Consider the following 65519-nt stretch of genomic DNA (forward strand, 5'->3'; position numbering starts at 1 on the left):
AAAGGGCAAGTAGAACATTATACACACTTCTATATAGTTCATTCAAAGAAATTCCTTTGAAAGTCTCATAATTAATAGCCCACAAATTACATTGGTGAAAAATATGGCAAGTTAAGTTTATGAAAGATTTACCCTTATTATCAAATATGTCGCTATTGCTTTCCTCCCATTCCCCCCACATCGCCGCATGAGCAATTATTGTTTTCCAATAGACTTTACCTCTCCCTTGCCATTGTGAGAGAAAGTCATTAATATGTTCAAGGGAAACCCAACCACAACCAATCAAGTTTAAGGAGTAGATGCCCAGATGATTCCTCATCCTGGAGACACAAAATGCAAGCGTAAAGAGAATAAACACTTGTGATTTTATCCTAAAGAAGAACAAAAGCGAGTTGTTTCTTTCTCCATTGACTTGCAATTTATGTCTTAGTGATGGGGAATCTACGGTTCACCTCCTTATCCAATGTTAGGAAATTAGGAAAAGTTTGCACCATTTTCTCAACCTAATTGGGTATAGTTGGGTTATTCTTGAGCTGATTGTAAACTTCTTGTGACAATAACAAGGCAAAGGACTTAGCAAAAGAGGTCACTTTTTTTTATATGATGAGTATGGGAAGAAAGAAATACTGGGTATTTGAAAATGTGGCCAAAACTTAGCACGATCCAGTCTTTTGAGGGTATCTCAGTTAATGAGTTGCACGGAAATGTGGTGAACTTGGTATTCTCCTCTCCTATCCCTTAGCTCTCCCTTGGGTTAGCTGAAATTGAAGGATTAAGCATCTATTGTGATTTTAATGGACCAATTGAGATTGACAACTTTGTAAAGACTAAAATACTACCAGCTCTCACTGGTAAACGTATTGTTAGATATTTGGGCTTGGGCTAGCCAAATCTATCTCTCATCTGGAGATACTTTATAGTGATAGATCTCTTCCTATGTAGCTTTGTGGTTGTTTATTTATGTTTCCCTATTGTACATCATCTCATGTACTTTTGTACACACACACACATACATATAGGAAGAACTAAGTAATTGCATACAAGATTGCTTCAACTTAGCTTAGGACAAAAGGCCAAATGAGTTTAAAGCTTGATTATACTATTTTTGAGCTTGGGCTTGGGTTTGAAATCCTGAATCAACTACCTGAATTGTACCCTTGAGTAGTCGCTCAAGATTGAACAAACACTTAAAAGGAGAAAAAATAAATAAGAAAAGAAGAGGGAGAAAAGAGAAAGAGAGAGAGAGAGAGAGAGCTCGGGAGAGATTTTGATAAAAGAGAGTTGGGTTGTTGTTTGAAACAACCGCCCCCCTCTTAAATTTATATACATAGTATCATACTTGTAAAAGGACTGAATTGCTTACATGGTAAGATAAGATAAGATAAGATAAAGTTGAAAAAAGACTAATCCTAATCTTATAAAAGAACTAATCATCCTAATCATAACTTATTGCTGACATACGAACAATGGGGACCACCTTAGTGGGGTCCACATTAGTGTGGTTCTCTACACTCCCCCTCAAATCGGGAATAGATGTTTGCCATTGCCAACTTGCATAGATCTGCCTCTAACTTCTTCCTTGAAACCACCTTGGTGAGAAGGTCTGTCAGCTGCATGCCGGAGGTGATGTATGGAAGATATACTTCTTGAGATGTAACCCTTTCTCTGATAAAATGTCAATCCACTTTAATATGCTTAGTTTTGTTGTGTTGTACCGGATTATGGGCTATATTGATGGTAGTTTGATTATCACAGTAGAACATCAATGATTTCTCATAAACAATACCTAACTCCTCAAATAGAATCTCAGCTACACCATTTTCCATGGACCTATATTCAACTTCACCACTGGACGAGAAATAACATTTTATTTCTTATTCCTCCAAGAGACAATGTTACCTCCTACAAAAGCACAATATCCAGAGGTAGATCTTTGATCATCAACACACCTAGCCCAATCAACATTTGTGTAAACTTCTATCTTCATGTAATCATTATTCTTGAATAAAATGCCTCGGCCTGAGCACGTCTTCAAATATGCTAGTATCCTCTCAACTGCAAGGAGGTGAGGAGTCCTAGGAGAGTGCATATACTGACTAACCACATTGACTGCATAACTGATGTCGGGTCGAGTGAGACAAAGATAGATAATTTTTCCAACTAACCATTGGAACATAGCTTTATATTCAAGGGGCTTTCCACCCTCTACACTGATCTTGTGATTTTGTTCAAAAAGTGTGTTAGTAGGCTTAACACCTAACTTTCCTGTTTCTTCCAATAGGTCAAGAACATACTTTCTTTGAGAAACAAAAATCCCATGCTTGGATCTGGCTACCTCAATGCCCAAGAAGTATCGTAGTTCTCCCATATTTTTTACCTCAAACTCTTAATGAAGGAGTTGCTTAAGGGACTCAATCTCAGTATTATCATTTCCTGTTACTACAATATCATTCACATATATGACAAGCAATGTTAAGAAAGAATCCACTCTCTTAATAAACAAAGTGTAGTATGACTGGGCCTGTACATATCCGAACTTTTCAAGGGCTTGTCTAAATCTATCAAATCAAGCTCTGGGGAACTGTTTTAGTCCATACAAGGCTTTGTTCAACCGACAAACCTTCTTTCCTGTCTCTATACCATAAAATCTAGGAGGCAACTGCATGTAAACTTCTTCTTGTAAGTCTCTATTGAGGAAGGCATTTTTAACATCAATCTGATACAACGACCAAGAGTAACTAGTTGCAAGAGATAATAAGACTCTGACAGTGGTCATCTTTGCTACTGGTGCAAAAGTTTCCAAGTAGTCAATGCCATATGTCTGAGTAAATCCTTTTGCAACTAACCGGGCCTTATACCTTTCAATAGAACCATCAGCATTATGTTTCATAGTGAATACCCATCTACATCCAACCAGTTTATTACCTTTAGGCTGATCAACTATTTCCCAAGTATTATTTCTGATGAGGGCATCCAATTCTGCTTTTATTGCATCTTTCCATTCTGGTAATTCCAATGCTTCCTGTATTGTTATGGGAATGGGAACATCGGCAATGGATGCGAGAAAAGACTTATAGAAGGGAGACAAATGATCGTAGGATAAGAACTGAGAAATGTTGTGAGCTGTGGATGTGGTGCAACGATGCTTGCCCTTACGAACTGCTATGGGAAGATCAAGATCATCTAATGAAGGTGAAGGCTCCATGATGGGATGTCTCTCATCTATAGTATCTTTGGTACCTGGATCTGGCTCTACAGAAAGAACCGGGGCTACTGTGGTACCGGGATCTGAATCTTTAGAGGAGATTGGGATTGGCTTGCACTGTTGATGTCCAAAATCAACCTATCTCCATCGTCTGTGATAGACTCTCACATCCCTGCATCTCTGACAGCCCTCCCCATTACACCCCTCTTCACTTAAATGGGGCAAGTAAAGGAACTTCTGATGAGTTAATCCCTACCTTACTACTCTCCCCCTGAGGAGAAACCCTTGGATAATAGGGTACATATTCGAAGAAAGTGACATTCATTGAGACAAATGTTTTCCCAGAACTAGGTTCATAGCAACAATATCCCTTTTGAGTTTATGCATAACTAAGGAAAATACATTTTGAGGCCTTAGGATCAAACTTGGAACGATGAGGGCCAAGAATTTGAACATAGCATATACAACCAAAGGTTTTAAGGGGAATGGTAAATAACTCTTTATCAGGATATAAGAGGGTAAATGGAGGTTGCATGCCAAGAACCCGTGAAGGAATCCTATTGATGAGATACACTATTGTAAGAATAACATCCCCCCAGAAACGTATAGGTACACTGGAGGTAAACATAATGCTACTGACTACCTCCAATATGTGTCGATTCTTTCTTTCAGCAACTCCATTTTGGCATGATGTATGATGATAGGTACTCTGATGGATAATCCCATGCTCAAGCAAATAGGAGGCTAATGGGTTTGCAAAATATTCTATCGCATTATCAGATCTAAAAATTTTGATTTTGACCCAAAATTAGGTTAAAATCATTTGATGAAAGATCCGAGTTAATGTCAGAACCTCATCTCGAGAATGCATAAGATAAATCCACGAAAAACGAGTATAGTCATCAAAAAACAGTAGGAAATATTCTATCGCATTATCAGATCTAAAAATTTTGATTTTGACCCAAAATTAGGTTAAAATCATTTGATGAAAGATCCGAGTTAATGTCAGAACCTCATCTCGAGAATGCATAAGATAAATCCACGAAAAACGAGTATAGTCATCAAAAAACAGTAGGAAATATCTGTACCCCCATGGCAGTGGTATGGTAAGGTCCCCAAACATCAGTATGCATAATTTCAAAGGAAATATTATTTCTATTATTGCTTAATGAATAGGTTGTCCTGTAGTGTTTTGTAAGTTCACAACTTTCACATTTCAGATTAGACATCTGGATAGATTCAAATAAACAAGGAAACAAACTCTTCAAAGTCCAAAAAGATAAATGACCCATCCTATTATGCTAAAGCATAGCCTGATCAACAGACCGAGAAACACAAGACCTCTTAGTCTCACTATCTTTCCAATGATGACTCCCTCTAAGCAGATGGACTCCATTTGCCTTACGGCTAGTCCCAATCACCTTCCTTGTCTCCAGATCCTGAAAAACACATCGATCCGAAAAAAGGTTACTGAACAATTTTGGTTTTTTGTAATACTACTAACTGAAAGTAAGTTAGTACTAAGCATAGGAACATGCAAAACCGAAGATAAGAAAATAACATTTGACAACTTATTGTCTCCCTTGCTAGAAATAGAAACGAAGGAGCCATCAACAATGGACACTTTGTCTCTACCTGAAGATAAGTGGTAAGTAGTAAATAGTGACAACAAGCCAGCCATATGGTCAGATGCTCTAGAATCTATTATCCATGAATTTTCTGTATAACCTGTAGCTGAGGCATGGCGAGTTGAGGCTTGATTACCTGAATGAGAAAAAGATGAGGCTGAATTACCAACTTCATTTTCCAGCTGAATTAGAGCAGCTTGGACAACAGCTAGAGTGTCTAGAGGATTGCCTCTTGTGCTAGATGAAGTTGTACTATCAGTGTTAACAGCCATATTTGCATTCCCCTTTTTGTTTATGAGTTTTGCTGGAACTAGATGTGGATGCAACTTCCAACAGGTCTCTTTAGTATGTTTAGGTTTCTTGCAATGCTCACATACTAGGTCCTTCTTAGCTTCATTGTTCATGTCTCTCTCCTTATCAACCCCAAATTTGGGCTTAATTGCTGCTAGAGTTGATTCAAAAGGTTGTTGTTGTAGCATAACTTTTCTCCTAGTCTCTTCGTTGTGCACTAAAGAATAGGCTTGGGACAGAGTTACACTGTCTCTTGTCAACAATTACTGCCTCACAATATCATATTCTGAATTTAGACCAGCTAGAAACTTAATCACATTAGTTTTAATCTGTGCATCCTTCTGACTTTCCCATTCAAATGATTCAAGGTGGCCAATTTCATGCCACAGGGATTTCAAGATTGAAAAATAAATAGAAACTTGTTTCTCACCTTGCTTGAGATTTTTAACCTCACACTTCAGCTCATAAGCCCTAGCAACATTAAGGGGCTGGGAGTAGGTTTCTTTCACCACATCCCATATTTCTTTAGTTGTTTTTGCCCATAAGTAATTTCGGCTGATGTATGGCTGCATGGAATTGCACAACCATGTCATCACCAAATAATTTTCCTGAGTCCACTTAGCATAAGTGGGATCCTCCTTATTTGGTTCATTCACATCTCCCAACAAATAGTTCAGCTTTCCTCTTCCCCCAATGGCCATCATGGCTGATTGAGCCCACTCTAAGTAGTTTGAACCATCAAACTTTACAGTTGTAATATGGAAGGTGTTTTCAGTCATGCTACCTGAACCAGTCCCAAAAACACCCTCCCCTTGGTGCTTGAACTCCATTCTTGATTAGGGGTTAAGTGAAAACACCTTCTATTTACTGTAATAATCAGCATACTGGGTCTGAAAACTAACGGCAGTAGGTCTAGAAGCAGAAATCGGATTTAGAGAAAGAAAAAATTTTCAATTCACTGTATCATTGTATCAATCAGCCTACTAAATCTGAGAACTAATAGTAGTTGGCCTAGGTACAGAACTCCAAAAGCAGAGATCAGAGAACAGAAATCTGATAGCAGCCAAACTTAAAAACAAGTCTAATCTCTTATCCGAACACAATAACAGTCTTGGATTTCAGGGTTTTCTCTTAAAACCCTAAAAGAGAAAAAGAAAAAAAAATCTATATAGATGTATCTCACAAATTAAGCTATCCTTGCTGCTACCCTCAAGAAGGAATAAGACCTTACCCAAGAATTTTTGAAAAAACTTGATCTTGATTCAAAAATCTTCCTGAAATTCTGATTGCCAACTTCAGTTTGCTCAAAACTGATCTTGATTCTGATCAACCCGAGAAACTTTCTGAAACATAATTGATCGCGGAGAAAAATCTTCTTGGTCGCCATCTTCAGTCTTGATGAGAGAACCAAAAAATCTGATTGGCACCTCCAGTCATGATCAAAGACCTAACTTTTATCACTTAATTCTTCCTGATTACAAGGAGCACTTTCCAATCCTTGGATAGTTGCTGAAGACTTCTTGTAATCTCCAAGAATCAGTCGAATGAAAAAAACTCAGCCCTAAATAATTCTCATGTGGTCGGCTGAATTAATTCCACATGAGAAACCCTAGATCAAAAGCTCTAATACCAAGTAGTCGCTCAAGATTGAACAAACACTTAAAAGGAGAAAAAAAATAAGAAAAGAAGAGGGAGAGGGAGAGGGAGAGGGAGAGGGAGAGAGAGAGAGAGAGAGAGAGAGAGAGAGAGCTTGGGAGAGATTTTGATAAAAGAGAGTTGGGTTGTTTGAAACAGCCGCCCCCCTCTTAAATTTATATACATAGTATCATACTTGTAAAAGGACTGAATTGCTTACATGGAAAAATAAGATAAGATAAGATACAACTAAAAAAAAACTAATCCTAATCTTATAAAAGACTAGTCCTAATCTTATAAAAGAACTAATCTTCCTAATCATAACTTATTGCTGACATACGAGCAGTGGAGACCACCTTAGTGGGGTCCACATTAGTGTTCTCTACACCTTACTTGTGTGGCGAAACAAGAAAACAATATTCAACTTAGGGAATACATTGTGGTAGTAGAAGACAATATTAGTCTTATAAGTAGGTTAGATTTCATTTCTACAATCTTGAAATGGTGTTGCACATTCCAACTACCATGAAAACACTTCATTATTATAATCACTTTGTTATTTTCAACCTACAATATGGTGACAATTAAAATAGACCATACTCAAGAACTCAAGGAATATCTTTGTTTGGGCGGGCAGATGGGGAGATGAATAGAGTTAAAAATGAATACAAGGATGGAGCCTTGGAATAGACACCTCCAAAGACCACAAGAAACTCACCAATCTGATTGTGAAATGGTAAATTAGGACTACATGTTTAGAAGTTCCACTAAACACGAGATAAATATGATGGAGACACATAATCACAGTTAATACAAATCATATTTTACCTTTTAGAAGGGGAAAAACAACTAGAACCTACATATTAGAAGACCCCTAAGAAATGTTAAAATTAATGAAATTCCCAACTTGATCCACACCCTTATGGAAGTCACCCCCCCCTCTCTTAACCACCACATTTGGATCTTTCACCCAGCTGGCAAGTTCTCAACTAAATCCTAAGGCCCTAACTGCTGAAGAGCTGAGTACTCTTCAATTTCCTTACAAAAAGATTTGGGTTTCCCACATTCCACCCAGAATATTCTTTTTTTTTTGTAGGAATCATGCTTTTTTAGAAACTATTACTTATATTGCCAAACTGTCAAAAATTACTTTTGCAAAGCTATCTACTATTACATTTAGTTCCCTAGGAACCCCAACAAATTTGCAATCACTAGAGATAAGAAGTTTTTCCTAGCAACTTGGTTGTATTTGTTGAATCACCTCACATGGTTAGGACTAAGGTGCCCAAGTATCTAGCTATGTCAATCCCAATGACCACTGCCATCACCTCAACTTTTATGGAGCTAACTATCTTAATCGGTCCACAAAATGCCCAGTAAATATTGCCCTCCCTAATCCCCATTACTCGTATTGCTGCTACTCCAATGTTACATGCATCACTTTCACAAAAGTTTAATTTCAGCACACACTCCAATCTAGAGGAGATGTCTCAGGAGCAAATATTACTAACAAGGGAAGTAGAACAATATATACATTTCTATGTTGTTCATTCAAAAGAATAAATTCCTTTGAAAGTCTCAGAATTAATAGCTCACAAATTACATTGGTGAAAATTATGGGAAGTTAAGTCTTTGAGAGATTTACCCTTATTTTCAAATATGTGGCTATTGCTTTCCTCCCATTCCCTCCACATCACCACATGAGCTATTATTGTTGTCCAATAGACTTTTCCTCTGCTACCAAGGCCTTAGGCCTCTCCCTTGCCATTGCGAAAGAAAGTCAACAATATGTTTAAGGGAAGCCCAACCACAACCAATCAAGTTTAAGAAATGATACCAAACTTTCCTAGTTTCTGAGCAATGAAAGAGAAGATGCCCAGCTGATTCCCCATCCTGGAGATACAGAATGCAAGTATGAAGAGAATACACACTTGTGACTTTATGCAAAAGAAGAACAAAGGCAAATTATTTCTTTCTCCATAGACTTGTAGTGTATGTCTTAGTGATGGGGAACCTATAGATCACCTCCTCCATTGTCACAAAACTAGGAAAAATTTGCACAATTTCCTTAACCTAATTGGGTATAGTTGGGTTATTCCTGAGATGATTGCAAACTTCTTGTGATAATAACAAGGTAAAGGGCTTAGCAAAAGAGGTAATACCTTTTGGCAAACAGTTAGTCATGTTTTGTAATATGATTAGTGTGGGAAGAAAGAAATACCGGGTATTTGAAAATATGGCCATATCTTAGTAGGATTTGATTTCTCACATTACTCACAAGTGCTTTTTGTGCGTTACCAACTCAGAGTCTTTTGAGGTAATCTCAGTAAGTAAGTTGCATAGAAATGTGGTGAACTTGGTATTTCTCCTCTACTATGTTGCTGACTCTCCCTTGGGTTTGTTGGAATTGAAGGACAATAATAAGAAATTGGGATGGTAGCATCTGTTTGGCTTTTAGTGGACCAACTGGGATTTCCAACTTTAGAAAGACTGAAATCCTGCTTGCTCTCACTAGTAAACGTATTGCTAGAGATTTGGGCATCTTAGGTCTAAGCATTAGAGGAGACACTATAAACACTATCGAATAGATAGGTGAGGAAGAGGGTAACCCTTGGAGACTACCATATTATCATATTGAAGCCAGGGATATTCTGAATTCTATCGTTATAAACTTGTACTGGATTCCTAGGGAACAATACACAACTACAAATGGCCTTGCCAAATCTAGTTCTCATCTGGAGTTTCTTCATAGTGATAGATCTCTTCCTATGTAGCTTTGTGGTTGTTTATTTATGTTTACCCACTGCACATCATCTCATGTACTTCTATTAAGAAAATACAGTTAACTTCCTTATATATGTATATATATATATATATATATAGACACACACTGTTCTTGAGCTTAGGATTGAAATCCTGAATCAACTACCTAAATTGTACCTTTACTTGTGTGGCAGAACAAGAAAACAATATTCAACTTATAGAGTACATTGTGGTAGTACAAGGCAAGATTAGTCTTATAAGTAGGTTAGATGTATATCTTTAGTTCATTTCTATAATCTAGAAATGGTGCTACACATTCCAACAGAGATGAAAACATTGCATTACTATAATCACTCTGTTATTTTTGACATACAATATGGTGATAATTAAAATAGATCAAACACAAGGAATGTCTTAGTTCGGCGAGGGGGTTGATGGGGAGATTAGTAGAGTTAAAAATGAATAAAAGCATGGAGCCTTGGAATTGCCACATCCAAAGACCACAAGAAAATCACCAATCTGATTGTGAAAAGGTAAAATTTAGGACTACATGTAAAACACAAGATAAATATGATGGAGACACATAACTATAGTTAATTCAAATCATATTTTACCCTTTTGAAGTGGAAAAAGAACTAGAAACTACCTATTGAAATTAATGAAATTCCCAACTTGATCCACACCCTTATCGAGGTTTACATCCCCTCTCAACTAAGTCCCTTTTTAAGGCCCTAAATGGTGAAGAGCAGAATACTCTTCAATTTCCTTACAAAAAGATTTGGGTTTTCCACATTCCCTCCATAGTATTCTTTTTTGTGTGGGAAGCATGCCTTTCCTAGAAACAACTACTTTTATTGCAAAAAATAAAATAAAGTAGATGATGAAATGTAAAGCAGAAATAGAGAGAAAAGGAACTCTGCCAGAAATTACATAGGTAGGTTCTGATCACTATACAAATAGTTTAAATGAGCCCCAACTTTTGCAAGGCTATCTACTATTACATTCAATTCCCTATGAATCCCCAACAGATTTACAATCATTGGAGATAAAAAGTCTTTCCTAGCAACTTGATTGTATTTTTGGAATAACCTCCAATCGTTAGGACTGTGATGCCCAAGTGTCTGGTTATATCAATCCCAATGACAACTACCATCACCTCAGCTTTTATGGAGACAACTATCCTAATCGATCCACTAAATGTCAAGCAAATATTGCCCTCCCTAACCCACATTACTCCTATTCCATCTACTCCCATGTTACCTGCATCACTTCTATTAAACTTTAATTTTTGCACCCACTCCAATATAAACGAGATGTCCCAGTGGCAATTATTATTAAGGAGGGAAGTAGAACATTATACACATTTTCATGTAGTTCATTCACAGAAATTCCTTTGAAAGTCAGCAATATGTTCAAGCAAAACCCAACTACAATCAATCAAGTTTAAGAAATGATACCAAACTTTCCTAGCTTCTGAGCAATAAAGGAGAAGATGCTCAACTAATTCCCATCTTGAAGACACAAAATGCAAGCATGAAGAGAATAAACACTTGTGACCTTAACCAAATGAACAAAGGTAAGTTATTTCTTTCTCCACAGACTGTGGATCACCTCCAAATGAACAATGGGGAATCTGTGAATCACCTCCTTCTCCATTGTTAGGAAACTAGGAAAAATCCACGCCATTCCTCTTTGGGCATCTTTGGTCTAAGCGTTAAAGGAGACTTTACAAATGGATAGGTGAGGAAGAGGGTAACCCTTGTAGACTAGCACATTATTAGATTGAAGCCAGGGATATTCTAAATTCTTTGGTTATAAACTTGCACCGGATTCCTAGGGAACAAATCACACCTAGACAAATCTATTTCTCATCTAGAATTTCTTTATAGTGATAGATCTCTTGCTATGTAGCTTTATATGTAGGAGGACTTAAGTACAAGTCGTGTCATGGTATTTCATTTGCTTTTAGTTTATTCATATTCTACACAATGCTGAACTTAACATAGTCCAAGTGAATCAGTCTTTGGGATCATCCAACATGAGATGAAATGTGTTAAGTTATTGCATACAGGATTGCTTCAGCTTAGCAAATGAGTTTACAGCTTGATTACACTATTCTTGAGCTTGGGCTTGAAATCCTTAATCAACTACCTGAATTGTACCTTTACTTATGTGGCAAAACAAGAAAACAATATTCAACTTAGTGATTACATTATTGTAGTACAAGACAATGTTAGCCTTATAAATAGGTTAGATACATATGTTTTAGTTCATTTCTACAATCTAGAAATGGTGTTGCGCATTCCAACAATGATGAAAACACTGCATTATTATAATCACTCTATTATTTTCAATATACAATATGGTGATAATTGAAATAGATCAAACTCAAGGAATGTCCTTATTGGGAGCCTTGGAATTGCCACCTCCAAAGACCACAAGGAAATCACCAATGTGAATGTGAAAAGGTAAAATTTATCACTTGTAAAACACAAGATAAATATGATGGAGACACATAATTACAGTTAATACAAAATATATTTTACCTTTTAAAAGGGGAAAAACAACTATAAGACCCCTAAGAGATGTAGCAATTAATGAAATTCCCAACTTGATCCACACCTTTATGGAGGTCATCCCCCCTCTCTTGACCACCACATTGGACCTTTCACTCAGATGGCATGCTCTCAACTAAATCCTAAGGCCATAACTGCTAAAGAGCAGAATACTCTTCAAATTCCTTGCAAAAAGATTTGGGTTTCCTACATTCCTCCAGAGTATTCTTTTTTGTGTGGGAAGCGTGTTTTTTTAGAAACTATTACTTTTATTACAAAAAAAAAAGAAAGTACATGATGAAGAGTACAATAGATTTTGCAAGGCTATCTACTATTACATTCAATTCCCCAAGAACCCCAACAGATTTCCAATCACTAGAGACAAGAAGTTTTTCTTAGCAACTTGATTGTATTTGTGGAATCATCTCCAATGGTTAGGACTGAGATGCCCAAGTGTCTGGATATGTCAGTCCCAATGACCATTGCCATCACCTCAGCTTTTATGGAGCCAATTATCCTAATCAATCCACAAAATGCCCAGAAAATATTGCCCTCCCTAACCCCCATTAATTCTATTCCAGCTAATCCCATGTTACCTGCAACACTTGCACCAAAGTTTAATTTTAGCACCCACTCCAATCTAAATGAGATGTTCCAGTGGAAATTATTACTAATAGGGGGAAGTAGAACACTATACACATTTTTATGTAGTTCATTCATAGAAATTCCTTTGGAAGTCTCAAAATTAATAGCCCACAAATTACATTGGTGAAAAATATGGGAAGTTGAGTCATCGAGAGATTTCCTTATTATCAAATATGTGGCTATTGCTTTCTTCCCATCCCCCAACATCACCACATGAGCTATTATTGTTTTCCAATAGAATTTTCCTCTCCTACCATGGCCCCAGGCCTCTCCCTTGCCATTGCGAGAGAAAGTCAGCAATATGTTCAAGGGAAACCCAACCACAACCAATCCAGTTTAAGAAATGATACGGAACTTTCCTAGTTTCTAAGCAATGAAGGAAAAGATGCCCAGCTGATTCCCATCCTGGAGACACAGAATGCAAACGTGAAGAGAATAAACACTTGTGACATAATCCAAAAGAAGATCAGAGGCAAGTTATTTCTTTCTCCATGGACTTGCAGTTTATGTCTTAGTGATGGGGAATCTTCATATCATCTCCTTCTCCATTGTCAGGAATCTGGGAAAAGTTCACACCATTTTCTCAACCTAATTGGGCCAAATCTTAGCAAGACTTGATTTCCCACATTACTCATAAATGCTTTTTGTGGGATACCAACTTAGAGTCTTTTGAGGGTATCTCAGTTAATGAGCTGCATAGAAATGTGGTGAACTTGGTGTTTTCCTCTCTTATGCCCCTAACACCCCCTTCGGTCCCAAGTAACCATGTGGAAGAGGTGACGAGTCTTAATTTTGATAGAAGTGCTTTTGGTATTCTAGGTGTTGCTGAAATTGAAGTAGTAGTTAAAAGTTGGGATGGTAGCATCTATTAGTCTTTTAGTAGACCAATTGGGATTTCCAGCTGTGCAAGTCTGAAACCTGTTTGTTCTCCCTAGTAAATGTATTACTAGAGATTTGGGCATCTGACCACTAAGCATTGGAGGAAACTATGCAAACACTATCAAATGGCCAAGTGAGGAAGAAGGTGACCCTTAGAGACCAACACATTTTCAAATTGAAACCAGGGATATTTTGTTCTTTTCTTTTTTTATCAGCAATACAGAAAAGCTTTCATTAATTACGAGAGAAACATGATTACAACAAGAAGTTATGAAAAGAACCAGCTATAGAAGTTGTCCCAAAGCAGTACTACATTTGACCCCAAAACATGTGTCCTATGTAGCTTTGTAATGGATTCCGAAGGAACAAAGCACAACTTCTAAGGCCCTACTCCCTAGCCAAACCTAGTTCTCATTTGGAAGTTCTTTATAGTGATAGATCTCTTCCTATGTAGCTTTGTGGTTGTTTGTTTCTGTTTCCCTACTGTACATCATCTCATGTATTTTTCTTAGTGAAATACAATTATCTTCCTTTCAAGTTTAGAAGTTGTGCTGAACACAAGATAAATATGATGGAGACACAAAAGGAAACTGCATTTCCAAAGGAGATTTATAAGACGAATAGGTTTCCTTGTTAAGAATAAGGAGTAGAGTAAAACACAAATGAAAACATTAGTAGTTAGACTAAGTTAACTTCCTCGCTATAAAAAGGTAAAATATGAGAAATAAATTCAAGAAGCCATCAAAAGAAAACCACATGATGCCCCACTGAGTCACAAACTTCCAAAAGAGATCCCATATGTAGGTTGGAAACACATTCATTCATTCATTAGGCAATAATTATAAACTAACTTTTGAATAAACTAGGAATTAAAAGCAATAAATTCAAAATAAACAAAATCAAAATCAAAATCAATAAGTGCATGAAACAAAGAAATATTACCTCAATCCAGATCACACTATCGTCCTAGAAGAATATACTCCTACTAACGAGAGAATTGATTGAAATACAGAAAACTAGACCCAATTTAAAACTTTGTATAATCGGATATCTCAACAAGAAGATGATGACAGCGAGAGAGAGAGTGAGAGAGAGATCAAATATACAGGAAAAGGAGGAAACCAGAAACCCAAGACGTAGAGAGAAATCTTGTCTCTCCTCCCTTCCTTCCCCACCTGAGAGGAGAGAACTAATTGAAATACAAAAAACCGGATCCTATTTAAAACTCTGTATGATCGGATATCCCAACAAGAAGATGATGGCAGAGAGAAATCAAATATCTAGGAAATGAAGAAACTAGGAACCCTAGATGTAGAGAGAAATCTTGTCTCTCCTCCCTTCCCTCCCCACCAGAGAGGAGAAGAGAAGTAAGCTAAACAAAATAAATGAAAAAAAAAATGAAACTTTCGAGTGTGATCTTGGCCTCGAATATCTTTTTGGCAACCGCTCGCACATGTTAGGCCTCGAGTCATTGCCCAGAAAAGCTCGAATTCATCAAGAATTGAGTCAGTTGACATGCAACGTTTCCTTAACAGTTCGCTAGAAGTTATGAAATAGAGAGAAGTACAATTCTTGGAGTTGGAGATCATGTTCGGAACCATTTGATTGGAATACTCTTAAATGTTGATAGAAAAACTGCATCGAAAATAGAACGTTATGAAATAAAGAGAAGTACAATTCTTGGAGCTGAAGATCAAGTTCGGAATTATTTGATTGCAATACTCTTAAATGTTGATAGAAAAAACTGCATCCAAAATAGAAAGGTTTCATTCAAAGATCGCGGTAGGGCTGCAAACGGATCAGATGGAAACGATATAGGAAATCAGATTTGATTCATTTATATATCAAATCTTACTATCAGGTTATATACGAGATTTGAATTAGATTTGTGTTGCAATTGGACAACTGGAGGTCCATGGCTTGAGTGATGGGCATACTCTAATTTTGTGATACATCTTTTGCAAATCTCCTACCCATGTCATCAGAATGAAATATATTGAAACAAACAAGATAAAAAGTACGGAGAAGTACGGAGAGGCTCGATGCAGATTTTTTATTTCCACTATAGAGTTATAAACATTATGTCCAAAATCCACATTCTATGCACCCATATTCCCCTGTGAATTGACATCAATTCCAAGCCGGCACCTACTCCAAATGTACAGTGAACCTATAAATTCTAACCCTAGACTAAACCATCATTCTCCCTAAAAAGTAAGTACAAAATAATTAAAAATAATAATAAATGAGTAAGTGTGCATTTGGCATTTCTTATTGGATAAATAAACTATCCTTATGGTTTAGCTAATTAACTAAGTGTATCTTTACTATTTGAAAAATTGACTAATACTATCCTTACTGTTTTTTACAATTTACTAACTCTAAGCTTATCCTTGACATCAGTGACTGATATATTTATTAAAAATTCCTAAAATACCCTTTCCACCTCCGTTCCTAAAATTACCCTTTGACTTCTATTCCTAAAATACCCAACTGATGAACAGTTTCAATGATGATGTTTAAGAGCCATCCACAGGCGTATATCTTTTCTTGTCTTATTTTTTATTCTGACTTTTCTGTTCTTGTTCAGACAAACGAGGAGAAGTCCCGTTAGTGTGTAGAAAATATGATTCTAGTTTCTTTGTTCTGATGGTTGGGTTCCAATCTGATCTGCTTTGCTCGTTAATGTCAAGTAGAATCTATGATGCTCCAATTCCTCCTTGACGATCTACGGGGGATAAGAAGGGGAAAGAGATGTAACCGCAATATGAGGAAGAATGGGACTGAGTCGTTCTTGTGTTACATTATCAGCGGTTTTACAATATGAGTAAGAACAGGGGTTGAGTCGTTCTTGTGTTACATGCGTACAACTAAAAGGAGATTGGAAGTGAGGTCACAACGGAGGGATTTCGGGGTCCAACGGATAGAGGTGATGAAGGGGGCAAGGGCATGTCCACTAGCCGTTGTAGATGAAATCCCTCTCTCCCAAGTTTGAGTTCAACCAGCCACTGTAGGAGCGGGCACGTCCACCAGGCGATACGGGAGGTAGAATGAAATCCCTTTCTCCCAAGTGGGTATTGCACAATCAAATCGATTCTTTTCTTTTGGTAAGCATTGATTCTTTTCTTTTATTTCTTTTTTAATCATTAATTTGTTGACATATTCTTTTTGGGTTTAAACCCTAAACCCTAATTTTTGGCCAATATGTGATGTAAGAGCTAGAGTTGCAACGACGATAGAATGGATTACTATTGCCTGAGTATGGTTATGATCAGTCATCTTTTACTGAATCGTGTTTTGGCCTGAAACAATTGCTGCAACTGGGGGTCTAGCTGTTATCGTCCTGGACCATTTTATTGCAACACTGACTCGGGCTTCTAACCAAGAGATTAGCAAGAAGGGGCAACATTTTAGGTGGGAATTTTGATTAAAAGAAGAACGAGAAGAAAATAGATTTAACCGGTGGCTACCATCACCATATCAGTTCGGCCAATGAAGAAAATATATTCCCCGGGTTCACGGCATTCATTAACAAGGCTCATCCTCACCCCGCCTGAATCGGAGGGAATTGATAAACCTTATCAGCTGGTGCATTGCTCCCTTCAGAAACGGATCGGATCTTATCTACGCAACCCGGAGATCCCAGAGCCTTTTCGCAGGATTCACGGCTACTCAACTATATAAGGGCATCAATCCTCAAAGCGAAAGTACGCGCGATTATTTGCTCACTAGCACTCTAGCATTCAAGTATTCAGCTCGCATCCATAATATTGTACTAAGTTAAGCATCGGAGCGACCTCGTCGAATTAGCCACCCCGGGTTCTTTGATCTATTATCTTGCAGCTTGGTCCAGCTCGTCATGCAACTGGTGTTCAGATCATCTTCCAGCTAGGAGTATCCAGATCGCGCACCATCAAAAACTATTGATGCTAGATTGCCAGAGACATTATTGAGATATGTATGGTCAAAGACAACCATTAACTTGACACAGTTCTTTAATTTTAGATTAGTTGTCTTTGAATTGCCATGTCATTCCCATGTAAAAGTGGTTCACATCACATGCATATTGACAATACCAAATTACTAGGTAAGCAGGTGGGGTCTGTGGGGACGGGATCAGAGATCTGATCTCAAGCAAGTGGGGTACAGGATGATCTGTGTGCAAGTCACATTGAAGATTTGTGGGTGAGAGCTAATAGGGAAATATTTTCATAATAAGCGTTTTCTTGAAGATTTATTGCTTATGTCATGTTGGAGAGTTAGTCTAAATGCACTTGTATGAGACTATTCATGTTCTTTTAGTTTTCCAAATAAATAATATAATGACGGTTTTAATCATAAAAAGTTATTATTAAAAGGGACAATTTTGTCTCATCTAAGTATTGACAACTTTCCCCTCATATGGGGTGGGATGAGAAAGTTATTTACTCATTTTAAAGATATGTATCACTTACCTAGATAGTTGATACCTAAAATAAATAAATTTTTCATAGATCCTATATAAATTTTCTATCAACCAACTTTATCATTTTCAAAATCCAAAAAAGAAACAGGGCTTAAAGGAATCTCTTGGTAGGTAAACTCGGGCAGTTAAGTTTGTATCCATGGTTTTTATTCATAGGTAGACTTATTGACAGGCTGACTTTACATTATGTTGGGTTCGAACTTTAGGCCTAACCCATTCAAACTTTGAGAAAAGTGAAACGCGAGCACAGCCCATGAACAGATTTATTCATGGCATGGGTATATCGGTTAATGGGTCCTAGACTAGGACCTGTTAGTTTATAAAAGGTTGATGAGCTGCTATATGACAACTTGAGGAGCTGGAGGGTTAGTCTCAAACCAGAAGCTCTATAAGAGAAATGTAAGAATTCACAAACCAAAATTAAACTCTGGCGGTCATTATTTAAATTCTTTTGTCATGGCATGAATTTAGTTTCGTTATATATGCGTGCTGAAATGCAGAATGTCTCTATTTTCAGCTATAGGTTCGTCGTAGTGGGTGTCGGTTTCGCTGGAAAAATTATTGGTGAGTAATTTGATGACAACTTTGCTTCCTTCGTAGAAGGGTGGAGGTGTGCTACCGCTATCATCTAATTAATACATGTAGAAGAGTGTAGGTATCGATTTATTGATGGAATGGTAGATCCAAATCCAATCACTTGGGTGTGGTCTGCCTGCTGGTTGCTGGTGACCAGTTCAGCACTGTCGTTCTGTCTGCCCATGCTCACGGAATTATTATAGTCATGAATTCATGATCATGAAGGGATATTGTATGTGATATCCATAAAACAACAACATAAAAAAAATGCGAATCCGGGGAATCGAACCCCGGTCAGTACCGTGGGAGGGTACTATGATACCACTACATCAGATGCACCCATGTTATGTTTTATGATATCCATTTATTTCTTGGATCCTAATCACCCATTCAATGAAATTCACCATTTCTGGTAAATCAAGAGCACAAACACATGTTATTACGTTTACATTGAAATTGGCATTGACCTGGAAGAGGGAGAGGTTCACGGATCAGAGTAAGTATCTATGTGTATAATTTATATATAATGTATTATAAATTATATAGTATATTATAATATATTTAATATATATAATTATATTCTTCTATAATATATATTTTATTTTAGTTTCAATCTTTTAAATTATAAATTAATATTTGAAATAAAAAAAAAGACTTATTAGCAAAAAATAGTGGGGCAAAGTGCCTTTTTCACCTTAGAAATATATAAATTGCTAAAAGTTATAAAAAAAAAAGATCATTCCAATTGGACATCCAAATGCAAAATTATGGCCTTTAGAAGTTAACATTTATGCGCAAAAAAATGTTAAAAAAGTGGCCAATTTTCTAAAACCCACACCTGATCATCAGTTTTGACCAGTTTTTTTCCACTACAGTTTGGGGGCATGATCAAACCGGCCAGGGGTCACAGTCATGGTTCAACCAGTCCAATCGGTCGATCCGGTCTGGTTTTCTTGACCATAGGGGGACCATGCTCCCATGGTCCCCTTGGCTCTCTCTCTCTCTCTCATGAGACTATACAATGGTGAGAGCTCATCCCTCCAACCTTGATGGCAGTGGGATTTGATCCCAACTCTCTACTTTGTTCCAAGGTGTAAAACAATGGAGAGAAAACCAATACCGATGATCTCTTTTTCACCAACAACAATTTGAATACAACCCACATTTATTGCAACGCTGCCATAGCCCTACGTTGAAACAATTAAATCAAAGTCTTTGAATTAGATGAAGTGATTTCTGTGGGGCCACTATAGTACATCTATGGCCATGGTTTTTTACGTTAATCCTGCACTATGGAAATTAGGGGTAAGTAAATGGGTAGGTTTTACTTGGAATTGAATAGAATCGACCTTGAACTAATCATACCTAATCTATTACAAGGTAGGGTCTGGTTCCAAATTCAGGGAACCGGTCCCCACCCAAGGTGGTTCCAGGGTCTAGGGGTTTATCCTACCCAAATCGACCTTGGTGGAACCTATCTCGGAATCAAACTTGTCTTGAAATAAACTCCAAAATAGTTAATATAATGATTTGAACCCAAGCACTCATAGTTACAAAGGCCATGGTCTTACTTGAAAATTGAATCACTTAAGTTATTTGATCATTTGTTTTCATTTTAATATTTGAATATGTATAATAAATCATGTAAAAGGTAATATTTATAAAATTTAAATTTAAATTTTTAGTTTTGAACCATATAATGATAATCTACATATTAAGTTGCTCAATTTAATAATAAAGATAATATATGTTTTATTGAAAATCAAGTTTTTAAAAAACATGCTTCATTTGTTTTTTTGAAGTGGGGGAGTAAAGAAAGAACAAGTTCCATAGGTAGACCCTGTAACCTATCTCAGAACCACCAAGGCCAGAATCGGTCTCGGAACCAACCTTCACAGGATAGGTTTTGATTCCAAAAACCTGGAACCAACCTTTATAGGGTTGATTTTAGGTTCTTCCATGAAACTGAACCCAATCGACCCATGCTCACCCTTAATGACAAAAACGTAGTAAAGAACTTGGAGAAGAACCGAAACATGAGATGATAGCGTTCAAATGTGAATATTTGTGCCGTGGAAGGTATGAAACACTGGAACTTGTCACGGAGTTTTCCAAGGAAGCAGCCGAGACTAAACAACATTTTAAATCTGCATGAACTTATGTCGTCAAGAAAAACCTAAGGTGCTAGCTGACCATTAAGAGAGAGGGAGAGGGTATATGATAGCGAGGCAAGCTCTTTGGTTGACGAATGTTCAACTGCTCAAGTTTTTCGTCATTAGTATTAGTATTTTTTTATTCCAGCAACTTCTTTGTTTTTTAGTGGCAAGCCAAAGATGCCGTCCCATTCATTCATGGTGTTCAATTGTTTTTACTAAAGCCCCAAACCTTTTCATTATTAAACAAGAACATTGGATATAGCTCATGGAGATCGTCATCGATCACCATGGTTATGATTAAGCATGTGTTTTGTGATAGGTGTTTATCGAAATGTCTCATGTCATTATTAAATTAGTATTTTTCTCATCATTTTGATTCGTATACATTGATATTCATAAAAGTGGGTTTTGATTTATATATACACTAACTATTGGGAGTGTTAGTGACTTCGTCAGATCCCATGCACAGCATGCATTTATAGAATCAGTTCGATAAGCATTCCTTTCATAATCGGATAATAGTTAGCCTTATCTTTCCAAGTGATCTAATCTGTATTGAACTATAGAACTATACCTCTTTGTATATAAATACTGTAATCAGTTCAGCGAACAAATCAATGAAAACAATTTATCCTTTTGAGCCTCTTCTCATATGGTATCTGAGCCCCGCGACCTAACAGTCCATAGCTCATCCTCGTCTATTGTACCCCTCGGTATTTTCTTGACCCATTCGATCACTGATCTCTGTAACCATGTCAATTAGCAGTGAAACCTCAATCACCCCTAGTTCCCAATCTGCAACACTTCACACAATGATATCCGTTCGGCTTGACGAATCAAACTACATTGTATGGAAATTCCAAGTCGAAAATGCCTTGGTGAGTCATGAACTCATGGGTTATGTTGACATGGAACATGCCTTGATGAGTCGAAAATGCCTCAAGTTTATTGCAATTTCCTTTAGGCTCAAGCTCGTCCACCTCCTCTGAGATCTTGACATGGAAGAAGCAAGACCATTCTCTCTTTAGTTAGCTCTTGGCAACTCTATCGGAAACGTCATTGGCACAAGTGGTCAGTTGCACAAGCTGCTTTGGGATACTCTCAAACACTTGTACACTCCTAAGAGTACTGCTAATGCAGTAAACTTGAGGAATGGATTGGGGCCTCTTCGCAAGAATGATCTAACCAAGACAAGCTACCTCCAAAAACTCAAACTTCTGTCAAACAAGTTTGCAGCTATTGGTGAGCCATTAATTGATTCTCAACTTATTCATCATTCTCTCAATGGCCTTGGAGCTAGGTGCCCTGGTAACCGCAGTCACAACACGTACTAATACTATTTCCTTCGCTAGTCTTCACGGTATTCTTTTATAATTGTAATATCAGTAATGGTAATAATAATATTGAAAACAATAAATTACTGAAAGTGGGTTTTTTAATAAATTGACCAAAATTACTGAAAATATCAATAACTACTTATTGTTAAAAAATTGCTGATAATATCAAAATTAATGTCAATGTTAGAAAAATAAATTTAATTTTATTGAAATATATAAATTTTCCAATGAAAATTTATAAATAATTTTTAATTACGAAATTTATATTTATTAACATTTTAATTAATCATTAATTTTCCAGTAATAATTGACCAAAATAACTGGTAATATTTATATATACTTATTGCTAAAAAATTACTGCTAATATCAAAGTTAAAGTAAATGTAAAGAAAATAAATTTATATTTATTGAAATAAATTACTTATATTTAAAATTTTATATTACTATTGGAATAATTACTTATATTACTGATATTATAATACAGATGTTAATATTAATGATTTGAAAATCAATAACATTAATAATATGTTAATTGCTAAAAATAATATTATTAATTATAATTACTGATATTAAATAATCTTCACTATATATGGATAATGTTAGTAATTATAAATTGGTAATTAACATTATTAATGAATCTGAATATTAATAATAGAAATAATTATAATATTAAAATTACTGATTTTAATATCAGTAATGATATTAATAATATTGAAAACAATAAATTACCGAAAGTGTTTTTTTATTAATAAATTGACCAAAATTACTGTAAAGATCAATAACTACTTATTGATAAAAAATTACTAATAATATAAAAATTAATGTGAATGTTAAAACAATAAATTTAATTTTACTGAAATAAATTTCCCAATGGAATTTTATCAATAAATTTTAATTTTTCAGTCATAATTGACCAAAATTACTGAAAATATTAATAAGTACTTATTGCTAAAAGATTACTGACAATATCAAAATTAATGTAAATGTAAAGACAATAAATTTATATTTACTGAAATAAATTTTCTAGTGAATATTTATCAATACGTTTTAATTATGGAATTTATATTTATTAATATTTTAATTAACTATTAAATTTTCAGTTATCATTTATTTAAATAATTAATTTAGGCACACAATCTGAAATTAAATAACCGATATCAGTAATTTTCAGCAAGTGATTTCTATTAATTAAATACAACTATTTATAAAGTTATTTAATTAGTGATTATAAAATCAGTAATGTTAATAATATATTAATTAATTATCAGTATAACATTAAAACCGGTTTTGTTGGAAACATAAAAAATAATGCAAATGTAAAAATGAAATAAATTTACATTTAATGAATTAAATTTTCCAATGAAAATTTATCAATAATTTATAATTATGAAATTTATATTACTTAATATTTTGATTAATTATTAATTTGTCATAATCATTTATTTCAATAATTAATTTACACACACTTCCTGAAATTAAAGTACCAAAATCAGTAACTTTCAGCAAATAATTTCTATAAATTAAATTTTCCTATTTACAAAGTTATATGAGTAGTGATTATGAAATCCCTTTATTAATTAATGATCAGTATAACTTATAAACGGGGGTTTGTTGGATTAAATAACATTATTAATTATAATTATAAATTGGTAATTTAACAATATTAATGAATCCGAATAATAGAAATAATTATAATATTAAAATTACTGATTGTAATATCAGTAATGGTAATAATAATATTGAAAAGAATAAATTACCAAAAGTGTTTTTTTAATAAATTGACCAAAATTACTGATAATATCAAAATTAATGTCAATGTTATAAAAATAAATTTACTTTTACTGAAATAAGTTTTCCAATGAAAAGTTATCAATAATTTTTAATTATGAAATTTATATTTATTAATATTTTAATTAATTATTAATTTTCAGTAAAATTTGACCGAAACAACTAAAAATATTAATATATACTTATTGCTAAAAATTACTGCTATCAAAATTAATGTAAATGTAAAGAAAATAGATTTTTATTTATTGAAATAAATTTCCGGGTGAATATTTATCAATAAGTTTTAGTTATGGAATTTATATTTGTTAATATTTTAATTAGTTATTAATTTTTCAGTTACCATTTATTTAAATAATTAATTTAGGCACACACTCTGAAATTAAATAACCGAAATTAGTAATTTTCAGCAAGTAATTTCTATTAATTAAATAAAACTATTTATAAAGTTATATAATTAGTGATTATAAAATCAGCAATGTTAATAATATATTAATTAATTATCAGTATAACATTAAAATCGGGTCTGTTGGAAATTGAATCGAATTAAATATGAATATTAAATAATTATTATTAACATTGTTATTAAGTATCATTAATGACTTAAACTCGTTTTAGTTTAATACCTAACTGATTTAATTAATGTTAATCATTAATTACAACAACAATTGGTTTAAACTTGGGTCATTTGGAAACTGGGTTGACTTATATACATATTACCGGTTAAACCAAACCTATGAGATAATAAGTAAAACGTGGATGCGAATTCTATTCAGACCCGACCCACTCGATCCATATTGCATCACCTTCTTAAGCCGACTTGTAACTCGACAGAGCGACGACGACAAACGTATAGTGGCTGTCGAGAGGTAAAAGAAGGGTGGTTTATCATTCATTTCAACCAAAAAAAAATGTTTTAGATATTCAAAATAGCATAAGAGAATAAGAATGGAAGAAGGAAAAATCAAAACAAAAAAAGAAAACGTAGTTCAGTTGTGATCTTAGCTGCCGGTGAATATAGTTGAGTGACGTTTAATGGAAGCCACTATAATGAACCTCCTGGCCACTGGCGGCTAGGCATAAATGATCGCTGGTTATCGGGTGAATACACAATCGTTTCTGACTTAGTCGACCCATCGTCTTCTCAGGCACTAGTTCCTACTGCATTTAAAAAATGGCGTCTATCCTACGAACCTCCTGGCCACTGTCGATTGGGCATGGTTGGTAGACCTATTCATGGGCCGAGCAGCACGACGGGCTGGCCCGGCCCGGCCCAATCTAAGTCAGGCTTGGACAAGATTTCAGGTTTATGGACTCGGGCTCTGGCTTTCTTGAGAAAGCCTGGCCCGATTCCAAGCCCGACTTGATAATGTATTATATTAATAAAATATATTTTATATAATAAAAAAACATATATATAATATATTTTATTCTCTTTTTTTTTCAAGTAATAATGAGACTTTTCATTATTATTTTAGGTTTTGAGGTCTTTTAATATAAATAAAACAGCTTTTAATTGAATTAAAAAGGAAAAAAAATATTTTTTTCCAAATTTCTAGCCGGGCTCAGGTTCGGGCCTGGGCTTCAGGCTTTATATGAGGGCTAGGCTTAGGCTCAAGACCTATGGCCAGGCTCGGGCTCATGCCTAAGCATATTCTGTAGTGGCAAAGTCCATCCCAAACGCAACTCGACCCAACCCATGAATAAGTCTAATGGTCGGCGATCATTTCTAAACATTGTAAAACTTATAATACTAATTTAAAACAGTAACGGAGGAGCAACAATGAACTTCTAAGTGAAAGGCTAAAACTTACTCATGCAAGAAATTAACTTCGTATTCAACAGAATATGAAACACGAAACAACTAAAAAATAGAGCATATAAATATACTAACGGGATTGAATTACCACTTCTCTGAAGTTGTAGTCTAATCGGATTGAATTACTACTTCTTTGAAGTTGTGGTTTGAGGAACTCAATTATTTGTTTTTTCTAAAATTCCAGTTTTAGGCAGATTGAACTCAATACAGAAGTGCATAGTTGAAGTTCGAATTATAGGATTGAAACCTGACCTAGTAACCTATTAACTTCTCTTCCTACAATTTAGGTGTGTGGCCTTCCAACCGATTATATACTACAATGGAATGAGAGGTGTGTGACCTACTAATTGACTAAACTCTCTCTACATGCAGTATTGTATGGTCAGTGTGTGGATAGGGAATTGAATAAACTCAAATGAGATTTCATTCCCGAGAGAGGGGGAGGGAATTGGCATTCCACCAGGAATGGAAGTGGGATTCCAATTCCACCCAACCAATCTGATTCCAGATCCCTATTCCCATCAACCAAATGCACCTTTAATTAGGTGTATTCTCAAGTCTGGACTAGTGTAGAATGGATGGCTAAGGCGGTGTTTGGCATCGATACCGTTGCCCCAGAAAATGATGCCATATTGGTGCCACATCAAAAAATGCGGTGCTTCAGAAAATGACCTCATGTTTGTTTCTGTTTTTTTCAAAAAAAGCATTGTCCTAGACCATGCCTTGGAAATCGGGGAGTCTTGGTCTGAGTAAACCTTGAATTCAACGTTTTCTCATGTTCCAGCCCATTGCTGCCATTGGTACAATGATGCGGCACCAATGTGGCATCATCTCAAGTGTTGCATAATGTAGACTAGTGCTGAAAACAGTTATACAACACTGCTACCAAACAAAAGCAGTGTTGTTTTCCTAGAAAACATCTATGTGGCAACATCGATGCCAAACAAAAAAAATGAGCCATTTTCTGAGAGAACGATGCAACTGACCCTCATCCATACAGCACCGTTTTCTCAGAAAATGGCTCTGAAACAACGACTACGATGCCAAACACCTACTAAATTATCACATATAAATTTTGAATGAAATAACCTAGGATCAACCTTACTAGTTGACATGCTTCATGTTTTATGAATTTGGAATGTACAATAGATGCAGTATTCTCTCTACTTTCTTTATGTAGAGCTCGATTTACTTTCTTTATTCAGAGCTCGATGGAAAGCTCTTGTTTCTTGGTTGTGGGGTGAATAAGAGGGGCCAACATGTTTATTTTATATTCTTACATCATAACCCATCAACGAATGTGAGAGTTTTTATAATAACTAGCGGGGACCATGCATTGCAATGCACGGGCTCTGTTAAAAGAATTTAAAGCAAAAGGAGATAGGGGTGCAACTTAAGTGAGGCATACCCAACTCAATCAAAGCTTTTGCATAGGTTGGGTTTGAGTTTTCAAACTTCAAGTTGGTCTTGGTAAAAAAACTTAAGCCTAACCTAAACTCAGGTTGGGCTTGAATTGAGGCCTTAGGTCGCTTAACCTGACTCGACCCAATTTGAGCCCACCCAACATTTTATGGTATACATATATGCATCTCATCAATCTATTCTACCTAAAAATTGGGCTACACATGCCCAAGCCCAAGCCCAACCCAAGATTCGGGTTAATCTCAAGTTAGGCCTGGGTTGGTACACTTAAGCTTAACCTTGAGTTGGGCCAAGCCTAAGCTCGAGGTTTGAGACTTAGGGTTGGGCTTGGGTTGGCCCTCAACCCAACCCAACTCACCCAAGTTGCACCCCAAGAATTAGCATTGTGACTTTCCTAATTGTATTAGTTTTTATTTTTTTATTAAATTGTTTTGACTTTTACTAAATTTTTATTTAGTGGATTAGGGGATTTTAAATTAATAATACTTAAGTTTAAGACTAATAATTTCGTTAGTTTTTTAATTCTAATAACAAAATTTTTAGGGTCATTTTATTTTTTTAAATGAAATCTAAATAGATATCAAAATGTAAAATTTAATTTTGAAACTAATTTTTTCTTACTTTTTTGTTGTTTTACTAATAAACATGTATTAATTTGTATTAACTTTATTTTTAAATAAAACTTTATTAATAAAATTATATTCAAATAATTTTTAATAATTTATATTATTGTTATCTATATTTTTATTACATTATTAACATAATTAGTTAACTAATTTATTATGTTATTAATTAATTGGTTAACTAATTAGATAATCTTTAGTAATTAAGTTATAATTAGTTAACTAATTATGTAATTATCTTATTATTTAGTTAATCTTTTTAATTATATAATCATTTTCTAAGTGAAATAAAATTGTTAAGTTAATTAATGTAATTAAGAAAGTAATAACTAATTAATTAACCTTAGTTCTTTAATTTAATTTAATTAAGGTTTATTGATTCTCAGGGTCATTCCATTAATTTTATTTTTTTTACATTTTATTAATTATATTTGAAATTCTAAATTTAAAATTATTAGCTTTAATGTTTTTTAAGAGAGACAAGTTTTATTACTTTTATTATAATTATTCACTTTTGTTTTTATATTTGGTATTTTTTGTACTTAATTGTAATTTTTACTTTTTATTATTTTTTCATTTTTAATTATTCTGTGGTTACAATTTATTGAGAATAAACATTAAAACCAAAAAATTACTAACTTGTATTATTTTATCATTTTTTGTTAATTTTACCAAGAAGCAAGTTAACTTTTAATATTAGTTTTGTAGTGGAAATTTTAATTAAGTAAACTGGTTTTATAATTTAATTAGATTATATTATGTTCAATTAAAATGTAATATAATTGAGTTATTGATGGAACACCTATCCATTTATTGAAAACCAAATAATCCAGATTCAACATGCCTTCGATCTTACAAAAATGAAATAATTATCATAAGAATTGCCTTGCCATGATGTGGGTAAAGAAGTTAGGAGAGGATAATGATATAGGTTAAGGATGCGGTTGGGAATGATAAATGTGTGTGTGTGAGAGAGAAAGAGAGTATTGCATGTGGCTCGATAGGAGGTCTAGTCCAATTGGAGGGCACATCCGACAAACCCAGGTTTAAACTTAACCCCTGGCCCAACCTTAAGAATTGGGCATATATGCATATATGTGAGTTTGGGCTTGACTTGGAATGAGGTAGGGTGAGATTCAGATTATCTAAACCCGAAAAATTAAAAGCCCAGTCTTTTAGACCCAAACCCAGTCTGAAGCCCTAAAATCCAAAACCTAACCATATAAAATTGCAGGGCTGGGTTGAACCCGCCCAATGTTTTGGACCCAAATCCAGTCCATAAAATAACAATTACGGTCAAACTTGTGTAAAGAATGGATGGGTCGTTAAGGTTTGGTGAGGCGAAGCTTCTTAATTGACCCACCCATTATTGAATTATCGTAGGTTTGCAGTAAAATTTAAAAAAAATATTGTGGGGTATAGTGTTCGCTCTCAATTTCAGATATGCAAATAGTTTAAAATTCAAACATCAAAATATGAACGGTTCCTTTGTTTTTTGTTTGGCATCGATTCTGCCAATCAAACAGACTATTCATACCATTCTTGAACATTGAATGGCGTCTCCGACGATTCACTGTTTGTTGAAAAAAATGCTAGCGACCAACGAAAGGGTAGATCATTGGAATATTTTAAAGGTTAAACAAATAGGAAGCATCGTGTTCGTGTATATGCATGTTTTATTGGAAGGTCGGAAGATTTTGCGAGAAGGTGGTGGACCTGGTGGCGATGGAAATGGACGTCGTCGTCGTTTATCTTTATCACGCTCCAGAGTCCTACCCCCAATTGTTTGCTTTTCGAATTATACACTTCGCGGACAAAGTAATCTTTTCCTTCGACGCCACGCGAAATGGTGTGCGAAGATACCTTACTTCCTTGTTGGTTCAACCCAACTCCTTTCTAGAATTTTAGCTCTTTGTTTTGTTGGTATTTTTGACAAAGGTTTGTGTTTGACTGTTTGTTTTCACGTTCAACAGGTCAAAAAACCCCCCTCGTTATTTGCAATTTTCACATCATCGGCCGCCTGCTCCCGCTTCTTATTTTTTTCTCTCTCTTCTGGTAAAATTTGACGTTTTCGTTCGGTTAGCTCAGCTGACTTTGGATCAGAGCCATTCACTCTCGCAAAACCGTCGAGACGACAGTCTAGAGAGGGGAGAAGTGAATTAAAAAAAAAACAAGAAAAGAAAAACGTTGCTGAATGCCTTGGAACGTCAACGATCGCCTCGTCAATAGATCAATTTGTTCAAACTCCTATTATATATTATGTCGCAAGAAGCTCCGAAGTGTTCCTTTTGCCGCGAAGATGGCGAAAATACTTTCAGACCCAAATCGACGCTTCCTTTTCTATACCATTTGCTTCTGCTTCTTCACCACAGGAGTGCTAACCTTGAGTGTACACAAATCTTCCCCTCCCTGCAACTACTCCGATTCAGGTCCCGTTAAACCCTCAATCCCTTTGATTTCCTTCCTCGAACGCGTACAGGAGACTGCTCTCCGTTCTTTGGGCGACTCCAACTTCGATCCAAAGCTTTACGTCGATTTGTCTTTAAAGTTCAACCTTTCAACCACGGAGGAGGCTTTTGATAAGCTACCCAGGTCAGCAAACGGTTCCGTTTCCGCTCGGGATCTGCAGAGCTTCATAGCCTCCTATCTGGGTGATGCAGGCAGTGACATGGTGATCATCCAACCCGTCGATTTCATGCCAGAGCCGCCTGGCTTCTTGCCCAAGGTTGAGAACCCCGTTGTGAGGGCATGGGCATTAGAGGTGCATTCTCTGTGGAAGAATCTGAGCCGGAAGGTCGCCGATGGCGTGAAAGAGAGCCCAGAATTACATACTCTTTTGCCTCTTCCATCGCCGTTCATCATTCCCGGATCTCGATTCCGAGAGGTTTATTATTGGGATTCTTACTGGGTTATTAGGTTCGTTGCCCTTCTCCGTCAGCATCTCTTTTATTTATTATTTTGTTCTCTGGCTCCAAGCAAAGTCATTTTGGATATCCTGAAAATTTATACAGACTACACCACATATATCCTTAGACTTCGCAACTGAATGTTGTAATCTCATTTGTTTGGCTTCAGGCTCTAGATTACCCCCAATCCTTTTTATTGGTTCATGGTCATATTGGTTACTTAAAGTTTGCTGGGAATATTAAGACCATGAACCACAAATGCTCTCTGGGACCATGTGGTTGGGTGGGATAATGTTCTCAAGCATCAAAATTACACATTGGAAATACCGCACTCAGACCTTGTATTGCTTCACGTCTCTTTGCCTACACTTGTTGCATAAGTTGTCTTGAAAAACTTCTGAATTACTTTAACAACACCAAACATGCTTCTAGCTGGTGATGTCATGGAGCCTTCAAAGCTGAAACAGGTTCCGGCTCCTCTGTATTCTGAAATCCATGGCATCAATTACTTCTAGTGGCACCCTTAATGTAATGCTTTTCTACATAAAATTGGAACATATTACACCCTTAAAAGGACTTGTTAAAGTATTATTGTGGCAATTTTTACCTCTACATCATCTTCCCTCTTCTTCTTGGAAGATTGATAAATGATTAGGGCAGCCCACCTGCAACCAAAGAGGGAAAGAAAACAATCCCAAACACTAGACAGAAATCTACAGGAAATTAGTAAGTGATAAGCAAGACTGTTAGGATCAAATGATCACTTCAACTTGAAGTTTGTGGGAGAGAGAGAGAGAGAGAGAGAGAGAGGCCGTTGTTAGGGAGACGCATTACCTCCTTGGCTGAAAAAGGGCTGAAAAAGGGAAGAATTGAAGATGGGAGAATTTGTGGAGGTAGGCCATTGGAAAAAAGCTTTGAAGATTGAAACTAAGGAGCTCCTATTTGAGGAACTGAGATTAAATGTCAGCTGAGCTTGAAAATCAGGGAAGCAAAGAGAGGGATGGTGTTGTTAGAAGGTTTGGGGGTAATTGAAGGGTTCAAGGAGTTTGTGGAAGGTGCAAAGGCAAACAAAATAGTTGGAAAGAGTTTCTCTCAGAAACTGGAAGAATGTCTGTTGTAGAGTGTAAGAGAAACCTTAAAGGTTATTTTATTTCCTTGACAGAATTTTTTGGCAAGGGTAGAGAGCAGATGGTCTGCTTCCCAGAAGGAAGGAAGAGTCAGGGCTGGAAGGCAGTTCATGGCGCCTTATGTGAACTGCTGCAATGCTTGGGTGCTAGAAGAGAAGTAACAGTTAAAAAAGGAAGATAAGCAGTTCTAATAGTTTGGTGAGCAATAATAAGCAAGAGACTCTTTTAGTGATAGCTGGGGCAGGTAAATACAGAATGGGAGTAAAACATACAGAGAGGTGACTGGGAAAGTAAACTGATAGTTAAAGTTTCAGCTCACATTCTAGACTGGAGGAAAGTTGCAGATCTGTTAACAGCAAGTTTAAAGTTGAAGAGCACGTTTATTTTAACACCTTTTGAGAAGGACAAGGCTTTGCTGGATCTGCTTGAGAATAGAGTAGAAGTTGAGGCATTAAATATCCAAGCTAAACTTGGAAATTTCACAGTTTCAAGATGGTGTCCGGGATCAAACTCCAAAGATTTCTTTGTTGAAGATAGAGTGCTGGTGCGTCTCTTAGGCCTTCCCTTTCACTTGTGGAAGCAAGAAACTGCTGAAGCCATTGCTTTGATGTGTGGAGGATCACTAGGAGGTGCCTTTTGGGGAGACCTTTGTTCAGCTTCCATTTTATTGAATGGAGTAAAACCTGAGGAGATTCCTCAGAAGATAGAGGTGCTAGTTGAAGGACAATGTTACTCAGTGTGGCTGGCTTCATCCATTGAATCGGTGCTCTGGAAAGAGGCTCGTAGGGAGGGAGATGAGAAGGTTGAAGAAGAAGAACTGCGTGGCAAGAAAGGGTTGGATGATTCAAACAAGAAAAGAATTTTCACTAAAATGGAAAAACAAATGCTGGAGAAACAAAAAGGTAGCATTCAGGGGGTGGGATTTTCGCGTGTGGAAGCAGTGAACAGTCTGGAGGGTGTCATGTCTTTTGCACAGGTTGTAACCGGCGCCAATCTGACTTTTTTGAACAAGGAAAAGGGGTTGGTCCAGGGAAGAACTGAACCTAGACCTGATAAAACCAAACCGAGCCCGGGCTTGGACGTGCGTGACCTTTTTAAAAGTCACGTGAGCTCGCGGGTGTTTAAGAATGGGCCAAAGCCAAAGCCCATGCGGAATGTTAGTGGTGTTATTAAAGGCCCAAACGGGTCAGCGGGCCCGACCCAGTATGTTAAAAAGACGTGTGAGCCTTTAAAGAATCACGTGATTGGGGTTTCGACGAAGATAGACGATGTTAATGGTCTATCATCATCCCCAGTCGTGAGACAGGGGGGGAAATGTGCGCAACGCCGGAAACCAGAGAAGAAGCAGGCTTTGCAGTGGGTTTCCTGACGAAGTCTGAAGGAGCCTAGTCCCCTGCGACGCTCCTCAGAGAGGCCGAAGCCAAGTTACGCTAGGGGAAGATCTGAAGAGAGGGAAGAGAAGAATGAAGGCTGGGTGTAGTGCAGTGAAGGCGATGAAGAATCGGAGGACCTTTCTGTTGATGGTACTAGCGTGGGCAGTGTAAACGACGAAGGTAGTTGTGTTGGAGGGGACTTGGATGAGTGGAATATTGCAAGCTTATTTCAGGGTGAAGATTGTAATCGGCTTAACTCATTCCCAAGACCACAGAGTGTGCAAGGATTATCAGAAGGGGCAAACCGGGAGAACCGGAAGCAGAGCACGAACACACCATCTAGGGGTGAACCAAGGGTAGAGTGGAAAGATCACCAGGTTGACCAAAGGACAAAAGTACTTCCCAACCAACTCAGGGAGATAAATGTTTACCAACCTCCGGAACAAGAGAGGGAGGCTGGGAATAGTCCGTTTCTAGCTTGTCCATTAGTCCCAGGTAACCAAGTGATTTCGGTTTGTGCTACTAATGTGTCTCCTATGCCTCTGGTTCCAGATTTTGTTTCTGTTCCATGTCCTGTAGCCCATGAATATGCAATCGAGCTAGCAGGCGGCCTCTCCGAGGAGGGGGAGAGGGGAAGGAAGGAATGTGGGAAGGTGCGGGAAGGAAGGTATAGGAGTGAAAAAGTGTGGGAAATCATTGAAAGAGTGTTTAAGGAAGTGGAAGGAAAGCTGATCTGGAGGAGGGAAGGGGAGGAAGGAAGAGGGGAGGGATTAGTGGAGAGGAGGGAAAGGAATGAGGGTAGAGATGGAGAGGATTACAGGGAGAGAGCAGTGAAGGAGGGAGGTAACAGGAAAGGGAGGAAGGATGGAGAGGAAAGAACAGAGGTGAGACCAGAGGATAGGAAGAAAGGGCAGGTGGATAGAGATGGAGGGGATTCTGTAGGAAGGGTAGGGGTGGAGGACTCGGTGAGAGAAGACACGATAGCAGAATTTGTAGGGAAGTTGGGTTGTAGGCTGGAAGATTTGAATGTGTTGAAAGAAAGCTTACAAAAGAGGAAGAAGAAGATCAAAACAAAGAAGAGGAGATTGAGTGAAGTAGAGAGATTGAAGAGAGATGTAGAAGGAGACAAGAAGCTCGGGGTAAAAGGAGATAGAAGGAAAGGGGAAAGTAGTGGGTAAGTGGTAAGGGGTTTTAAAAAGAAGTGGAATGAAGATTCTTAGTTGGAATATGAAGGGAATTGGGAGTGCAAGGAAGAGAGCAACAATAAAAGAGGTAATAAGACGGTATGACCCAGACATTATGTTGTTGCAAGAGTCTAAGAGAATGGAGTTTAATGACAAGTGGGCAAGGAGTGTATGGAAAGCCAGGGGGATTAGCTAGGTGGCTGCTCCCTCGTGGGGTGCTTCAGGGGGGATTGTAACAATGTGGAAGAGGGATGTGGTTGAAGGTCTGGAGGAGTTGATCGGAAAGTACTCGATTTCCATGAAGTTTAAGCAGTAAGAGGATGATTATATGTGGGTGCTCACAAATGTTTACGGACCGAATGACTACAGAGAGAGAAAGGAGTTGTGGGAGGAATTGGCTGATGTTAGAGGGTTGTGGGATGGACCTTGGTGCATGGGTGGGGATTTCAATGTGATCAGATTCTCGGAGGAGTCCAATAAGGTTAATCAGAGGGTGACAAAAAACATGAGGAAGTTTAACAGTTTTGTGGATGCCTTTGAGCTTAAAGAGATTTCCCTAGCCCATAAGACATTTACATGGTCAAATCTCCAATCTAGACCCATTTGCTCTAAGCTGGATAGATTCCTGTTCTCTTTGGATTGGGAAGAACATTGGGGAACTTTGGCTTCTAGAGCTCTCCCAAGGGTGACCTCGGATCACTAGCCCATAGTGTTATGTAAGAAGGAAAGAAGGTGTGGAGGTCCTACCCCCTTTAGATTTGAAAATATGTGGTTACTTCATCTAGGGTTTACTAACAAAGTGAGGAAGTAGTGGCATGAGTGTAACCCGCTGGTGGAATGGGAGGGGATGAGATTCCATAAGAAACTACAATTCTTGAAAGCAAGAATCAAGGAGTGGAATTTGATGGAGTTCGGGAGGATAGAAGAAAGAAAGGGAGATCTGATGGATAAGATTGAAAGCCTTGACTCTAAAGAAGAAAGGGGAGAATTTGGAGAGGAAGACAATGATCTCAGGAGAGATTTGAGAAGACAGTTAGAGGACTGCCTGCACAAGGAGGAAATTAGCTGGAGGCAAAAATCTCGGTGTAAATTGCTGCAAGAAGGAGACAGAAACACTAGGTATTTTCACTCTCTAGCAGATGGCAGGAGAAGGAAGAACTTTATTTCCAAATTGGTAGTAGATGGAGTTGAGTTAGTACAACAAGAGGAGATTGCCAGGGCCTGTGTGGAGCACTTCAAATCTATTCTAAGAAGGCTTGTGAGTAGAAGGGTGTGGGTAGAAGGTTTGGATTGGCCAGATGTAGGGGTGGAGAACAAGAGAAGGTTGGAAAGAAGCTTTAATCTAGAAGAGATCAAGGAGGTTGTGTTTTCTATGGATTAAACAAAAGCTCCAGGGCCGGATGGGATCACAATGGCTTTTTATCAGGACTGTTGGGATATCTTGAAAGATGATCTCTTGCGGGTGTTTTAGGAGTTTTTCAGGAGAGGAATTGTCAATCCGGGTGTGAACTCTACATTTATAGCCTTAATTCCAAAAAAGAAAGATGCATCCCACCTGAAGGATTTTAGGCCAATTAGCTTGGTTAATAGCTTGTATAAGATCATTGCAAAAGTGTTGTCTTTGAAGCTGAAGAAGGTACTGTCAGATATCATCGCACACTATCAAGGAGTTTTTGTGAGTGGAAGACAAATTACTGATAAGATTTTAATTGCTAACGAGAGTGTGGAGAACTTTAAGAGGGATAAGAAGAAGGGAGTGGTCTCTAAGTTGGACCTGGAAAAGGCTTATGACTTGGTGGACTGGGATTTCTTGAGGAAAGTTTTGACTAAATTCGGGTTTGGGGCTAGATGGTGTAAGTGGATCATGGGTTGTGTCCAGAATTGTCATTATTCAGTGCTAGTGAATGGGACAGTGGTAGATTTCTTTCCATCCAATAGGGGTGTAAGACAAGGAGACCCCCTTTCTCCTTTCTTGTTCATTCTAATTGCGGAGGTTTTGGGGAAACTGATTCACATAGCAGATTCTAGGGGGCTCATTAGAGGCTGGAGAGTTGGGAGGGTTGAAACCCCCCTCACTCACAGTTTGCTGATGACACGATTCTGTTTTGTGAAGGCGGTAATGTGAGCTTTATCAGGAACTTGAAGTCGGTGATACAACTATTTGAGCAAACGTCCAACTTGAAGGTTAACCTTGGGAAAAGCTGTGTAGTGGGGGTGAATTTGGAGGAGGGAGAGATCAGGGAGAGTGCTGAAGTGCTGGGGTGTGAAGTTTCGGGGTGGCCTTTGAACTACTTAGGGTTGCCATTAGGTGATAATCCCATGAGAGAGAGTTTTTGGAACCCGGTGGTGGAAAGGTTTGAAAAAAGACTGGTATCCTGGAAAAAGAACTACCTCTCTCTTGGTGAGAGAATTACACTAATTAAGGCCACACTTGCTAACTTACCCATCTTTTTCCTGTCGGTGTTTAAAATCCCAGTGAAGATTGCTAACAGATTAGAGAAGCTAATGAGAGATTTCCTGTGGAAGCCAGGAGAGGAGAAGGGGGATCATAGAGTTAGCTGGGAGGTAGTGTGTAGGAATAAGTCTTGTGGTGGTTTGGGGCTTGGGAGTATTAGGAGAAGGAATATGACTCTGTTGGGGAAGTGGTTGTGGAGGTTTCCTATGGAGAAGGAGAAGCTATGGGCTAGAATAGTGGCAAGTATACATGGATTGGAGCACAATGGATGGGATGCTGGAATCAGAGCTAGGACCACAAGCAATTCTCCTTGGAAAGCCATTCATGACCTGCTACCAGTTTTCTTCCCTAATATCAGGTATGACTTGAATTCCGATAACTCCATAAAATTTTGGGAACAAACCTGGGTGGGGAGCGCCCCTCTAAAGGATCAGTTTCCGTCTTTGTATGCTCTTTTTGATTTGAAAAATGAGCTGATCTCGTCTTTCATCACCCCGTCCTCTTCCACTTCTGGGATTGGGTGGAACTTGGGTCTAAGAAGGGACTTGAGGGATTCAGACTTCAACAGTATTTTGAGCCTTATTGCACTTCTTGATAACGTTGTCTTAGACCCCACTAGGGTGGATTCTAGAATTTGGACACTTACTCCCAATGGCATTTTCTCTTGTGCTTCGTTTTTCAAAGTCTTAAGTCAGTCCACCAGTCCTACCTTCCCCCTTCCCTGTTGGTGAGGTTTGGTGCAGAGCAATACCTTCTAGGGTTGGTAGTTTTTGTTGGGAAGCCTATCTAGAAAGAATCAACACCGGTGATCTATTCCAAAAGAAGAGACCCAATACTTGCTTGTCACCTCAGTGGTGTGTTCTGTGTAAAGCGGATGGGGAGACTGGTTTTCACCTACTGGTGTCTTGCCACTTTGCGAGGTCAATTTGGGATTGGGCTTTCTCCTTATTTGGATGCAGCTGGAATCCTCCATCAGACTTGCAGGGCCTTTTCTCCCCTTCCTTGTTCAGGTGGCGGATAAAAAGGGGAAGGACAATGTAGAGAGGACTAAGGGCTGCAGTATGTTGGACACTGTGGGAAGAAAGAAACTCTAGGATATTCTTAGAAACTCAGAGAGGAGTAGCAGATCTGAGGGCTATCATACATATTAGGGCGGTACAGTGACTGAAATCTTTGGAACTATTTACAGATTACACTGTGGATGAAATGTTGAGGAAGCGGGGTGAAATTGCAAATTGCACACAGACCAAATCAGTAATGAGTGTGGCTTGGACCCCCCCACCTAGTGGATTCTTGAAATTAAACTTTGATGGGTGTAGTAGGGGAAATCCGGGACAATCAGGGATTGGGGGTGTTTTTAGGGATAAAAATGGGGTCATCTCTGCCATGTTCTTAGGCCCAATTGGAGTGCGCGATTCCCTTAGAGCTGAGATCTTTGCAGTTATGGAAGGAGTCCGGAAAGCTAAGAAATTGAACATCAAGAAACTCATAATTGAAGGGGATTCAGAGGTGGTGATAAGGTGGCTGACTAAAGATCAAAATGGTTTATGGAAGTACAATAATGAGAGGAGGAAATTCAAGTGGCTGGTGCGGGAGATGGAAGTTAAGACATATTGGATTAAAAGATCGGCTAATTCCCTAGCTGACGGTTTAGCTAAACAAGGGGCAGAAAGGGATTCACTGTTTTGGGCTAAGCTGTAACGTTAGTGTCTTTTTTTCCTTTCTCCTTTCTTGAAGCTCTTTGTGGCTCTTGGAAGATAAGTGTGTTTGTCTTCCACTTGTAAATTTTCTACTGATGATTTAATGAAAGTGTTATTGATCAAAAAAAAAAATTATCGTGGCAAATTTTAGTTTTAGCTTGGTTTTCTGATCAGCTTCGTCTCTATTATGGAAGAACTTGTTTCAGCATAGTACTTTTTTGTTGACAGTTTAACAATCTTAATTTGTTTCCTTAATCAACATTGGTTATTAAAGTTTTCCATTGCAAAACCTGTCTGATTAAACACACTTGTCTTGCAGGGGCTTGTTAGCAAGCAAAATGCATCAGACTGCAAAGGGAGTTGTTCAGAATCTTATTTCCCTCATAGATAAATATGGTTACGTCTTAAATGGTGCAAGGGCCTACTATAACAACAGGAGGTAATGTTACATCTTTTGTATCCTTTTTTTTTCATTGTATTTGATGCATCCTAGCCTCAGAGGATGTTGGTGTTATTATTCAGTTGTCAGTTACTATTCCTGATCTTGTTTTTGCCTATTAAATCCGGTTATTCAGTTGTCAGTTGTCAGTTGTCAGTTGTCAGTTACTATTTCTTTTTTAATTTAATTTCACTTGTCACAGAACTGTATGATAGATGGTTTAGATGTTTGTTCTGTTTTGTCTTAATGGAGGTTCTTTCTGCTGTCTCTGTGCAGAGACACCCTCCTCATGTCAAACGAGAAATGGTGTCAAATATGATTTCATTTATTTCCAGTTTTATTTTCTGATTACTTTAATGGTTGTTAGTAAAGTAAAAGCCTATTAATTACTAAATAATCAGGATCTGATGTTCTTGTATTTCCATTCTTGATCTAAAGTTGCTGCTGCCTGAGGCGCAAGGCGCAAGGCAAGGTGCACGCCTTTTTAAGAAAGGCCCAAATTACAAAAAAAACGCTAAAAAATAAAAAAAGTCAGAAAATTAAAAAGAAAATGCCAAAAAATATTAAAAAAATTCAAAAAATATTAAGCATAATGTTAATAAAAAATATAAACTTAAATTTTAAAATAAATGTTTTAAAAAACTTATTATCTAAAATTAAAATACATAAGCATAACATGTAAAGTGTATTCAAATGAAAATTTAAAAATAAAAGCAAACATATAAAGCATTTTCAAGCATGTAAAACCCACTATCTCTTTTTCTCCTTAATTGCATTTCTCCAAGAAGCTAATGTGATGTAAAACATATTGCATTCTTGATTCTATGAGTCGCCTTTGTACCATGCCCCTCGAGGCAAGCCCAAACAAATCTATGTTAGGGTCTGAAATTCTTATTTCTCACATAAAAAATAATGATTTAATAACTTTCATTGCCTTTTAAGAAGATATTTTATTGCAATGAATGAATAAACAACATTAGCAAATAGGGGCATGCTTGGGCTGAGGCACAAGGCGCATCAGGCGCATGCCTAGGTGCACGTGCACCTAGGACCTGGGCGAGTATGCGCCTCGCCTGTTCGCCTAGGCTTTAAATCACTGGGAAAAACTATAGAAGAGAAGACCAGAAGCAAGGATTAGATGGAAAACGACTAATCTTGTTAACATGGGAGGTCTTGAACCTCTTTCAAATATTGACAGCCTATTTTTCCCCACTTTCTTCTTTTTCCCAGGGAAATAGCGGTAAGATCCTATCAAGATGTACAGGAATACTGAACTATCAAAGAAAAAAAATGATTGTTTCTAGATGATCTCATTAGGTTTGGATGAGTTGTACATTGATGTTGGACTTTGGATGAGTTTTGACATACATCATGGATGATATTGTTAGGGACATGGAGGCTCATAGATGGTAGCCTTGACATAAAGGATGAGGGTTGCAAGAAATAAACCCTAGATTCTTCCACTTCCTAATTCCACACTGGTAGCTTTTTTAGGGATGATCAAAGTGAAATTTTGATGGTTTACTCAGGTCCTATTAGTTGGGGAGAGTTAACAAGGGCCAAGCTTCTATACTTGCTCAATGGTCTAAGATTGGACTGTTTCATTGGGATATGCTAATCCTGTGGTGGAAGGAGATTCAGTAACTGTAACTGGATGGATGAGAAATGGAGGTTTAGGTCCTTTAGATAACCCCATATTATTGCTTATATTTAGGGGTTTGAGGTTTTGTCTTACTAGGGCAGAGCGGCAGTGGGCATGTCTTTTTTTTTTCTGCTGATTGGGGGGGGGGGGGTATATTGCCCTCATTTTCCTTGGACTCTAAACTATTGTTGTTGTTGTTAGTAGTAGTAGTAGTATTTCAATAAAGTTTCTGATTAATTATCAATGAAAAGATAAAATAAAAAGTACAGACCTATCTGGATATCATGATGGCTGATGTGATGAAGGCTCATCAGATCTGGAGCCCTCTGGAGTTGGGAGAGTTTTCAGGGATGGGGAGGGCAGGATGCAAGCACTTTATTCTGGCCCAATAGGTCTGGGAGATTCCTTAAGGGCTGAAGTTATATCTCTACTTCTAGGTATGAGATTGGCCAAGCAATGGGGATATAAAAACTCTTGAGGTAGAGGGAGACTCTAAACTTCTAATACAAAAAAGCTTGGGTGTATGGACCCTTAGACAACAGATGAGGGAAATACTTTGCCTAGCAAGGGAAGTGGAAGTAATTTTCAAATGGGTAAGGAGATCAGCCAATTCTGTGGCTGACAATTTGGCATAGTAGTGGACTCTCAGGGAAAGCTTATTTTGGGCTGTATTATAAGATTTGAGATTTGTATGGAGTCAACACTCATGCTCTGAGTGGTTGACACTATTGTATTTAACTGTTATTTTAATGAAAGTTACCATTTCAAATTAAAAGAAAAACGAAGGCTCATCAAATCTATGCTAAAGAGCTAAAAAAAGAAAAGAAAAAAGAGAAAACATGCTTGCTGCAATCCTCCTTGCATGAAGAGTAGCTTCTTTTATTTCTTGGTTTCAAATGTATTGTTGGCAGTGAGTGTCCCATTCTATCTTGTTTCAAGTGTATGGCCATTGGCAGGAGTGCTTGAATCACTACAAAACTTCTTTCAAATGTTCGAGTTTTTCAAAACTCAATTGTTATAATTTCCCAATAGGTGAAAGTTTAGTCTGTTTATTGATTTGTAATTCCAAAATACTAAAATATTAGCATACTTGAATAGGGATATAAAGGTCTTTGCCAAATTTATCAATATATATTACATCCACCTAAACTAATTGGATCCTATCATGGTCAAGTCAATCTGCATTCAATCCAATTTAAGAAACGGATTGCATTTCCACTTCAATTTGATTTGGAAATAACCAGATATCTGGACCTGGCTTAAACAAATTGTATTTGGATTTGAATTTGATAAAATCTGACCCAATCACAGCCTTATCCATGACTATCCTTATAGACACCTTTATTGCTCATGTGCAGTATATTCTTGTGTTCAACTCCGAGCAAATAAACAATCCTCTCTTGATAATTTGGCTTAGCTCCTAGAATACGTGTACTTATCGACCTTTTTTCCTTGGGATTCTGTTGGGTCATTCTTTATTTCCTCTTTATTCTGACATAATTGAAGCTTGAACTATGAGCAGCCAGCCTCCACTTCTAAGTTCAATGGTGCTGGACATATACTTGAGGACTAATGATCTGGAATTTGTGAAGAAATCACTTCCTTCACTGGTCAAGGAGCATGGCTTTTGGAACTCAGGTGCCATGGCATCAGTTTTTCGTTCTCACTAGTTTGAATTTCATGACTTCCAATGTGTTTGGTCAATTTTGTAAATTAAGTGTAATGTTTGGATTGCATTGTAGAAACACTGTGCCTAGTCTGAGTTTCTTCTAATTGCAGGCATACACAAGGTGACCATTCAAGATGCTCAAGCATGCACTCACACTTTAAATCGGTACTATGCAATGTGGAACAAGCCCAGACCAGAAAGTTCAACTATTGTAGGTTCTTTACAGCTTATTTAACTTAGAAATGCCTAAAAGCGATGTAATTGATGAATTAGTATTGACTGCATTCTTTCAGGACAAGGAATCTGCTTCCAAGCTCTTGAATGCATCAGAGAAAGAACAGTTTTACCGCCAGGTTGCATCAACAGCTGAATCTGGGTGGGATTTTAGTACTAGATGGATGAGGTGACATTCATTTATCACTTTCCATTGTGGAATTAATTTGTTTTCTGCAGTACCAAAAATCACGTTTTCTGTATGTTGATGTATAATGCACCAATGGCAACTTAGATCTAGGATGCTGTCTTATTGTCTTATTTTTATTATTAGAGATACAGTAAAAGGCATACTTATTGCTTTGTCTTTGAAGCAAGGATCAAAATATTGATATGATATGCCCGTATTGTGTCTGTATAGCTTGATCACGGAGACACATGAATACACTGATACACACAGGGTTGGGGGGTTTTGAAGGTTTGGAATGATAGAAGGCATCCCTATCATTCTGATAAAATAAAAAAGAAAAGCAAGAGTATTGGTCTTATTGATATGTACCGGGCGTATCGGGCGTATCAATATTTTGATCCTTGTTACTAAGAAACCTAAGACATTGTTCAGGACTATATGATATTATTACATTATGAGTGGATATGGCAGATGAGTTCATTTAACAGGACTATATGATATTAAACCTCTTAATATGAGTTATAGATCAAAAGAGGTATGATGATTCATTTATTACTTGATAACCAGATGAAAGGCAAAAAAAAGAAAAAGTGTAAATGAATCATCCAACTAATATTTATCTTGATCTGAGTTATCTTAGATTTTGTTGGAGAATAGAGATGGTGAAGCAAGTGGAGTGCTTCTTATCCACTAAAGAAATAATTTGATTCCATCAATAAAGCACTTCAGAATTAGGAAGAAAGGGAAGAAATTTTACTGTTAGAACAATTACAACAGTATCTGGCTACAACCAAAGTTTACCAAACCAAACTTTTATTTATCAAATTACGACCAGAGTTCACTAAATGGAACTTTTATTCATCGAACAAGCTATTTTAAGTTTTATTTATTAGGACCCTATAGTAGCGCTTGATATCTCTTTACTACTCTGATTCCAACTTGGAAAGTGATCAGGAACAGACTCGTAATTGCTTCAAAACCAAGACAATCCCCTTCAAAACCATAAGGACACTAACTCTTAAATCAATCCTAAATATGCATTACCAATCCTATTAGAAATAAGTAGACCAAAAAGATCTCTGAGGTAAACTCAAAAACTGTAAACTTTTCCTGTCATAGACTTGTCAAATACCACGAGTGCAGAATGTGACTGGGTTATTTACAAGTCTTCCAGAAAATGTCAGATTTTGTTCATTACAATTTAATAATTCATATCAATGTGAATTCATGAATTGTTGAGTCTCAGTATGTTATTTACAGGGATCCATCTGATCTTACAACATTGGCGACAACATCAATTTTACCTGTGGATTTGAATGCATACATACTCAAGGTGAGGATCTGAGAGTATTTATTATAATGGCTTTGATTTAGAGATTAGTCTCTAAGTTGAACAGTATCTGTCTGCATTGAACATGACAAGAGTAGATGAATCTCTTAATCTCAGATGGAGCTTGACATAGCTTTCCTGGCAAGAATTGTTGGGGAAGAACACACCGCAGAAGTCTTCTTGGAAGCTTCCCAAGCAAGAAAAAAGGCAATAGGTTCAATCTTTTGGAATGCCAAGATGGGCCAATGGCTTGATTACCGGCTTACGAGTAGCCATACATGTGAGGTAAAGTGGTAGATTTAGATGTAGAGTTTGACAAGAAATATCTGAACTTAGGCCATGTTTGGGAGTGCTTAAAAATAAGTGCTTATTTGGGCTGGGACCACACCATTAAGCACTTATTGGTGTTTGGGAAATAAGCCCGGAATAAGTGCTTATTTTTTTAAGCCCAAATTTCCAGCTTTTTTTAAGTGCTTATACAATAAGCACTTGTTCAATTTTTTTCTTCCAAAATTATCCCTAGTTGAACTTTAAAATACCAATTATAAAATTATCCGTAGTTGAATTTTATAAAAGTACTTTTCGTAAAAGTGTTTTTTATAAAAGTAATTTACTAAAAGTCCTTCAATGAGGGTATATTTTGAAAATTTGAAAGCAAATGAAGGACCAAGTAGTCACAAATGCTTATTTAAATGCTTATTGGTGGAAAAGACTACCAAATGCCCAATATTTTTTTTTTCATAAGCACTCCCAAACATGGCCTTAAAAGTTCTTTATTTTTCCTGATTTTCTTCCTTTCAATAATTTCAGACAGTTCACAGGTGGGGAGCTCAAAACCAGAATGAGAAAATTTTTGCATCAAATTTCATGCCATTGTGGATTGAGTTGTTTAATTCAGGTGTGATTTTCTGAGATCATTTTCATTACTAATATTAACCTGAATCAAGTTTTTAAGTGGCTAAAAGCACATGTAGACCCTTCTATATATGTCCATAACCCCCTCCTCCCTAAAGAAAAATTCTTCAGTTCCCTCCATATCTAGCACTAGCACAAATTTATGAAGAAAATATGTTCGACAAGCTGAATTCTTCTATGATTTTTTCCATGTCTACATGTGTAAGATGGTCCAATGGTGAAGAAGGTAATGAAAAGCTTCCAGGATTCAGGGTTGCTTCGTGCTGCTGGAATTGCTACATCCTTAACAGAGTCAGGGCAGCAATGGTTAGTGAGTCTTAATGATGTATTGTTAATTTGGAATATGCTTTGATTTCTTTATCAATTGTTCTGATAAAATAAAGATCACAGGGACTTTCCAAATGGTTGGGCCCCGCTTCAACACATGATTGTTGAAGGGCTGTTAAGGTCTGGGTCAAAGGAAGCAATGTCATTGGCAGAAGACATTGCTGTTAGGTGGATTAGAACCAGTTATGCTGCTTACAAAAAGACAGGCACAATACATGAAAAATATGATGTGGAAGCTTGTGGCAAGATTGGAGGGGGCGGTGAATATGTACCTCAGGTAAGCACTGAATTCACTTGGCCACTTGTCTTGATAATCATCCTACCCTTGCTAGGATCAAAATTTATGCAACTTGTGTTGGTGGTTAAGCATGCAATTTGTAAAAGAATGTTGTTAGTAGTACTGATAGACGTTCCTTTGTGGTATAATGTGGTGCAGACGGGATTTGGCTGGACGAATGGAGTTCTCTTGGCATTCTTGGAGGAGTTTGGATGGCCTCACGACCGGAAAATAGATTGCCATTAGGGCATTAGAAAAGGAGTCTTAATACGCATGCTTTCAACATGTGTAAATTATGGTTAGGGAGTAAATGTAGACCATAGTATGCTACCTCATCCTCCATACAATAAAGAGTTCCCCCTCACTATGGAGATCTTCTATCAGAGTTGTTATTCATTCCAACATTGAGTCAGTGGATGTATAGACCAATAAGAGGTTGGCTTGGAATAAATAAAGTGATTGATCGATATTTCTACTAGTTTCAGTTGTTGGGATCTAGAACCTTGGTGCTCAAAAATCACCATGTTACAGCTAGCGTTAATGGTCTGTGAGCCTTCAGATGGACTAGTCCATGTGAGATTTACTCCAGGTGGAGGGGCAGCCACATAAGAATTTTATTGATCAGCCATTATCAAAAGGAAATTGAATTACAGGGGAGGACATAGCTTGCCTTACACCAAGAGCATTTTAAAAAAACGAAGCAAACAAAAATGCACAAATCAGATAAAGCATCACTCTAACTGAAGCACTGGGAGCCGAATATAGTCTTCCTTGATGAAATTCATGAGGTCCCGAGGAAGATCCTGAGAAGAGTGAAACACATGTCTACTTTTTTTCATAATTCCCAGATTAGCAAGGAAGTCTGCACATCTGTTCCCTTCCCGAAGTGTATGAGAAAATTCCCAGGTTAGCAAGGAAGATCTTGAGCCGCATTAGTTCAAGTTTTCTGGTCAATTTACTATGGGTCTGTTTGGTTCACAGTCAGAATTGGAATATGTTTGGTTCAGGTAAGAATCAGAATGGAAATTGAAATCAGCTGGAATGAAATTTCATTTCCAAGGGAGGGAGAGGGAATGGCCATTCCACCAGGAATGGGAATGGGATTCCAATTCTGCCCAACCAAACAGTTGGAATCAGAATGGCCCATTCCCATTCCGATTCCAGACCCTCATTCCCGTGACGTGAATATGTTCTTCCATTGATCGGTCTCTCTAGTCTCCACTCCCTAACGTGCGTATCTCCATGGCTCTGTATTTGGTTTTTTCTCTTGATGGTTCAAATCTCCAACCTTTTAAAAAACATGGCTACACAATTCTTCACCCTTTTCTACTTCATTCTTCTGTATGTTATTCTTCTTCTCTTGTTCTTCAATTTGTCTCTCGTAAACATCTCTCTCTGTTAAAAGTATTGAAGGATGTAAGCTTGCAGATCAACCTCTCACCCTTATTTCCGTCGCAATATTTATGACTACGCTTAATCGCTCCTCCCCTTAATCAGTGGACCTCTAATCTGCCCCCACCCCTTAATCACTACGTAATGTATATGTAATACTAGTAAGGAAAAAAAGTTTGCTGCATCAAATAAAAATCATTTCATTTCAATTTTTCGTAGCACCGGAACTACAGAAACGTCATTAAAAAAAGGTGGAGAGTAGTTTGAGACCGACACATATTGAATTCAGTTTAGATGATGAACCTGCATCTCTTACGATATTGGATGATAAACTTACAAATTTACAATACAAAGCTACAACATCATTCAGTTGGGTTCCCCCACCCCAGATATTAATACAATATTATTTTTCATGTATAATATTAAATAATTTTATACATCTAATTTTAATTTCCAAAAAAACTTGACTTATAGTTGAGCTCGAGCCGAGCTCGAACTTGCGAACTATGAACCGAGCCGAACTTGAGCCTGATACTATTCCTGCAAGCTAAGGTTGAATAGCCAAATATTCGGCGCGGCTCGAATCTATCCCTGCTATTAAGTCCTAAATTTAGCACAGACCTCATTTTGTATTAAAAATTAAAAAAAAAAAAATTGTTTCTTTATATTCTTTGTCCTTGTTACTATGAATAAACTCAGCCTTTTAGAATCGTGTTATTGTTACCGAAAGCCTAGATTTATAAATGAATGACTAAATAAAATATCAGGAAAATTCCTGATTAGTACCTTGTACTTTGGGCCTAATGACACTTTGGTCCCTGAACTTTAAAATGCGACAATTCAGTACCCAAACTTTCATGACGTGTAAATCCAATACCTACCGTTAGCCAATCCGTTAACCAGCCTTTAAGTGGCATTTGAAAAGACACAAATGCCCTTCAAGTATCATCTAATTTTTTTATCAACCATCCAAACATTGATAAGAAATGAACAGTCTAAATCCTTGCCTCTTCTATTCAAGAAAGTTGGGGTCACCAAAATGCCCACTAAGATGTGATCCCAACTTTCTTGAATAGAAGAGGCAAGGATTTGGGATTGTTCATTTTTATCGATGTTTGGATGATTGATAAAGAGAATTAAATGACATTCGAAGGGCATTTGTGTTTTTAAAATGCTACTTAATAGCTGGTTAATAGATTAATTAACGACAGATACTGAATTGGATTGACACATTATAAAAATTGGGGTACTGAATTATCGTATTTAAAGTTCAGGGACCAAAATGTCACTAGGCTCAAAGTACAAGATACTAATTAAAACTTTTTCCTAACATATATTTTTAACTTTCCTAAAAAAAAAAAAGAAAAAAGAATGAAAATTAAAGCAAAAAACTACATCTTCGGTGAAATTCACTTACATTGCCAGTAACAATCAGTAGAAAGGCTATTGGATGTCAAAGAAACCATCTTACAAGCTAGTAGTTGCGCAGAGGTTGACTACAAAGAGGATTGAGTGGACACTGGGCAGACACTAGTTTAGGTCCAAACCAAACAACTTTAGAAAGATTTTGTTCCACATTCACTGATTATAAGTGAAAATTACTTTTCCAAAGTAGAAACACATTTGAGGCCCAAGGTATACAAATCATACAAAAAATGATCATTTTATATATTATATCAACTGATTGCATTTGAAGTGCAGCTTCCTTGCAGTTGCAGGCTAGCTAGTATTAATTCCCACCTAAACTAGCTTTTTTATTTTATTTTGACGGATGCGTCCACTCTTTACACTTTTGTTGGTAATAATGATGTGCAAGCTTATCCAAACTCTAAAACATGGACAGTTATTTATATACAGTTTTGGACCATTGCTGTTATTTCAGTTTACTTTTTTTCTAGATGGAATTAATAATTAATTAACATTTATTTTTTTTTGCAAAGAATTAAGAAGAATCATTTGAGGCACACGCAAGGGAAGCTTTATTCGGGGGGAAGTAGAGAGAGTGCATACAGGGTTTCTAGAAGTATCTTTTTCTTCTTAGTGATATCGAGCCAATCGTGATACACCACGTCAACTTTGTAAACAAGGGACCCATGTTTCAGATCGACGTGGCATATCGATGATTTCAGTAGAGGATTTTGGAAGAACCAAGAAGTCGTCCCTCTAAAACCCAGTCTCCCATATAATGCTAGAAATATATATAGAATAGAAAGGTTATGTTAACAATTAAAAAGAATAATTAAGTAATTAATTAACCAATAAGGCTCCGAGTGGAGTTGGTGATAGATATTAACTTATTAAGATTTAAGACTAGTGCACTTGTTTTAAGTGCATATATGCTTGTTGCAACAGCACCCAAGAGCCAGATTTCAGAATAATAAACAACGTAAGGCTCCATTTGGTTTGTGGAAAGATTTGGGTGGGATGGGATGGAAAAGTATAAAAATTGGACTTTCTAGTGTTTGGTTTTATAGGAAAAATAATAGGAAAAACATGTAACGACCTGGTTCTTCGCCGGAAGAAGAAGAAGAAGAAGGTGAGGGAGGAAGACAGGAAGAATAGGAAGAAGAAGAAGAAGAAGAAGAAGGTGAGGGAGAAGAGAGAAGAGGAAGATGGAGGGAGAGATAGAGAACAGGAAAGGTAGCAGATCGATGGTAGCAGGGTAGCAGATCACCACTGCTTGGTTCTCTTGCCACCGTCACCTCCTCTGCCGCCACCTCTTTAGATTGTCGTTGCTTGGTTCTCTTGCCATCGTCGCAACCTCTGCCGCCGCCTCTTCAAATTGCTGCTGCCTACTTCTCTTGCCATTGTTGCCTCCTCTGCCGCTTCCTGGTTCTCTTGCCACCGCCGCCGCCTCTTCAGATTGCCACTGCCTGGTTCTCTTGCCACCACTGCCGCCTCTGTTTGAATGGGGAAGGCAATGAACAATGGTTTCCTGCCAGTATCTGGTGAAGAAAACAATGGCGAGTAGATCGAGTCGCACTGTTCGCCATCGCTATTTGTCATTGTCGCTGTTCGTCGTCGTTCGTCTTCATCACTGGAAGGCAATGAACAGTGGTTTCTCGAGTTTTCCCACTGGAGTCGCACTGCTTTGGTGCGACCCCAATTCCACATTTTTGGGATCTCGCATCCCACCTTTTTCTCATCCCATTCCTCTATTTCCCCCAAAACAAATAAGAGAATTCTCATCCCCATTTTACAAATCAAACGGAGCCTAAAGAAACGGATAAACCCATTTATATCAAATTATGAAAATAAAGACCCGCACAGCCACAGCCAATCTATCATCGCCCATGTAATCTAAACGTTCCATGTACCTTCATATATTGACTCTTTTCAAAGATATCCATGTCTATGACATGGTGCTTCTTTTATAGGTTGTTTAGCCTGGGCTATGGATTCTCTGATGTCAAACATGGCCACAGAATCTTGTGTCACATTTGATTGAATAGATAGCAACTCTACACCATGTTATCTCTCTCTCCCTCTCTCTCTCTAACTACTAGCAAAGCAAACCCACGCTTATGTCTCAAACAGCAGCAACCTGGCTCAATTAAAGAATAACAAGGGCTTGGGCTGAGGAGGGCTTTTGCAAACTACACATTTCAGTTTCTGCATTGTTATTATGGCTTAGTTTGGAAGGAGTATAAATACAAATATGTAGAGTACAAATTCTTATATTTTGTATTATTTTCTATGTATTTTCACTGTACATATTTGTATTTGTACTCTTTCCAAATTGAGCCTATGGCTCAGTGGCTCAATTTAGAAGGAGTACAAATGCAAATTTATAGAGTGCAAAACCTTGTATTTTGCACATATTTGCACTGTACATATTTGTATTTGTATTCCTTCCAAACTGAGCCTATAAAACTGAATAGTGGGCTCAAATCCTGGAATTATTTGATGGGCCTAAAGTTTGTAATGCGCATATAGAACCGAACCCTATCCTTGTAAAACTTTGAGGAAGCAAGCCTGGGTTCCCTCTTCTCTTTACCAAAAGAAAAAGGGGGAAAAACATTAAAAAACAAAACCTGGGTTTAGTGGGTTCGATCTCCTTGATCTATGACAAGGGCCATAGAGACAAGGCTTATGTCATCGCATATGGATAAAATCCAATTAGAGGGAGTGGGTAGAGAGGCTGAGGTTGGGAATAATGGATACAAGTAGATTCTGGGAATGATAGGAAAACCTTCAATCTACTAGTCTATTCTAGTCTTGTTAACAAATTAAAAAGCTCCCTCCCTGTGAACTTTGAAGAATATATCATATATTATTATTATTAGCATTAGCATTATTTTGTTACTTTTCTTGTTCAAGGAAAAAAGAAAAGGTAAAAAGTGAAAGCCAAAAAGGCAACAGTCGCAATTCCAAAGTCCCAATCCCATGGGCTCAAGAAACATAAGGAACTAAAACCAACCTTGTTGGTTGTTAGTGTATAAAAAAACCACCACCCCACCGACCATACAGGAAAGAGGGTATTTTATCATGCAATGCAATGAATTAAGTAACAGTTCAGTAGTCTAAGGGCGGTGATTATCAAGGCCCTGATTTTAGGGAGGACTGAGGAGGCCCACGGCCGGCCACATTGGAGCCGGGCTTTCACAGAAAAAAAGAGCAGCGTGAGCAATGATTGAAGAATGGGTGTTAATTTTTAGACGACACATGGAGGTAAGCTTTTGATATTAAATGGAAAATGAGAGAGTGGGAGAACTTAACAATGCTATCTATAGATTTGGTCTTTTTTTCTTTTTCTTTTTTTTTTTGTTTTGTTTTGTTAAATTGGGTTTTACGGGATTCGATTCCCTTTAGGCTTCTGCTTAGTCAAAACTGAAATGGGGTTGGTTGGGTGAGTGAGGCCAAAGATCAAATAAATGGTGGATCACTTAAAACTAATCAAAACAAAATACATAGATCGGATGTATATATAGAATATCAAAAAAAAGTAGGGCATACGAGACAAATTGGGTGGTAAAAGCTCCGTTTTCGCCATTCAATTCGTAGATTTTACCATACAAGTCAGAATCTTTCTCTCCCTCCCCCAATTGCTGCAATATGGCATTGGCATTTTCTAATGGTTTCTGTATCATAGCACTAACCTACTATAGTATAAAAATGGTATTAGTAATTCAACAAGGATTATTAATTATTAAATTGATCTTTAAATAGATCCGAAAGCTGCGTAAAGGTATAGAGGTTTTATTAGTTTAATAGCGAAGCGAAGTAGGTGGGGGGTGGGGGTTGTTATCTAAGGTAGCAGTGAGCATTGAACTGAAGTCTTTGATCAAGTGTCCTTCTACAATGCATCGAAGAAGCTTCCCCCATCCCCACACCGTGGTGATGATGATTACTGATTACTGTATGCCGCCCAGTCAGTAGTCAGTGTTTTTGGATCAGATCAGTCAGGCACAGCCGCAGGTATCCTCTTATTAATCTTCTATCAGAGGCGCCAGAGTTCAGCGGCTTTTATCTTGGCCTGCATGTTAGCAAGCACCATCCAGGAACCTCTAACGACTGATAAAAAAAAAAAAAAGGATTAATTGATGAAACCTTCCAAAATCTAATAATTGCAATTTTTGACATAGTTGCAGGTGGATTCCATTGGTCAAAATCTTCTAATAAGAGAAAATAAACCAATGTCAGAAAAGAAAATAGAGAAGCTTGGGGTAATAATTGATAAAGGCAGAGGAGGTAATTAGAAAAGGTTTCAGCAACTGCCAAAAAACTTGATGTGTGGTTTTTGCAAATTAATTGTGGTACAGTGAACTGAAAAGAATATTGATGGCCCCCTCCCCCTAATTTCACAAGGAATCGATTCTAAATTAACGGCCTAGAAAGAAAAAGAGGCCCTCATCTTCATCAAATCATGAGCAGTCCCCTATATATAGAATTGCCAATCACCTTAATTAAATGTTTTGTTCCAATCCAAGAAAAAAGATGCCTTGTTTGCCCTATTAAACCAAGAAATTAAATAATAATGCATGCAAGCTATTTTGGATCTTAGCTCCTTTGAACAATGAACAGCACAATCCCATTCTTCTAAGTTAATAATAAAAAAAAAAACTTTCTTTGGAATTACCGTTTCTCATTTATTAATATTCTCTTATTTCTTTAATTACTTATGGACAATTAATGTACATGCATGTATACGAGCCTTTGTGGGTAGCCAAGATGCAGGAACCTACGCACTCTGAATTCATTGTATTGCTTCCAATTCCCAAATACAAGTCAGTCAAAATATGTCAGTTAATTATACTCCGAATTCAAAATCTGCGAACGTTGCCTTGGTTTCCACTCAAAACTTAGTAATCACCCCGACTACCACAAGTAGGGGTGGACATGAAAAATTATCCATCAGCCATTTGAACTCTCAGTTCGTGAAAATTTGGAACCGAGCTTAAATAATAAAAAGCTTATAAATAATAATTTTAATTTGTTTTATATGTATAATAAAAAATAATTTTTAATTATGGAATAGTATTAATAAATCAAACTTAAAAATATCGAGATATTAGATAGGGGTCGATCTATTTTTCATCCAATTATAAATAGACCGAATTAAATTAATTTAACTGGATCGAAATCATGGTTTCCAGCCCTACTGTAAATTAAGTCAGCTCAAACCAACTTAACCACATAGTCAAAGAAAAGTGCTTTAGGTTTAACTTAATGATTTTAAACCTTTTCCCGTACCTTCATTTCATTCATGCAAATCTATCAAAGATATAGTAGGTTTTAAGAAATTTGGAAATATTAAGGTGCTGTGCTGTTTGGCAAGTTTTTTTGAAAAATCTTTTAGAAAATTTGATAGTCAAAAGATGTAGCAAGTTTACATAAATATTTTGACAGTTAATAGGTTATTTGGTTGGAGGTGTATCTTTTTGTGCAAAAACAAGACAAAATAAATCAAAAAATTTTATTTAGAGATTTTTAAAAATAAATTAAAATAGACTTTTCAAAATTTTCAGGATTACGGCTAAATCTTTTCCAATTAAACAGAAAAAAAGTGAAAATGCAAATTATCAAACTTCTAAAAAAACAGATAACTCATGAAAAAAGACATGCCAAATAGAAACTAATATATTATAATATTATAATATTAGGTCAAACTTGCCCATATGAAGTTCAAGAAAACTTATAAACTTGTATTTGTACTTTCTTGGGAAAATCGAGAAAATTAAAAGAATAGTACTAATATATTAAAATCTATAATTAAATGTCATGTTTATTTAAGGTATAGATGATATTAATAGGTAAGGAGTCTATGCCTCTCGTCTATTAATATTAAATTACATATAAGAGAAGGTCATGTGTTTTTCTGGTATGGTTGATGTAATATGATGTCATTACGGTCCCCACACCGGCGATGGCTGTTCCATATGCTTGTAAAACTTCTTGAAAAATATGATATCAGAATAATTTCTGCTTAATCAATTGGTATCACAAAAATATGATAGGGTGGGTTTTGATTGTCAAAACTCTTTCATATATATAATCGGGACTCTCTGTGATTAGCATATATAGCCATTGTTATACATCCTATATCAAAATTAGATTTCATCCCCAAAACTAGTCCTCACAACATCATGTATATCTGTGCATTAGGAATATCTCCATATTTGTATGTTTTCATTAATGGAAAGATAGTATTGCAAGGTTTGTGTGAGGACCAATTTTGTAAGGAAGAAATCTGGAATTTTGGATTCTCTTATTTCTATCTGATTAATTTATTGACTTATTATTAAGGCCCTGTTTGGCAACATTTGGCGAGAACGTTTTGTGTGTTCCCGATGTTCTCATAAGACATAAATGTGTTTGGTATAAGAAAAACAAAAAAAAGGTGTTCTCGCATGATAACACCTTGTTTGGGAGTAAAAAGAATGTGTTCCCAATGAACATGTGGTCCCCACGACGTTAGCCTCTATTAACAAACGCGTGTTAACAATTCACATGTAAGAGAAGGGGTATTTTGGGTATTTCACACTAAATGATAGAAAGAATCCCTACCAAACATTTTTTACTCCTCCAACTTGTCGCTACAAATCTTAGAGGAAGGAGGGACTCCCTTGACTCCAACCGAGCAGTGAGCGAATAGTAGAAAGCATCGGTGACATTTTCGGCTAGGAACGTGTCAATAGGTATGTTGTCTCGTCACCGTACCTAGTTTTGTATCGTGCGCTCTGTTTTAAATTCACATTTTCTCTAGCCAAATTCACTTGAATTTGTTTTTGTTCCCACCGCAAAGATGGATTTTAAACAATCTCTAACCAATGCAATCTAAAATCTTTTTCTTATATTATTTTGTTTGCATTTGTTATATGTTATGTCGAATGGGTGTGGTTTCTTCTCTAATCTAACGGTCATTATATGTTATACCAAATGGGTGGGGTTTCTTTTCTAATCTCATTGTTATGCTTTGTTATATCTTTTGATATATGTTGAATATCATGAAAATTGTCCTTTGTTATGTGTTATGTACATTTGTCCATGTGTTGGATTGTTATGTCTTTTATTATGTATTTTGTTACCAATTTGATGTAGGATGAACATTTTAAATTTGAAAAAACATAAAAATAGGCAAAAATAATAAAGGAATTAGCAGATCTATATGAATGGAAACATAGGGAAACTATTGAAAATTGGCAGCTTATATTAAAAAAGCAAGTTTGGTATTGGTGACAACATGAAGGCATTGCTATGACAATGATACGTGTTTTTTATGGTTAATTTTAAGCTTAATGTGAATGAATTTGCAAAACTGATGTTAAGAAATAGTTTCACTATCCAAACGCTATTTCTATTCCTGTAGAACAAAAATTCATTCTTCAAGAAAAATTTGTTAAACGTATTTATTACTCCCGAAAAGCAAAAAATAAAATTCTTGTTCTGTTTCTTAATCCTAACGGTAGCCATTTCAAGTTAATTGAAGTCTGTTAAAACGACAATTAAACTATACGAAGATGACTCCCCAAGTTGACGGCAATGTGTGTATAAATTAATTATATATTGGTTTGGTTGTAATTACAGTAATTAGGTACCCCAACCCCACCACGTTGCAAGGGTTCCACCCACAATATAATTGCACGAAGTTTCCACCTGATTGGGTAATCATTGTTGACCTATTTTTCTTTTCTTTACGTTTAGAAAGGATCATTGAAGCAAGGGTCCAGGGAAACGAAGTGAGAACAAATTAATGCATGTTGAGGGTTTGGATAAGTATGGACGGTAACCGGAGCAGTACTCAGTCACGTGATCATAGGGTTAGAGGGTATTGATGTGTGTTTAATTAGCTAGCTGTGTTTGTGATTGTGCTTCTATGAATCACAATAGATTTGGATCGACTTGGGACCTTTTGGCCCACCATTACAACTATGAGAAAATTTCTTTTTAAAAAGCAAAAACAACTAACTTTGACAAGTCCTATTATATCCTGGCCTGGCTCACTCTCCACACTCCACACTCCACTGCTGCCCTGCCTGAATTACTTTTGGAAAAAGGCCAACCCCCAACCACAAAAGGAGAACTTCAACAGCCCAAGAAGCTCCAACTTAATTACTCGGTTGAAAAAAAAAAAATGAAAATGGCGCATTCTTACTTATTGCTTCTGAGTACTTTCTGAATTTAGTTATTATATAATAATTTACTTTAAAAATTAATTTATGTTAGTCTCCAGAATCCATATAAAATAATTCATAAATAAATTTATAGAAAAGCCTCTCTTCTCTCTCTCTCTCTCTCTCAATCATGATTCATGAATGGTTTCATCTTCATCATTCAATGACAAACAAGTAATCTTCTCTCCATCTCTTTCTTTCTTCCACTCTCGCATCCCATCTCCCAACTATATAATACCCATCCCCTCACAATTCTTACTCTTCGTTCCTCACCCTCCTCCCTTTCTTCTTCTTTATTCGGTTCTTTCCAAGTTGACACTGTGCTGCGACTAACCTGCAAAGCTCGCACTCTCCATCTCAAACAAAACTCATTTCTACACCTCTAAATCCTCCAAGCCACAAAAATATTCAAAAAGTCGAGAGGTATAAGGTACTTGAAGAGAGCCAGAGAGGCAAGTGAAATGCTTGAAACAGTAAAATACCTCCTCGGTTCCGTCGGCGCAAGCGGCTTCGGCTCCAAGTCGACGGCCGATCAGGTCACCGAAGTCTGTCCCGATCTCCGCCCCATCACCGCTATCATCACAGGTAAACCGAATGCCATATGAATCAATATCCTCTCACATCAAATGTATATGCTAGTAACCTGTTCTGAGTTCTGACTTTGTTGTTTAATCCCATCCCGTTGGTTAATGGTTGCCAGGTGCCACTTCAGGGATCGGAGCTGAGACGGCACGGGTTTTAGCGAAACGTGGTGCCAGGCTTGTCCTCCCAGCTCGCAGCGTGAAAACTGCCGAGGAAGCCAAGGCCCGTATCTTAACTGAGTTTCCCCAATCCAACATCCTTGTCATGCCTCTCGATCTCAGCTCTCTCTCTTCCGTTCGAAGTTTCGTTTCCGAGTTCGAGTCTCTCGATCTGCCTCTCAATCTCCTCATGTGAGATCCCTAAATTTTTCTTAAATAAAATAACAACGTCTCTTCTCTTTTAATCTTGCTAATTAGTTGGTTTGGTTAGTCTCTGGCTCAATCCACCTTTTTTTTTCTTGTTTTCAGAAACAACGCCGGGAGGTTCTCCCACGAGCATGCAGTCACCGAAGACGGAATCGAGATGACATTCGCTACTAATTATTTAGGTACGTTAAAGTAGCTTTTGTTAAGACTTGGGATTAAAGAAACTTCTTCCTTTTCTTCTTTTCGACCCCGCCCTCTTCTTCTTTAATTTCTTTGACAACTATTTCTTTTTATTATTATTTGTAGGTCATTTTCTGTTAACGAAACTGCTACTGAAGAAGATGATTGAAACGGCGGAAGCTACAGGCATTCAAGGCCGCATAGTGAACGTATCGTCGACCGTTCACAGCTGGTTTTCCGGTGATCCGATTCGTTATCTCGAACTGATCACCAGAAAAAAAAGGTATGGACGAGGAGAACTCGGGAATTGCAGATTTTCTTGTTGGACTGATTCTATAATAAATAAACAAATGTTATTGACCTTTCTTGAAATTTGTCTCTACTCTCTATCTCCAGTCACTACGATGCGACACGTGCCTACGCTCTCTCGAAGCTCGCCAACGTTCTGCACACCAGAGAACTTGCACTCAGACTAAAGGTGATTATTTTATGGAGAAATAAAAGGGAAATTTTGTTATTGTTCTCTTTCTTTATTCTCTGACGCAGAGGAGATTTAACGGAATTAGTGATCTTGTGACGCAGAAAATGGGAGTGAACGTTACTGTAAATTGCGTTCATCCGGGGATAGTAAGAACGAGGCTCACCAGAGATCGGGAAGGCCTCATTACAGGTTAGGTCGAATCATCAATACAGATTTTAATGATTTGATTAGTATTCTAACCTAACCCAGAGTTGAGGCATTGAGAATTTCTGTCTAAAAAATAAAAATTTCCAGATCTGGTATTCTTCCTGGCTTCGAAACTCTTGAAAACGATTCCTCAGGTAATTTATTTTTGGCGTGAAATTAGAAAAAGAAAAGAAATTGGGAGATAAATTAAAATTCACCGATCTGAAAAGCTGAATATGGATGTTCTTCAGGCTGCTGCCACTACTTGCTACGTGGCCACTCATCCAAGACTAATAAGCGTTTCCGGCAAGTACTTTGTGGACTGTAACAAAGCTTCAACATCAAAGCTGGGATCGAACTCGCACGAAGCTGTACGGTTATGGTCCGCCTCTGAAGTCATGACCACCGCCGAGATATCAAAAACCAAAATTTGAAGCAATCAATCGATTCTGACTACAAGCCAGGAGGAACAGTGAGAGTGAAATACTACTGTCATCGATCAGGACAAGAAAAAAGGGTGTAGTCTTTAGTTCTAAAGTTAATTTCTAGATTACAGGCTTACAGCGGAAGGGAAGAATATTAAAAATACGAATACATGTACGTAGAGTAACGGCCTAACGGGGGTTTAGTCTTTAGAGTCTATAACCATACAGGATATGACGAATATTACTAGTCAACATCTGGCAAGTCTTCAGCATTGAGATTGCCATAATGGTTAGTTATATTAAAAAATATATAAGAAATGAAAGGGTAACGTAATATGGGATGAATATATATAGATAGATAGATATATAAAAACTAGTTAGTTTTTTCTTCTTTTATTTTTTCTTGTAAATTTTGGTGAGTGTTTATTGTACTAATTGATACAGAAGATAAATATATGCAAGAGGAACATGAGGTTTATGGGTTTCGTGTATAAATTGGGAGAGGGGCATTATATTATACATAGCTCTTGGTTTTTTTTTTTTTTTTTTCTTCCATTAGGGGCCGGGTGGAGGGAGTTGTGCAAATGGGGCCTACTAACATGCGCCACTGTGAGCATGCTTGCGTTTTATTTAAGAAGGGAACGTGACACAAGCACAAGCACAAGCAATAGAGGGTTGTAGTTTGTAGAGGCAGGGCATTTTCATTTTTCTATCTTTTATTCCCTTTCTGGTATCTACATTTATAAGAAGCTGGCGGCAGCTTTTCTTCCTCCCCTCCGACCCCTCTTTCTTCCTTGGTGGGGTTTGTTTTGTGATGGTTGTAAATGTACCATAATAAAAGTACGTACTACAGGATTTGATCATGAAATTAAAGACCCGTGGAAATAATATATATTAGATTCAGATTGGATTAATTTTCTTGAATACTACAATCTCGGTAATTGGAGAATCAATGGTTCCAATCAGAGATGCATGGTATATACTTAAAGAGATCAGCCTTTTACTTTCATCTCCTTCTATACAAATTCAATTCGTTTGCGCGGCTTGTTTAATGTTATTCTTTACATAAATTGAACCGGAATGTCTTTTTATTCATTTCACCACGAATGAGAATGGAATTTCAATTTTATCCAACTAAATGATTGAAAATAGAATGAACAATTCCAATTCCGATTTCAGATTCCTATTCATGGAAACCAAACGGGCCCTAAAATTCTTAGGGTCCCTACTCCCAAAGTCCCAAGATGGTGGACGCTGATGGGGCTGTGAGACTAGTTGTAGGCGCTGTTTGGTATTGTAGGCATTTATTCAATAAATATTTTATATTGTATTTTATCTTGAAAAATGAGAAAATGGTTGATAAACATTTATTTGGTGTTAATTGACAGTTAGTCATCATTAAATGCCATTAAGCACCCTATAAGCTGAACAGTAAATAAACATGTGAATATTGGATAAAATATTAAAAATGATAATATCCCCTAGATTAACTCTAACACAAACTAAAAAAAAAATATTTATCAATTTAATAAACAATCTTACCAAATAACATTTTACAATAAACACTATAAAGAATCAACACAGTTTCACCACAAAACCAAACATCATGATAGTGAGATGCGGATCATCCCTTGTTTCAGTTTCAGTCTTGACTGTATGAGGAGGTGGATGCTATTTGAACTGAAGTGACGCATCTGATTCTGATAACTTAATGAGACCAAATCAGCCTCCCAGAAACATCCTGCCGTGTATTGAAAACATCTCATCCTAATGATAATCCTAAAAATAATAATGTAATTATGAGAAGATATTTTCAATACACAATAAAGATGTGCTGTGAAACTCTGTGGGGAGCAATCTTGTGGGGCTGATTTGAAATCCTTATTAAGGATTATACATCTTATGTGTAACAGATCCCCGATCTGCCGGAGACCAGAAAACAATGGCTTTGTTTGTTGCGGATGCCGGTCCAGTGGAGACCACAAAACGTCGTAACGTGGAAGGAATTCTTTTTTTTTGTTGTTGACATTTGTGGTGTTTCCATGTAACGTTTAGGGCTGGCATGCTTCTTGGACGTTATTATTGAACAATTATCGACTTGCTGACTTGTGATTGTCATATCGTCGTATCCTTTGTTGATTGTCGCTAACCATGCAGTGATCTTCTCCACGACTTTGCACCTATTGTGAGTCTGTGACCGCCCAGCAGCAAAATATAGATACGCCAACACCAAATCAGAATGGCTTTCGAATTGCGGTTGATTCGAACAGTTGACCATTTGGCCAGGAATCATTCAGGCAACTGGTTTTATTTTATTTTAAATTCAGTTTATGACTAAAAATCGTTAAATTAATTAATGATTCATTGATTTAGGTAGTTAATTTATTTTTATTTTTTTATTTTTATTATTAGAATGAGTTATCCATTCAATTCAAATCGATCCAAAAACCAATAATTAGAATAATTCCATTTTTGAATCATTTTTTATTCTTAGGTTGTCATTTATCAACCCAAAAAAAAAAAAAAGTTCAACTCCTACCCCCCCACCCCACTCCCAACACAAAAAAAAAAAAAAAGTTCAATTCTATTCAACCCGACAGACTTAAAACGATTCGACCCTGTTATGCAGGTATGCAGGATCTGGGTCTGATACGTCGTCTGAATTTTGAATCCGGACTCAATTAACTCAACATTTTATACATGTTTCTAATGTTTCATCTATAATGACTTTAGTTGTTTGTTTGGAATTAGAATTTTCATTTTATAGGGGATATACAAGTCATATGATATTTTGAAAAAAGCAATAACAATAATTATTGTAGGTTATTGTGGAATTACCAAGTTAAAGCATGCTAAGGATATTGATTTTGTCAAATCTCCTGCCCAGGCCCACATTATCCGGCCCGGCACGTTGTAAAATTTTCAGGCCCGCGTTTTTGGACTTGGCATGTATATATTCTTATCATTTCTGGGCCAGGACCACGTTACTTACTTTATTTAACCCAGACAAGACCCAATAGGGCTCGGATCTGATACCCAGCCACTAATTGTCCTCACATCCCTGTCCACCAGACATAACAGCTGTGTATTCGGAATATCTCTCTGTTCATTCAGAGCAATAGTGTTCAATGGGTATCAATGTTTTAAAAAATCGACCTAAAGGCCAAAATGTTTTTGTCTCTGGGTCGTATGTCACCGGTTCGACCGTTCAGGTTGAACGGGTCAGACCGCCCCACATGTATCTAAGGTATATATATTTATATACATATATATATATATATATATATGCGCATATATGTATATATGTGTATAAATATATATTTTATCAATAAATAATGTATAATTTTTTAGATATGTTATATGTATTTTTACATTAACTTATGTTATTTTAACTCAGTTTTTAATATTTTTATTATAAAAATATTAAAAATTGTAATTTAAGGCCAAAAAAGGTTTTTTTGCAAAATTTGCATGTATTGAATATGCAACCTACAACCCGATGACCAGGTCAAATGGGTCAATAATTGAACCAACTGGGTTGGACAGTTCTTTACCAAGTCAATGGTTTTTGACCGCCTGGCAGGTTTTGATTGAACCAAACCCAGAATCATAACCTGGTGGGGGTATAGATGTGGGAACAAGTAGTGGGAACAACCAAATATATTGACAGCACTAATTGGTATTAATTAGGGTTGAGTTAGATTGGGTCAAAGGTCAATCCAATGACTCGATTGTCAAGTGTAATTCGATTGTTAGGTCTAATTAGGACTATTTACATATTGTTAAAAGTTTTGACTCTTTAATCTCTAGTATTTAGTCTTTATTCTTTTTGAATTTTTGAATTTTTCTTTTTAATTTTAAAAATTTATGGTTAATTCTTAACTCCTTTAATTTTAGCAAATTTCATCTATTTTTTCTTTATTTTTGAAATTTTAGTTATTTTTAAGGTTGACCCAAATCAATCCATGGGTCAACTCTAACCCATACATTTACAGTTAGTTTCTAGAATTTACCGGTTAACTTGAAACTCGACCCAACCCGAAATTAACCCAAAAGTGCCACAATCCAGTCTGAATCTGACCCACCCAAACCATTCCAGATCTCATGGCATGGCATCAACGAGAACATGAATCACTTCTCTTAATTTCTTTTGTTGGGCATTTTGGAAAAAAAAAAAGCTGATGGTCACAAGATTTTCTTTTTTTTATAATAACGAAAAAAATTATTAAAATCTATCTATATACTTAAAACATTGGGAGAGGAGACAGGATCTGCTCCTCACACAAGGCGCCTCACATGCACATCCTACCATGCATTGGGATCATCTCCCATACTTAAATGACTCTAAAAAATACCTAATACCCAGACGTGATGCCTAGAGATGGCCTATGATTATTTTAGAATTAAATGAACTAAATGCATGGATTGATAACTAAAACCAAATTAACTTTCTACATGTATATGTAAACATTATTGATGCACGCTAATTTCTAATGCATTTTTTTTTGTTTAAGAATAGTAGATGCTTGGGGTGAAAATCTAACGACTATAATACAACAATTGTGAATAAAATTGAACTAAAACTGAATGAATGAAAAAGATAAACTAAAAGAAAAGAAAAGTTAAATGATTTCTAGATTAATAAAGATTAGTAAAAGCTATGAGATGCAAATGCACATGTAAATGATTAAGAACTCTAATAATGTCACGTTCTGATCCTACTTGACTACTGATAACAAAGTAAAAAAAACCAAAAAAGTAATCAAAGTTAAAAAAAAAAATCAAAGTTCTAATTTATTAAAAAAACAAAGATTCAACTTATATTCATATGGCACTAACTAATGGAGGTAACGATAAATGAAACACGAATTAATTTGTAAACCTATTTAGCAAAACCATGTCTATAAATGAACAATATCATCTTGATCTGATCTGTTATGGGAATAGAGCAAGTCTTTTGTGTGTCTCTTGCAACGACTGTTCTTTCTTTGAGTCTTCTTGTTTAGAAATTTATTGGAATTCTGAGTTGTCACTCTGCGTAATATGTAGCCCAAGGTGTAGAGAACGCTGCTGGAGATGTGTATGCTTCATTGCACCATTTTTTGCTTTAATAATGCTTTCAGCTTCGTCTCTTTGATGTATACACGACTTGGGGAGCTCTTAGACTGAAACACAGATATGGGGAGACTCTAGGGACATGAGAGATGGTGGAGAAAGAGTGTAGGACATGGGTTAGAGAAGCTTGGGGCTGTTTGGGATGTGAAGGGGGTATTCCCTACACTAGTGAGTGTAGGATCTCTAGGCTTTCTTGTGCGTTTTGGATGTGAGAAAGGCGTGGTATTTATAGATTTATTGAGAGGGGAATGAAGGGCTGAGATGGAAGATAAGGAAGATCAATGGCTAATGTTTGAATGGTTTTTGGAGGGAGATTGATTGAGAGAATGGGCTGTTAAGACAGGTTTGTGAGAGATTCTCTCAATCAATCAAGACAAAGAGTGAAAGATTTCACTAATTTACCTAAACTAGACATTCCAAGTTTAGGTGATTGGCTTGATTGATTGGAAGCCATAGTTGGTCAAATCTTATATTTTTAAGATGTTTCTAGAGGTTGAGGGGAAGTTTGGGTCGTGGAATGCCCTAGGTTCGAAGTTATTGTGAAGAGGATTCTAAACAGAGGGCACAGATCGAGTCTAGTTTCGGGTCTCAAGATGGGGGGGGGGGGGGGGCTAACTGTGTCGGAATTGGACGATCTTGGTACTGTTGGTCTCGGAATTTCGAGATCTATCCATCTATAATGTTGGATTTCAGATTTTATGGGGGTTAGGATTTAGTATCAGAGATGATCCTGATCGGACAATCGGAATCGGTTCCGGTTTTCGGGTCTTGAGATGAAGGGGTAAGCGGTGTCGAATTCAGGTGATCTTGATGTCGTTGGATTTGGATTTTGGGCTCTACGTACCTATGGTCTCGGATTTTGAATTTGATGTGAAATGAGGATTAGGTTTAAAATGACTCCGATCGGACGATCGGAATCAGTTTCAGCTTCAGGTCTTAGGATGAAGGGGTAAACGGTGTTGGATTTGGGTGATCTTGGTGTCGTTGGATTTGGATTTTCAGGCTCTACGTACCTATAATTTTGGATTTCTGATTTGGTGTGAAATGTGGTTTAGGGTCAAAATGAATCCGATCGGACGATCGGAATCAGTTTCGGCTTTAGGTCTAAAGATGAAGGGGTAAACAGTGTTGGATTTGGGTGATCTTGATGTCGTTGGATTTGGATTTTCAGACTCTACGTACCTATAGTTTTGGATTTTTGATTTGGTGTGAAATGTGGTTTTGGGTCAAAATGACTCCGATCGGACGATCAGAATCAGTTCTGACTTTGGGTCTAAAGATGAAAGAGTAAACAGTATCGGATTTGGGCGATATTGGTGTCATTGGGTTTGGTTTTTTGGGCTCTACGTACCTATAGTTTTGGATTTCTGATTTGGTGTGAAATGTGGTTTTGGGTCAAAATGACTCCGATGGGACAATTGGAATCAGTTCCGACTTTAGGTCTAAAGATGAAGGGGTAAACAATGTCAAGTTTGGGTGATATTGGTGTCATTGGGTTTGGTTTTTTGGGCTCTACGTTCCTATAGTTTTGGATCCTTGAGGCCCCAACTTTTTGTAAAATTCCAAAAACACCCCCAAGTTGACTGCGGGGTTAGCTGAAGCATGCTTGAAGCTCAAAGTGCTGCAGAAAGACTGAAGAGCGCAAAAA

The 65519-nt window shown here is 36.9% G+C and overlaps 3 protein-coding genes across 4 annotated transcripts; 2 read left to right on the plus strand and 1 right to left on the minus strand.

Annotated features, from left to right (window-relative positions):
* Window positions 1-257: 257 nt before the first annotated feature.
* LOC104604817 (uncharacterized) lies at window positions 258-5105 on the minus strand. The gene is made up of 5 exons (XM_010269363.1): window positions 4970-5105; window positions 4710-4840; window positions 2926-3322; window positions 2621-2784; window positions 258-320 (listed from the first exon to the last, which is right to left on the minus strand). Exons 1-5 carry the CDS (start codon window positions 5103-5105, stop codon window positions 258-260), a joined length of 891 nt encoding a protein of 296 aa, XP_010267665.1.
* A 24398-nt stretch (window positions 5106-29503) lies between these two features.
* TRE1 (trehalase 1) lies at window positions 29504-46009 on the plus strand. 2 transcript variants are annotated; one of them, XM_010269225.3, is made up of 12 exons: window positions 29504-29633; window positions 29758-30700; window positions 38849-38968; window positions 42133-42248; window positions 42390-42490; window positions 42573-42682; window positions 43943-44015; window positions 44130-44297; window positions 44823-44910; window positions 45134-45233; window positions 45318-45531; window positions 45691-46009. In XM_010269225.3, exons 2-12 carry the CDS (start codon window positions 29979-29981, stop codon window positions 45775-45777), a joined length of 1899 nt encoding a protein of 632 aa, XP_010267527.1. In that variant the 5' UTR covers window positions 29504-29633; window positions 29758-29978; the 3' UTR covers window positions 45778-46009. The 2 variants fall into 2 exon arrangements, with proteins under 2 accessions (XP_010267527.1, XP_019054546.1); XM_019199001.2 differs by lacking the exon at window positions 29504-29633 and having other exon boundaries at window positions 29716-30700.
* A 10704-nt stretch (window positions 46010-56713) lies between these two features.
* On the plus strand, window positions 56714-59679 carry LOC104604735 (NAD(P)-binding Rossmann-fold superfamily protein). The gene is made up of 8 exons (XM_010269224.3): window positions 56714-57122; window positions 57238-57469; window positions 57587-57666; window positions 57791-57947; window positions 58061-58142; window positions 58247-58334; window positions 58440-58486; window positions 58583-59679. The coding sequence occupies exons 1-8, from the start codon at window positions 56999-57001 to the stop codon at window positions 58763-58765; spliced, it is 993 nt and encodes a 330-aa protein (XP_010267526.1). The 5' UTR covers window positions 56714-56998; the 3' UTR covers window positions 58766-59679.
* The last annotated feature ends 5840 nt before the right edge of the window (window positions 59680-65519 follow it).

This window comes from Nelumbo nucifera, chromosome 1 (assembly GCF_055504915.1).
Source record: "Nelumbo nucifera cultivar China Antique chromosome 1, China Antique-T2T, whole genome shotgun sequence".
Lineage (NCBI taxonomy): Eukaryota > Viridiplantae > Streptophyta > Magnoliopsida > Proteales > Nelumbonaceae > Nelumbo > Nelumbo nucifera.

Bases quoted from the DNA above. Each gene is read 5' to 3' on its own strand.
- LOC104604817 (XM_010269363.1), bottom strand. From the start codon at position 5,105: ATGGCTGTTAACACTGATAGTACAACTTCATCTAGCACAAGAGGCAAT. The intron at 4,841-4,969 runs GTAATCAAGCCT...ACTTATCTTCAG, and splicing joins CTCATCTTTTTCTCATTCAG to GTAGAGACAAAGTGTCCATT. The intron at 3,323-4,709 runs GTTAGTAGTATT...GGACATCAACAG, and splicing joins TTAGTACTAACTTACTTTCA to TGCAAGCCAATCCCAATCTC.
- TRE1 (XM_010269225.3), top strand. From the start codon at position 29,979: ATGCCTTGGAACGTCAACGATCGCCTCGTCAATAGATCAATTTGTTCA. The intron at 42,249-42,389 runs GTGCCATGGCAT...TTCTAATTGCAG, and splicing joins GCATGGCTTTTGGAACTCAG to GCATACACAAGGTGACCATT. The intron at 45,532-45,690 runs GTAAGCACTGAA...AATGTGGTGCAG, and splicing joins GCGGTGAATATGTACCTCAG to ACGGGATTTGGCTGGACGAA.
- LOC104604735 (XM_010269224.3), top strand. From the start codon at position 56,999: ATGCTTGAAACAGTAAAATACCTCCTCGGTTCCGTCGGCGCAAGCGGC. The intron at 57,667-57,790 runs GTACGTTAAAGT...TATTATTTGTAG, and splicing joins ATTCGCTACTAATTATTTAG to GTCATTTTCTGTTAACGAAA. The intron at 58,143-58,246 runs GTGATTATTTTA...CTTGTGACGCAG, and splicing joins AACTTGCACTCAGACTAAAG to AAAATGGGAGTGAACGTTAC.